Source organism: Andrographis paniculata, unplaced genomic scaffold (genome assembly GCF_009805555.1).
Source record: "Andrographis paniculata isolate CXL003 unplaced genomic scaffold, ASM980555v1 Contig59END, whole genome shotgun sequence".
In the NCBI taxonomy this organism is placed as follows: domain Eukaryota; kingdom Viridiplantae; phylum Streptophyta; class Magnoliopsida; order Lamiales; family Acanthaceae; genus Andrographis; species Andrographis paniculata.
In genome coordinates this window covers 5,453,666-5,525,754 of record NW_026137594.1, presented here as the reverse complement: position 1 = coordinate 5,525,754, position 72,089 = coordinate 5,453,666, and the positions used below count along the sequence as shown (strand labels likewise).

At 37.7% G+C, this 72,089-nt stretch overlaps 2 protein-coding genes across 2 annotated transcripts; both read right to left on the bottom strand.

The window, feature by feature from the left end:
- Positions 1-17,737: 17,737 nt before the first annotated feature.
- LOC127258318 (exocyst complex component EXO70B1) lies at positions 17,738-20,343 on the bottom strand. The gene has a single exon (XM_051285117.1). The coding sequence runs from the start codon at positions 20,308-20,310 to the stop codon at positions 18,112-18,114; it is 2,199 nt and encodes a 732-aa protein (XP_051141074.1). The 5' UTR covers positions 20,311-20,343; the 3' UTR covers positions 17,738-18,111.
- Positions 20,344-45,980: 25,637 nt separating this feature from the next.
- Positions 45,981-47,774, bottom strand: LOC127258114 (proline-rich receptor-like protein kinase PERK10). The gene is made up of 6 exons (XM_051284773.1): positions 47,492-47,774; positions 47,123-47,418; positions 46,902-47,048; positions 46,653-46,830; positions 46,420-46,550; positions 45,981-46,346 (listed from the first exon to the last, which is right to left on the bottom strand). Exons 1-6 carry the CDS (start codon positions 47,772-47,774, stop codon positions 45,981-45,983), a joined length of 1,401 nt encoding a protein of 466 aa, XP_051140730.1.
- Positions 47,775-72,089: the final 24,315 nt, after the last annotated feature.

Sequence of the window (72,089 nt, the reverse complement as noted above, 5' to 3'; positions counted from 1 at the left end):
TCTCCCACTCGAATTTCTCTTTGCTTCATCGCAACAAAACAAAGAATGCCTTCATTTTTCAATGGCATTGGCAATAAACCTTCAGAGGAAATTTATTTCCCCATAAGCCTCTACAGCTCAGTGATGTTTTTGGGGAACTGAGCAACCGGATGGATTTAGTTTTATTTACATTCACCTCAATCCTCTTTTGATGTATAAGAACCAAAGAAATTGCCCATTTGAACACCAAAAACGTATATGGTGGGATTCATCTTTTGACTGGTACAGAATTTGAAATCCACTCCGAATACCTACACGTCTGGATGAAGTTGGCCTTTAAGAGCTTTTTCACTTATTATTTCATTTTTTAAAGCAAATCAGAGTTGAACCGTCTTGGAGGCTGCTTGTGAGGGCGGCTAGAAGATGTAGTAGATAGTCGGTGTTCCACCAAACTTTGAGCAAGCCTTGGCATTTCATTATACTCCCATATGAAGTAGTCATGAAACTCCTGAATTAGTGAAATCAACTTCTCCTTATGCTCTTAGACAAATAAGATGTTGAGTTTTTTCATCCGAGGTTCTGTTGCACACCGTATGTTGATGTCTTTCATTAGATCTTGAGCCTTGAATGGTGGAATTTTCCTCTGGATAGATGGAATCAATTTTTCATTATTCGAATTGCTGCAAGAAGACAAAATTTCATCAAATGTTGCTTGCCTCTAACGGAGTCCGCAACCTATTATTTCTTTTGGTAGGATAGATTTCGAAACCGGTCCTCCTATTTTCTGATGAACTCGAAGTTGTTAACCATCATATTCTTCCATGAATTCTAGCCATTGATCGGTGTTTATACGAACATCAAAACCTCTGGTAGTAAGATTGCATTCCTCCGAATTCTTGGAGTCCCACATTATCATTGACATAGGAAACACATTTGGAGAATAAAATAGCTTCCAAAGCCTAGAGTCCATAAGCGGATCTACTCCCGCTTCCAGGGTCTCCACTTTATCTTAATTCCAAAATAAGACTTTCTGGTGAAGGGTATAAGACACACACTGTGATGTGTGTATCCAATCAAGACTTAACATGACAGAATAAACAAGCTTTCCATCTATCACAGAGAATGCAATTCGGTCTTTTCTTCTTCCAACCGTGGCATTTGCCAACACTATTCCGATGGCCTTGTGGCATTTCTGGTGAAATATGTCATTTTTATAGCCGTCGGAATTAACTTGTTTCTAAAATTCCCAATCTTACTGACCACAACTAGTGTCCTGATATTAACATAGGCTCCTCTGTCCACTAACACTTACTCACTATCCACCTATCCAAAGAAATGGTGAGGAAGAACGACTTCAGGTTTTGGGTTGCTTCCATAGTAGGTGTCTTGAAGACCATGCCCTCCTACTTAATCTTTGTTTGGTCTTCTGAATCATTATTCCACAAAATTAGACTAGCATCGTCTATTATCATATCTCCCTAATTATGGCTGCACATGAGGTGCACTAAACTCCTTTAGTAAAATGCCTATTATGTTGATTGGAAAGTCTTTGTGATATCTCATAGCCTTCTCTATATTCTCATTTGTCACGATGACCATGAAGCTAGCCTCAAACTCATCGTTTTCTTCCAAGGGCGCATCTCTTTATGGATCATCTGACTGATTTCTAAGGAACTTGTTACCGGAAGAAATTTTTTGTGTTTTTCCTTTAGGTCCATGAAGAATGATGTTTCCTACTAAAATGCATTTGGGATGCCATTCCTGTCTTGTACATAGTCAGTATCACAAATCTTCTATTGGTAGACTATGATTTTTGTTAGAGTCTGTTTGTGCGACAATGCTGCTAGTAATATTTACTTTCTGGTGACATCTCGCTTTGCAAGAGGTTGGCACTTTATCTGCTGCTTTTGCATCATGGTTACGGGTTTCTTCTGATTTTTTTATCGGTTCATCGCCCATCCGCTATCTAATGGAGGCTGCTTCAGGGGTCGTGTGGACTGCGGATTGATAACCACTTGATCCATCGAGGTAATTCTCCAAACCCTATTATTTCTTTAAAAGCTCGTTTCTGCCACCATATTGTGTGGTGAAAGCTTGTCCCTCAAAAAGATCATCCTTGGAGGTCTGGAAACTTTCCTTGATGGTCCAACATTGTCCCCTAATTTTTTGACACGCTTCTATTTGTGGCGGTACACTAGGACGAGACTAGTTTGGATGCACACCGACTAAATTGATTGCTGCTGAAAATGGATTAATATCCACTTTCATCTCTAGTTTGCCCACCAACTTGAGCAGTCTTCCTTTGATTGATCTCTGCATAAAATTGTAGAAATGTATACAATTTCCCACCTAATGGCCGTAAATGCCATGCCATTTACAGTACGCTTTGCCTTCCAACTTCCTATATGGCAGAAGTTTTGGCCTTTCTTCAACATGAACTAATTGTCCTGTAGCAAGTACTCGAAGTTAATTCATAATCGGTGGTAAATTTGATGGTGCCAATGTATTAACTCTCGTAGGTTGAACATCTTTACAAAAAAAAAAAAAGACATTTTTCTATTATCTTTTATTGATCAAATGGTTGAGCAATTGGCTAGAAAATCTCACTACTTTTTTTAGATGAATTTTCAAGGTAGTTTTATATTACCATAGCATCATAGGATCAGCAGAAGACAAAATTTACATGCCCCTATGGCACTTTCGTACACAAACAAATGCTATTTGGACTATGTAACGCTCTAGCAACTTTTCAACAGTGTATGGTAAGTATCATTTTTATAATATGATGGTCAAATCATTCAGGTGTTCATGGATGATTTGAATATGTATATGTAACGCTTTAGCAACTTTTCAACAGTGTATGGTAAGTGTCTTTTTTATAATATGATGGTCAAATCATTCAAGTGTTCATGGATGATTTTAATATGTATGGTGATAGTTTTGATGCATATTTAGAGAATTGGGCTTTACTTTTAAAAAGATGCATTGGAACGATATTTGTTATTTTTTGGGAAAAATGTCAATTCATGGTTGAATATGAGATTGTCCTACCCCACTTTGGTAAGGGAATCACAATCTTTTCTTGGTTATGCAGAATTTTTATTGACAATTCATCAAGGATTTCTCCAAGGTGGCGAGCTCATATTTCATACTTTTGTAAAAGAATGTCTTTTTTGAATTTGTGAGAGTTGTAAGCGAGATTTTGAACAAATCCAGAAGCTTCTCACCATGCCACCCACTATTCAACCACTGAATTGGACACTACCATTCGAGTTGATGTGCAGTGCTAGTGATGCAGCTATAGGAGCAATCCTTGAGCAATGAGATAGCAGAACACCTTATGCAATCTACTATGCATCAAAGGTGCTTAAGGAAGCCTAACAATGCTATTCAACAACATAAAAAGAACTCTTATTGTGTTTTTCGAATTAGAAAAATTTGGATCATATTTATTGGGCACTAAACTTATTGTTCTCTCTTATCACACAACACCAAAGTTCTTAATGGAGAGAGAAGGAAAGTAAACCAAGACACATACGATGGGTGTTGTTGTTACAAGAGTTTGACTTGGAGATTCATGATTAAAAAGGGCACAAAAATTTGCATGGCCGATTACCTGAGCTGACTATCGATTACTCAAGAAGATTTGCACTTGAGAGACTACTTTCCGGATGAACAATTGATTGTTGTAGTCTCTTCAAGTCCTTGATATGCTGATTTGGTTAATTACTTGGTTACTGATCAATTCTCTACATGATGGTCAAAGGCGAAGAGAGACAAGCTCATAAGTGATTCCAAGTACTACCTTTGGGACGATCCTTACCTATGGAGAAGATACACTGGCTAAATTATCCGAAGAGGATCTCACCGTAGAATTAGGGAAATGAAAGACTTATTTGTGTCCGGCCTTGAGGCTCCATTGTGGCAGAGGCTTTGGCTGCAGAATTAGTGAAAAGAAAGACTTATTTGTGCCCTACCTTGAGGCCGACCCAAGAGTTTGCTCCCGCCGTTAAGACTATATCGACCAAAGGGCTAGTGAGAGACAGGCTTGGCAAGCAATCATCGAGCCTTCCGTTCATGACTATTTAGGACTGAGAGCACCAGTAAAAAAAGCTGTCTTTACAAGGATAGCATTTGGTAAAGGTTCAGGATCGAATGCGCCGAAGACAAGACAAAGGACAGTCAAGAGGGGGCCTAGTATGGGTGTCACTATGCTAAGTCTGAAAGCCTCAGGTTTGAAAGAAATAAAAAAGTATACAAGGGACCTAAGCCTAAGGCGGCCGTAGCAGAAGTGAAGGTTGCAAATGGAAAATGGGTTTAGACTGTCACCACGGCTGACCAAATAACCATTATTTCCAAAGTGACACGGAAGCCTCATGTCATGAAAGAGAATAAAAATTGGATTGTAAATAAGCCGAAGCCTTCCACTAGAGGAGCAATAAGGGGACTCAACAAGACTCAAAAGAAGCGAGCTCAAAAGAGAAAGTTACAAGCCCGTTTAGAAGCAAAAATGTCACTTGAGCCGCATCCAGAAAGAAAGCAGGCTGAAGAGCTGCCATAAAAAAGAAGCAGACTGATGACCCGTTTCAAAAAATAAAGTAAGCTGATGAGCCGCCTCCAGAAGGATAGTGGGCTGAGAAGCCTCTTCCAAAATGAAAGCAGACTAACGAGCCACCTTTTAAAAGAAAACAGGTTGATGAGTAGCTTAAAAAAAAATAAAACAGACTGAGGAGCACCCTCTAGAAAGAGAGCAGGCCCAGGAGCCACCTAAAAAATGAAGCAGGTTGATAAGCCATCTCCAAAAGAAAAGCAAACTAATGAGCCGCTTCCAAAAATAAAGCAGGCTCATGAGCCGCCTCTAAAAAGGAAGCAAGTTGATGAGCCACCTCCAAAAGAAAAGTATGGTGATGAGCCACTTTAAAAGCAGGCTGATGAACCGCCTAAAAAAAAAACAGGCCGATGAGCCGCTTCCAAAAACAAAAGCAGATTAAGGAGCCCCTGTCGAAGGTCACACAACAATAGGCTCAAAAGATACAAAAAAAATGATATTTGTATAAAAGAAAAATAGTGTCGTGCATGTTCGTGTAGTAAATTCAAAAACTTCGTCAAAATTACAAAAATCTCTTTAACCGGTGAGTGTCCGGGTCAAACTCAGGGAATACGCGAATATCCAATATTTAATTAGAAAAAGTGAAATGAGTTAATGCGATCAAAAGAACTGAAAAGATAAATTGCAGAAATTAATCTAACTAAAAATTGCTAAAATATATGCATCTCGAAAAGGATAGAGCGAGATGTTTGTGTCTGACTTTTGCGTTCCTTAATGGCTAGATTTTCTTGGATGAAATTAGCGGGATGACAATGGTGTGATAGCGAAAAATATATGTATAACTGCGGGGCGGCTTGGATAAATGAGCGTGATATCATTTGCTCGCTTAAGCATGATTCTTAAATCGGTTGGTACTTGACCTTAGGGGATTTACAACGAGACTTCAGCGACACCCGACGAAGAACATTATAAGCAAAAAATCTACTGTCACTAGAAATTTCTGTGTCCCAATAGACAAGCGCCTATGCCCCATGAAATTTCTGTGTCTGATACCTCTCTTTAATCGGAGTTGAATTCAGAACAGCAACTAAGCAGGTCGACAAGGCTCCCACGTACTTAGCTACGTTAAACTACCCGGAATCTAATTGTGACGCGAAACAGGGCTGAAATAGTCGATTCTTCTATCGGTCTTCCGCAACCTTGCCGAAATCTAACTTGAACAATTCAAATTGAACATGAAATTTTTGGGTGAATGTGAGGTGGAGAAGTGTAATAGGAATTTTACTAGCTAAAATAATACTCCCTCCGTCCCTTAACAATCTATCCATTTTTTCCATTTTGGTCCGTCCCATAACAAAGTATCCATTTTTTTTTAGTAATTGTACTATCTACCTAACATTACAAATACCCTTCTAATTTACAATATATTACACAAATGCCATTACTTTTATATCATACAATACTAATAGGGTTAATTTAGTCTTTTTATCTTTATTTATACTTTATCCCAATATAATACTATATTTCTAAAACTTCGTGCAAAAAACAAATGAATATTAGATATGGGACGGAGGGAGTATGCTGGAATTAAAAGAAAAAGAAGAGAAAATCAATTTACTTGCGACACAAAACCGAAAATCCCGTATTATTAAACTAGATAAAAATATGGAGAAAAAATAAAGAAAATTGAGTGTATGGAATGATGGAATGTGTATGATTATGTATATTATTGTGTATATATATGAGTGTATATATGGTGCGTATATATATACAATGAAATAGATATATATAAGGGATTGAAGCTTCTAGAAGTATGGCTGTTACAACTGCCCATAAATAACTATCTATAAAAATAACTACTAACATAACAACTAATAACTTACTAAAAACTACTTATTTTCTAGAAAGTTCTAGAATAAAAATTACATAAAATAGTCAAAAATTGGCTAAAAAGTAGTGCATGAATTTAATTAGGGAAGCTGAGAGAGTGCAATAAATGCAAGAGCTGAGAGAGCTTGGGCATTAAATGCAGCCGCTGACCCAACGGAAATAAATGCAGCCGCTGCTCACTCAAATTTACGCACAACCGTCGCTTCGCTTAATTTTACGCAAGGGTTTTCGTGCTCGCTTACAATTTCCATGCGGCCGTCATTCTTTCCGCGAGGCGGAGCTTGCTTTCCGTGGCAGCCGCCACTTGTTTTCCTAGCAGTCGCCGCTCGTGTACTTTTATGCAGCCGCCGATGGAATTCTACGCTCGCTCAAATTTCTGCAAAACCGTCATCGCTTTCCGTAAAGTCGGCGCTTGTTTTCCGCACCAAAGTTTCCGTGTAGCTGTCGCTTCGCTCACTTCTACGCCAAAGTTTCCGCGCAGCCGTTGCTGGAATTCTGCGCCATGGTTGACCGTTGACTATTGACTTTCGCGTGTTGACTTTTGTTGACTTTCGCATTGACGGCTGTTTTTTGCTCGTGGAGCCATTTATTCGCTTTTCAAGGCCAATTTTGGACTCTCAAACTAGTTTTCAAGTATTAGTTCATCCGTATAAATAATAAACACCTTATAAATATTTATTTAAATAAATAATTCTTATTAAATATAATTAATTTAGCCAAAATTAAATACTTAAATATCACATAAATAATGCCTAAAAATATAATTCAACGAACATATCAATTAATTTAATTTATACACCAAATAAATTATAAATTACATTTAAAAACTAATAAATTAATATTCTACACATAAGATGAAATAAATACAATTATTAGAATAAATTAACATAAATAATACCAAAATTCGACATAAATAAATGATTAATTAAATAAATATAAGCTATAAAATATGACAAAATCAAGAGTTATCACCCCTGTCGAAGGTCACACAACAATGGGCTCCGAAGAACGGGGATAAACTTTCGAATGAAAGGGATCCCTTAAACAACATCAAACGAAGATCTTATCCATGGTAGGGTTGTTTCCACCAGAATTCAAGGCCTCGGAATGATCACAAGAGTTAGAGAGATTTGTCGACAAAGAGCCTATTGCCGAATGAAATGATGTGGCGATTATGATGGAATTCAAGAGACTCGGGCCTGGCCAACATCAACATGTCAAACCTTTGTACATCTGGGCCTTGATGAATGGTCTTCCACTTGGTTGAGTCCTAGTAGACGGCGGAGCGATTGCAAATTTGATGCCAATTGGGGCTTTATAGAAACTTGAAATGACTAGAGAGATTTGATTCCCACACTCGTACAGCTTACCGATTTCATGGGAAATTCTTATGAACTTAAAGGTATTATCACCGTGAATGTTCAGGTGGGAACAAAAAAATGCCATCAATGTTTGTGGTGATTAATAGTAGGCCATTATATTCAGCCCTCTTTGGGGCAAGATTGGATTCACAAATGCGAGTGTGTGCCATCAACACTCCATCAAACGTTGATATTTTGGGATGGCGATGAAGTCCAAGAAGTAAAGGCCCATAATAGTCCATTTTTTACGGAAGTGACCACAGTTGATGCAAGCGAACGGCTCAGAGCAAAAGGACATGGGCTCAATGGAAACGATTGCCCAACCCTTTTGAGAATAACATTGTTGAACATGGTCCAAAAATACCTGAACATGAAAGAAGCTTGGCTAGAAGTTGAAATTGGAAGAGGCTTCAGGACCCCGCAGGAGACTAGAGCCTCTTCAAGGCGAAGCCTCCCAGTCTGCCAAGCCACTTCAGAGCAGACCAAAGCCTCATAATCCGCTAGAGCCCTCTACTCGCCATATAGCAAGACTCCAAATGATGAGGCTCTAGAGGATTAGGCTTCAAACGAAGTATTTGCAGAAGATGATCCCTCTACCGCCGGAGCCGCTTCCTAATCCGACGATGGATAGACTTTTTGAAATGTTGCTAGGATCCATTTCTTTTGATTTAGGCGCATCAAACGATCGAACTTGAAGGCATACAAAATATATTTTTCGATACTAACAGTTTGGGTTGTTTTGCTTGGTAGTATGATTGAGGAAAAACATAGCTTAGGTGCTTAGGTGTAGGGATATTTGATACACATTTTAGTAAAATTTATTCATATATATTTTTAGATTTTAATATTTATTTCGATGATAAATTCTACATAAAATGTTATTTTTGGTATAAAGTGCAGAATCTTTTGAAAAAGAAGAAAATTGTTAATTTGAGTAGATTTTTAGTTTAGTCCTCAGAAAAGTATCTTTAAGATATAAAAAATGATATATGTATAAAATGAAAATAGTATCATGTGTGTTCGTGTAGTAACTCCAAAAATTTTGTCAAAAGTGAAAAATCTCTTTAACCGGGGAATGTTTGGGTAGAACTCAGGGAATATGCAAATATCCTATATTTAATTAGAAAAAGTGCATTGATTTAATGCAATCACAGATGCTGAAAAGATAAACTAACATAAATTAAATCTAACTAAATAACAATAAAATGTACATATCTCGAAGATGATGGAATGAGGTATTTGTGTGTGACTTGTGCGTTCCTCAATGACTAGATTTTCATGGATGAAATGAACAGGATGATTGTGATAGCGAAGAATATATATATAATTTCCAGGCGGTTTGGAGGAAGGAGTATGATCACATTTGCTCGCTTAAGCCCGATTTTCTACTCGATTGGTACTTGACCATAGGGGATTTACAATGAGGCTTCAGCGACACTCGCCGAAAAACATTATTTGCTAGAAAAACGTTGTCACCGGACATTTCTGTGACCCAATAGACAAGCACCTATATTCAATGAATTATTCTTCCAACCGTTTCGCTAGTGGCTCCACCCCTCTGATACCGCTCTTTAATCAAGATCGAATTCAACCCAACAATTATGCAAGTTGACAAGGATCTCATGTACTTAATTGCTACAAAATTCCTAATCTATGTTAATGAATACAATATGATCAAAGGCTTCAATAGTCGACCCTTCTACTGCTCTTCCACAACCTTGTCGAAAGTCTAGCTTCAACAACTCGAATGCGAACATGAAATTTTTGGATGAAGGTGAGATGAAGAAGTATGATAGGAATTTTATAAGCTAAAATAATATGCAAGAATTAAAAGAAAGGGGGAAGAAAATCAACTTGCTCATAAATCAAAACTGAAAATCTCATATTGTTAAATTAGATAAAAATATGAGAGAAAATAAATGGGGAAAATAGAGTGTATAAAATGATAGGTAGTGTGTATGGTTATGTATATAATATACAATGAGGGAGAATATTTATAGGATAAAGGAGCTTCTAGAAGCTTGGTGGTTATAATCGCCCATAAATAACTACATCTAAAATAACTACTTATAATTTACTAAAAACCTATCTTCTAGAAGGTTATAGAATAAAATTACATAAATAGCCAAAAAGTAGCTAAATAATAATGCAGAAATTAAATGGAGCAGCTGGGGGAGTGCAAAAGTAAATGCAAGTGCAGAAATTCTGTGCAGGAATTATTGTGGCTGACGCAGTAAATGTGCCGTTGACCAAATGCAATAAATGCACCCGACCAGTGAAAATAAATGCAGCTGCCGTTGCTGATTGATATACATAGAATTCTACTTCGCTTAAATTTTTGCGCTCATAATTGCAGCTGCCGTTCGTTTTCCGCACAGCTGCTGCTCGCTTTCCGTGCTCGTTGACTTATATGCAGCCGCCGCTGGAATTCTGCGGTCATAAATGCATTCGCTCAAAATAATTCAACCGCCGCTTCGCTTACCTCCATGCAAGAATTTCTGCTTCGCTCATAGATTTCGTGTAGCCGCTTGCTGCTCGGCCCTTGGTGATATTGACTTTAACTTCCGTGCGTTGACTTTTCTACGTTGACCATTGACTTTTGTGCCAGAGACTATTTTCTCGTTCATGAAGCCATTTTTATTGTTTTTTAATGCCAAATTGGGGCTACCATACCAATTTTCAAGTATTTTTTCACCTGTATAAATAATAAACATCTTATAAATATTTATTTAGATAAATATACTTATTAAATAATATTAATTTAACTAAAATTAAATATTTACATAGTACGTAAATGACGCCTAAAAACATAATTCAAGAAATACATCAATTAATTTAATTTATACACCAAAATATGACAAATTCATATTTTACACACAAGATACAATAAATACAATTATTGGAATAAATTAACACAAATAATATCAAAAATTGACATAAATAAATATGATATATAAATTATCATGCGCAAGGGAAAATGAGAGAACAAAAAAATTAAGTGCGGAACAGTCCAGACGAAAGATAGCAAAGCGCAAGAGGCAATGAGGAGAACGATTCAAAGAAATTTTGAGTTCTACTCCCGTCGATCAATCATTCTTAGGTAATATCTATCTTTTTTTATTATTTTTTTCCTTCTTATGATTAGCGAGTAAATTCTTCTTTTCTAGTTTAGGAGTGAAAAAATAACTTGTAATGAATTTGTGAGATTAGACTCGATCTGATTGATGATATTTCTTTGGTTGTTAAGTATTTCTGTGATTTCTAATTTCAATTTGTTATAATCTTTTGTTTAGTTGTGTATTTCGGTTGGATGTTTAGATTACTTGCTAAATTGATTATGCATCCGTAATTGCATTTTAATTTGGTTCAAATAGCAAGTAGGGGCAGACACCACTAGAAAATCACATATCAATTTTAAACCTTTCCGCATAAGTAAATGTTAAATTGAATTTAATAGTTTTCAAAATGTTTCCAATCTAATTAGAAAAGTATTTAACAGTGAACCTTGACTATAAAAAAATTAAAGAATAGTTGATTATTAACCGTGTGTCAGTAACTATAACTAATATATTTGAAAATCAACGAAATTAAATATTTGTCGATGATCAGATTCAATATTCAAGTTGTTAATTTCATTCGTAAATTATATGCTTAAGTTTTCTCGTCTTTTAGTTTGCTAGTTTTTTTTAAAATTATTTTTATTCTTATTTTCACTCCCTTACAATATCCCCTTTATTATTTCTATATATTGAACAAATAATGATAAAACGTTTTTTAGTTTCGTAAGAAAACACTCTATTCCAACTATATTACTCTATTTTTATTGTGAAAATAAATTTATTTTATTTAATTTTAAAGCTATGTTACGAATATTTTGAAATTGCCACTTACTTTACGACCATATATGTCGCTTACTCATTATTCAATTAATTAATACTAATAATCTGTTGTAATATTATTATAGGATTAACCAATACAAATATTAATTATCTCTATCGCTAAATACTATTTTTATATATTGTATGTAATATATATAATATATATGTATATGATATATATGCTTAAATGACGTATATATAATAATATGTGTCTATATTATAATATACTATTTAGTAGTTACATATATAATATAGGAATATATATATAAGTATTATGTAAAGAGATAAATATTTAAGGAGAGAGAATCTAGGAGAGAGAAAGCATGAAGATTAATTGCTAGTGTTCCACACAATTTTATTTCATCAATTCATACATGTATTTATAGGCACATGTTTGTCAAACACATGATACAGAAGCATCCACATACTACAGACGTGTGCACTACATGATATGTATCTAGCCACTACGTTTACAATACTGCCTCTTGAATGCTTTTATACAAATAATGTGTCTCATTAAAACCTTATTAGAAAAAAATCCTGTGGGACAAAAAATCGTAGTAAAGGAAAAAGAGTACAATATTCTTGTATCAATTCGCTTCCCTTGATATGAGCATTATTTGAGATCCCTTAACCGACGCATTTCAATTTTCTTTACCAATTTTTCAAATGTAGCAGTCGGTAATGCCTTTTTTAATATATTCACCAAATTATTATCTGATCGAATTTGTTGCACATCAATTTCATCATTTTGTTGAAGATTATGAGTAGAAAATTTTTTTGGTGAAATATATTTCGTTCTATCTCCTTTAATTTAACCCTCTTTCAATTGAGTTATACAAGTTGTATTATCTTCATACAATGTAGTTGAGGGAATTTTATCGTCAAGTATTAACCCACAATTTTTCAGAATATGTTGAGTCATTGACCTCAACCAAACACATTATCGACTAGCTTCTTGTATTGCTAATATTTTAGCATGATTTGAAGAAGTGGCTGTTAGATTTGTTTAATCGTTCTCCAAAAGATCACAGTTTCGCCACAAATAAATATATAGCCAGTTTAAGACTTAGATTTATAAGGATCAGATAAATATCCAGCATCGGCAAACCCAATCAATTCATGTTGAAAATCTTTCGAGTAAAATAACCCGAGATCAATGTTCCTTGGAGATGTCATTATGTAACCTTCTTTTGTTAGACTTTTGCTGAGACAATTGTACCACATTCGGCATGATTGCTTGAGCCCATACAAAGATTTTTGCAATTTGATGAATATAATTCTTTTGGTTTTGATTTGAATAATTCAGGTATGTTAAACCATTCTGGGATTTTTCATGTAGATATCATTGTCCAATGAGCCATAAAGATAGGCAGTAACCACATCCATTAATCGCATATCAAGATTTTCACGTACTGCCAAGCTCACTAAATACTTGAATGTTATTCCATCCATAACCGGCAAATATGTTTATTCAAAATCAATGCTCGGTCTCTAAGATAAACCCTGGGCTACAAGCCTTGATTTATATCTTGTGATATCATTATTTTCATTTCATCTTCTCACAAACACCCATTTGTAGCCAACAGGTTTCATATTTTCAGGTGTTTGGACTATGGGGCCGAATACTTGAAGTTTTTTCAATGAGTTCAATTAAAAATGAATTGTGTCTTTCCATTTTGCCCAATCATCTATTTTCTGACATTCATCAATTAATTTTGGTTCATAATCCTCATCATCTTTCATTATGTCGAGTGCTACAAAATATGCAAATGCATTATCAACATTTGTTTTCTTTCTATTTTAATATTTTCTATTAGTGGTATAGTTAACAGAAGTTTCAATAACTTCATCCTCACTTTCATCAAAATTTTTAGTATCAACATCTTCAGGGGTTGTATAGACCTTTCCAAGCATCTTATCAATGTTGATATCTTTACTAGTATTTACAATTTTCTTTTTCCATGGATTCTTATCCTTGGAACTCAACGGCCTGCTACGTTTTACATGGGCAGTATGCTTATTAGCACTCGACACCTTCCCTTCTGGGACATTTATTTTAGTTGGTGCATTTGCTACTGCAATATATAATTTCGTGACTCTGACAACATCATTAAAAGCATCAGGCAATTGATTTGCAATTTTCTGCAAATGCACAATGCTTTGAACTTCAAGTTCACTATGTTTCGTACGATGATCAAATTCAAGTGATGTTTTCCACGAAATTTCTTTTTCCAGTTGATTACTGTCTCCTCCTAATGTCGGGAAATGAGATTCATCAAAATGATAGTCTCCAAATATTGCAGTAAATAAATCACCCGTTGTTGGTTCAAGATATTTCACAATTGAGGGTGATTCATACCCGGCATATATACCTAACCTTCTTTGATATCCCATTTTCGTGGGTTGGGTGGTGCAATTGGCACATAAACAACACACCCAAAAATTTGCATGTGAGATATATTTGGTACTTTTCCAGATACCAATTGAGTAGGGGAATAACAGTGATAACTTATCGGCCTTATTTTCACGAGGATTGCTGCATGCAATATAGCATGTCCCCAAGTTGATACGGGAAGTTTAGACATCATTAATAATGGTCTAGAAATTAATTGCAATCTTTTGATAAGAGATTCAGCCAGACCATTTTGCGTATGTACATGGGGAATAAGATGTTCCACAGTAATCCCAATTGACATGAAGTAATAATCAAATGTAGGTGATAAATACTCTCCAACATTATCTAAACGTAGTTTCTTTATCGGGTGATTTGGATATTGTGCTCGCAATTTAATTATTTGTGCAAGTAGTCTAGCAAAAGCTAGATTGCGAGTAGATAACAACCATACGTGTGATGTGTTGACGCGTCAATTAGTACCATAAAGTACTTGAAGGGTCCACATAGTGGATTTATTGGTCCGCAAATATCACCCTGAATTTTTTCCATAAAAGTTGGGGATTCAAATCCAACCTTTGTTGGAGATGGCCTGATTATTAACTTCCCTTGGGAATAAGCAGCACAAGAAAATTCATTGTGACTCAAAATATTTTTCTTTTTCAATGGGTAGCCATTTGAATTTTCAACAATTCGCTTTAGCATTACATTGCTTGGATGCCCAAGTCAATGGTGCCAAGTTTTAAATTCTCTAGTAGCCATTTGGTCTACTAGGTAATATGTTTCAACGGCATTGACTTTTGAGTATTACAAGCCAGAAGAAAATGATGGCAATTTTTCTTTCACAATTCTTTTGCCATTCACAATCTGAATTATCAGGAGATACTCATTTTCTGCCTCATTCAATGTTCCAATGTGATACTCATTTTTCCGAATATCACTGAAACTCAGTAAATTTCTTCGAGTTTTGCTCGAGAATAGGACATTTTCAATTGTCATTTTTGTCCCTTTATGGAGAAATACAGTACTTTTCCCTGAGCCTTTAATCATTTTCGATGCACCACTGATAGTATCAATAGTGGTCTTTTCTATATTCAAGTGGGAGAAATAACTTTTATTTTTTAGAATGCTGTGAGTTGTAGCACTGACGATGAGACAGATATTGTCATCGGCTTCAAAATATTTGGCATTCATATCTTTGCAAAATGGTAGAAATAATAAAAGACATGTATTAATAATATAATCAAAATAGACTTATATTAGAGGGGGTAATACACAAAGGGGGCGAAAAACATCAAAATAGCAAAAAGAAATACAATATTTCATCACTTAACATCATCAGCTATGTTAAGAAGATCATCGGCATCCAGATGCGTGATATTTTCATACAGCACATCATCAAATGTGTCATTATGGGCAGCGTGATTTGTTTAGACGGAAACCTTCCTTGCCTTTCTTTTGAGGCCTGAGACAATTCAGCCAAGTGACTGACTGTGCTATAAATATGGACTCAATGGCCTTTGATTCCACACCGGGTGCATATCTCATCATTATTTCTGTTTCTCCCAGTGTTGAACCTCGGTTGAGGTCTCTACGGCCTTCTGTCATTATAACACCGATTTGACACATATCGGGGCCTGTTCTGATAATTATTATGACCGTATGCGTTTGTCCGGCCCCCTCTGCGATTCTGATTTCGATCGCAATCAATTCGTTGATTTTTTACCTGCCCACGACCATTCACCGAATTTTCCGGTTGTATTGTATTTGCCTCAGGAAATAGATTTGCATTTGTTGGCCGAGATTCGTGATTTTTCAACAGCAATTCATTATTTTGTTCGGCCAAAAAAAGACAGGTGATCAACTCATAATATTTCTGAAAGCCTCTTTCGCAATATAGCGGTGCTGCAAAACCATGTTAGAGGCATGAAAAGTGGAGAAAGTTTTCTACGTCATATCAGATTCAGATATATTTTCGCCACAGTGGTGCAGCTGTGATGTTATTTTAAAGATGACAGAATTATAGTCTTGGACTGTTTTAAAGTCCTAAAGCCGTAGGCTTTGCATTCGCTTCGTGCCCTTGGCAACATAGTCAACATCATATGATCGTATTTTTCTTTTAATCTCTCCCACAATTCAAGTGGGGATTCCAATGCACATATTGCATTTTCAGTGCCTCATCGATGTGATGACACAAAAAGATCATGACCTTTGCACGATCTTGCCTCGGGGAATTTTTGTCCCGGATAATGGTATTTTCCAAACCCATTGATGTCAGATGCATTTTAACATCGCGAGTCCAAACCATATAATTTTGGTCAGAAACGAAAAGAGTGACAAATTCCTTTTTGACAAGGTTAGACATAATAAACATATAAAATATAAAATATTACCTTACCAAAATTAGAATACACAATCGTGTTGATAAACGTTTTGTATTATTATTATAAGATTAGCCAATAGAAATATTAATTATCTCTACCGCTAACCACTATTTTATATATTATATATAATATATATAATATAATATATGTGTATATGATATATATATATATACTTAAATGACGTATATATAATAATATGTGTTTATATTATAATATACTATGTATTAGTTACATATATAATATAGGAATATAGATATAAGTATTATGCAAAGAGATAAATATTAAGGAAGAGAGATTAATTGGTATTGTTCTGCACAATTTTATTTCATCAATTCATAAATGTATTTATAGGCTAAGATTTGTCAAACACATAATACTGAAGGGTCATAGTCATAATTTCAACACCAACCATATTCATAATTGTCTAAATTTCATTTCATTTTTCCTTCTTTTCCCATCTCAAATTTACAATTAGAGATGACAATTAGTCGATTCATAACAAATTGGATATATTAAACGGGTTAATCACTCAACTTTAACCCTGTCTATTTATTATCACGTTGGGTTTGTGTTGATTCGTTTATTATCGTGTCGGATTCATGTTGATTCGTATACATAATATGCTCAAAATACTTTATCCAAACTTAATTTCTTTTTGTCATAATGTCATATTATGTTAGTTTTTTTTTCTTTTTTTTATTATAGTGTTTCGTGTATAGTGAATTATATCGAATTATTTAAGATTGAACTTAGCTTATATAATATATAGACTAATTATCAAATTATAATTATTTTACATATATAATAAATATATTAATTAATATTAATATATTATAATTGGAGTATCATGTTAGATTTGACTAGAATTTATTATGGTGTCTAGTTTGTATCAATGTGCGTATATATAATCGGATCGAAATCTTTGACCAAAACTCAATTATTTTGTATTAAAATTATCATATTGTATCAGTTTTTGGGGGCTCTATTTGCCATATGTACATACCTCCAACCCGATTCATTGTTTGATCTAATTAAGCGGATGTTGCAATTGCAATAGCTTAGCATTGTGCTCCCCTTCACCTTCACCTTCACCTTCACCTTCACCTTCAAGCTGTGAAACAGTGTATCTAAACAGAGCCAAATTCATTCAATTACTATATACTACTAGGTCTAGAAATATAAGATAGAGATAGAAATAGAAACCGAGATAGATGATCTACAAATCAAACAGTAAGTAGTAGTAGTAGTAGTAGTAGTAGTACATAAAACCACACTCCACACGCACAGCGGCCTCTCCTCTCCTCTCCTCTCCTATCCTCTGGCTTACTATAACAGACAGGTCAGTCAACTCATAGGCGGAAAGAGGATGAGGATGAGGATGAGGATGAACGAATGAATGAATAGATGAAGAATAATGATATATATGTACGTGTTCATGCCAATTAAGAATTGTGTACATACATGGACGTGGAATGTAAAATTGGCGACCACCCCGGGAATCCAAATCAGCATTTTCATCACTGTTCAAAATGCAAAATGCCGGTAAGGTAATGTGCTGTCTTCTTCAGCAATTAAGCTCTTTGTCACGCTCACGTCACCACTCGCATTAAAAAGCTATTTGTATATATCCAGTCCCTGTCCTCCCGGGGTTGGTGTGTTGTCGTTGTTGTTGATGTTATGATTTCTTTCTTCCGGCAGCAGCCCCATCAAAGAGCTCCTCGATATAATTTTCAAGATCTTCGGGCTGATACTTGACGTACTTTTCTGTTTGCCTCCCCGGGGTGAACACCTGACCGTACCTTCCCAAGAATGACCTGTAAGCTGGAATAACCATGTTAGAGATGGAAACCTTGAGCTCTGACTGAAGCTGCTCATCCCCAACAACCCAGCTGCCTTGCGTCTTGTGTATTTCATCGAACATTGCGTTGAAGCTTTTGAATCTCTCCTTGAGAACTGGCTTTGATACTTTGCCATGAACCGATAGCCCCTCTGGGTGGAAATTCCCCAGCAATTTCCCCCAGGTTTCCCTCTGGTAGTCCTTGTGATACAGCCTCAGCTCTGACGACTTTTTCCTGTACCTGGGGTCTCCTATCAGCGCCTTCAGCTCGCTCGATCCTTTGATCTTCTTCAAGATGTACCTCCCATTGTTCATCATGAAGATCGCACTCAGTGCAACATCTTTGTATAGCTTTGATTTCCCCTCCAGATTCGCGTCCAAAATGTCCATGATCTTTATGATCTGGGCTTGGAATGCAGAGGAGGAGGAGGAGTCGTCCGCCGCATTGTTACTATTATTATTATTACTATTAGGTGCTGCTGCGGTGGTTTCTGATGATCTATGATCTGTCGAAGAATTATTATTATTATTATTACTATTATTAGCTCTGCCCCCCTTCTGATGCTCGCTGAACACTTGATCCAAAGTAGTCTTGTACTCACAGGCATACACCAGGTAATTCATGGTGTATCTGGTTAAAGGGTGAACTGCTCCCCCCGGAACTGGAATCTTCCCAGAGTCGGCATGGATTGAGTTTTCTAGGTCACTGAATATCAAGATCATGGCTTCACCAAAACTAATCCTTATCAAGGACGCCTCGGCTTTGAGCTCAGCCCCAATCTCTTGTGGCATCATCATCAACAAGTCGTCATCCATTGCTGCAAAGCTGTCTCTCAGAGTCTCATATACATCGAGAAATTTGAACAGCTTCTCGGTGGCACGCCTTGTTAGAGCAATAGCCTGAGCGAAATTGAGGAGTTGAATGGTGACCCCGTGGGACAAACTGCCAAACAGGCATTTGGATATTGAGGGGTTATCGGAGAAGACAGTGTCGCAGAGTTTGCGTTCGCTGGGAGAGTCGGAGGTGGCCCATTGCTGGAACGTTCTGATCCAGTGCCCAATCTCCCTCTCCAGTGATTCCCAATGCATTTTCTGCACATCATCGATGCTGTGCTTCTCAAATCCAAGCTTCTGCATGCTCTCTTCCAATGCATTTCGCCGGGCCACAAGATATGCCTGGCAGCACTCTGCTTCATAACCCCCCGCAACTAATGCTTTTGACAGCCTAACCAAGCCCGACAAATTGCCTTCCGAGTATCCGGAACTATTATTATGATTATGATTATGATTATGATTATTTGCTGCTGCTGCTGCTGCTTCTTCTGATGATGATGATTGAGGAGGCGGGTGTGTGCTTTCATGATCCAATCCCGATTGTTGTTCCAGAGAATTTGGTTGGTCAGTGGAATGTTTGGAATTGGGAGTAGAATCATGGATCCTGTAATCGACGAGGATGGACCTGAACTCCTCCTCGGCGTAGGACATTGCTCGCTGGAGAAGCCTGCCAACGCGATTGATGGAAACGGCGTACCTCTCATCTGAGGAGAATCTCAATCTATCAAGTGCTTTCGATAGGGAAGAAATGCGATTCACGTCTTGGAGAAATGAAGCTGAATCTTCCTCCCCCCATTTTACAGGAGGGGCTTCACCCGAATGGCAGCCGCTATCGAGCTTGGCCTCGATCAGGTCAAAGAATTGCTCGAGGAATTCAGGCGGGTCGATCCGATGGTCTGGATCAGACAAAGAGGAGATGAATTGATCAATCTCTTGAGAAACTTGGTTGAGATCAGGAGGCAGATCTTGGGAATTGGATTCCGGTTCCCCCTCCTGCTCATGCTCATGCTCATCAGGTGCAGGCTGATCGTGAGCGTGATGGTGTTCCTTTCCGACGTCGTCGTCGGACTTCTCCTCCTCTCCCGGGTTGGCATTATGTGTTGTTGGACTTGGTTTGTTGTGATGTTGATCGGACTCAGATCCTTGTTCATTAGTATCGTGATCATTATTGGAAAGAGGGGATTTCCGATCTTCCGAATCCATGGCAGGCAGGCGATGCAGGTAGCTAGCTAGCAATGCAATGCAAGAAAATGAGAGAATAAGAATTGGAGATCGAAGGTGGCGAGAGGTGGATGATTGATGGGAAACTGGGCTTTGGGTATAGCGCGAAACGTGGGGAGTGGAGAGTGATTATTGACATGGAGGCCGAGGCTGCATGATTGATTGAAATGGTCGTCGTTACGGTAGGTAGATATGTCGGTCGTTGGTTGGTTAGTTATTCAAAAGAGAGAGAGAGAGAGAGAGAGAGAGAGAGAGAGAGAGAGAGAGAACCCAAAGCCAAATATGGAAGACGAAACAAATGGACGGGCGTCCCGAGGGGGAAGGGAAAGCTAAGTTCAGCTCATCATCGTCATCGTCATCGTCATCTGCCAATTTCACATGATTTGACGTTAGTTCGCTCTCCTCTCTCTCTCTCTCTCTCTCTCTCATTCTTCAATCCGTGCCCTCCACTAACTATCAATCAAACCCGACCTACCTAGTCCTCCTATATTTTAGCATTCATTATCTTTCTGCTTAATTGCCTCTTATTATTATTATTATTATTATTATCTGCTAATTGGAATCAAATCTCCAATTGTCTATTTAAATTGACTTTCTACCATATAATTATTTTATCTGCACTCAATGTTTTACAATTTTTTTCATACTTGACTCTATTATTCATTATCTTTTTATCTTTAGACCATCTTTTTTATATATATATATATATAGATTTTATGATTTGCTGCATTAACTTATTTCAATTATAATTTTTTTTTATAGGGTCAAATAATATTCTTTCTATCTTTTATGTTATAACTTTTTTTTTAAAATTTACAAATAATATTTAATATTTTAAGTTTATCTGATTATTGTTTGAAATTAATTTAAAATAAATTGTTGATTTAAATTTTTATTTGAATAGTATTTTAATGTGATATTTTATGAAAAAAATATATGTTTTAATTATAAATTGTATGATATTAATAGTATTAATTAGGATTTCAAATGATAAACTATCTTTACATAGCTAGCTTATAATAATATTCTATATTGGTCTTTAAAATATTTTGTTGATAAATTAAATTAATATCTTAAATAACTAGTGTCATTTTCCATTATTTTTTATTTATAATTTTATTTATAATATTATAATAATTTATATTTAATATAAATATTTTGTAATTATTTTATCATAGTTAATTAACAATAAATTCGATAAACATTAAATAAATCAATAGAATTATTTACTATAAATATTAATTACAAAATTAAAATATAAATATACAAAAACAACTTTTTTATACCTAATAAAAATAAAATTAATAAAAATATATAATAAATAGGATAAAAACATTTAGAAACAAATTTGCATTAAATTGTAAGCAAAAATAAAATAAAATAAAAATAAAAATAAACAAGAAAACTGTACCAAAATTAAAGGGAGGCATTGGAGGAGGATTTATTATCCCCTCCCTGCAAATTTGGCGAAATCTATCCCTCTTGAAGATCTTAACCCTTCACCCTCCGGTTCAACCCACCTTTCATTAAATCAAAAATTTTTTTACACAATTTTTCAGTGTTTATAGCAATTTTATTTTAGTAGTGGGGCCTTACCAATCAATTACCAAATAATAATTTTATTTCTCTACAAATATATGTATCATAATGTAAAAATGCATTGAATCATCAAGAAGAAATTTATAGAGATAATCTTTCGGTCATCCTGTAGTATAATTCTTTTTCTTTTTTGTATATTTTACGATACAAAGGTCTCTCTTCGTATTTTTTTTATATGTACAAATTTGTAGATGTCCTATTATCCATATTCTAATGGCTTCTGAAAGCAACACCCATATATGACTATTTTTATTCGAATGACAATTCAATGCTAAGATCAAATCATGATTATTCGTGACTAAGTTTGAGTGAATTCAATTGGGCCGATTATGATGATAATTATTACTCCATCCGTCCTAGATATTTTGGATTTATTACTGTAGATATGAGAATTTAGGTAAAATATAATTAGTAGGTAATTAAGAAACTAAGTTTTGGTGAATTCAATTGGCCCGATTACGATGATAATTATTACTCTATCCCTCCCAGATATTTTGGGTTTATTACTGTAGATACGAGAATTTAGGTAAAGTATAATTAGTAGATAATTAAGAAATGTATTAGTAAAAATAATTATTATTTAGTAAAAATTATTATAAATTAAGATTAAGATAACTAAATAGTTTAATTAAAATTTAAAAAATTATAAAATTTAAAATGTGATTAAAGTATATAATTATATTTCCAAAAATAGAATTGACAAGTCATGTGGAACAGATAAAAATAAAAAATAAGAATAAATTATGTGGGACGGAGTAGTATTTACACCCATATGATTAATTATAATTCAATTGCTCCTACAGCCAAATATCACTAGTATGACTCATTGCAAGGGCAAAAAAGTTACACTTCTGGTGTTAACAACAATAGTATGTATTTATTAGTGTTTATAGGATATATAAATTTAATATAAACATATTGTTGATGTATTTTTTAACAATAAAAAGTAAAATCCAAAAATAAAGAAATATTTTCAAATTTGATAGAATTAGTGTCTGAGATTAAAAATCTCTAAACACCGTAGAATACATAAATAAAAGCAAATAAAAATAAGGCTGAAAATAAAGTGGTGATCCCCAAATCTGACTTTGCTTTGTTGAAGTTGATTGAAGATGCCTTTTTTCGAACAATACCGGATCCTTAAATAACCCTGTTGAAGAAACGGTTCGAACCGCTATCTGGTCGGTTACTATAACCGCTGTTAACTGCCCCAAAAGTTCTCTTCTATTGACACGTGTGTCAACCGTCCTACCACGTCCGACCTTCAAAAACCGTTCGCCACTTGCAACTTCCTTCAACTGTTCGCCAGTTGCAACTTCCACCCGACCTGCACATGCTACTTCACTGCCCGATCTTATTACGCCCGACCTTATCCTGCCTCATCTACACACTAGACCTTACCATACCCGACTTTCGAATTTGGCATGTTTGCACCCGACCTTTAAGCTTGGCCCGACCAGGTCCGACCTTATTGTCCGACCTTATCGCATCCGACCTTACTTGGTCCGAACTCCGCAACAACCGACTGTGGTCCCGACCAAAGAGCAACCAACTGTGGTCTCGACCACGGACCAACCGACCTCGGTCCCGACTGCAGACCAACCAACTATGGTCCCAACCACAGAGCAACCGACTGTGGTCCCGACCACGGACCAACCGACCGGCTCTATTTGTCTTATCTCCTTAGATGGACAGACTGTCCTCTTGACAGACCGTCTGTCCATACTTCTTCCTTGCCCGACCTTCCTCTTGATAGACCTCCGCGTATGTCCATACTTCTTCCTTGCCCGACCTTCCTCTTGATAGACCTCCCCGTCTGTCCGACTTGTTTTTCCCGACTTCAGGGACGTTTGGCTTATATCCAGACCCATCGAGAATCCTACTGCCATTATTTATTATTATTATTATTATTATTTGTGCTCAACAATAAGCCTCCTCCTCAAGACTCCTAAACTTCACTTTCAGTGATGTTTTAGGAGTTTGCAGGTCAGCATCTGAGGCTACGTCAGCCTCAGATCCGACCTCCATCTTCCGAGGCTACGTTGGACCCGACCTCCATTTATCGCGGACTGGTGGTAGTCTGCACATTGATCGATCTTGCACTAACATTGCTTCAGCATCTCCCCCTTGACGGAAGTCGTGATCATTTTCTCTAAAAAAGGATTCTAACCTCCCTGCCTTGGATGCGAGACTTGTCAGATCTTCCACATCGTGAGCAGTGAGTGCCTCTCTCTACCGATCATGCATATTGCAGACCACTAAATTGGTCAACTCTTTTTCATTGATTACTGTAGAACATCGTCCTTTCATCAACCGTATCCTTTTGATGAACTGTGAGGCTGACTCTTCCGGACATTGTTTCATTTCCAACAAATCGGAAAGAGAGACGGCTGGTAAAGGGTTGAAAAATCTAGCATGGAACGCCATCTCTAAACCTTCCCAAGTTTGCATTTGCCCAGGTGGCAGATTTACAAACCATGAAAAAGCTGTCCTGGTAAGAGACAAGCTAAATAGTTGGAGTTTATAAAAAAAGGTTATTACCGACTTCTCCTAATTGTGCTGTGAACCGACCCACATGCCCTATAGTGGAGGATCCGTCTTCTCCTGAAAAAACATGAAAGTCTAGCGGTCGATAATTCCTTGGGAGAGGATAATCGTTGATGATTCTCTCTGGAAATGGTCTCTGATAAACCGGCATGTTCATCGTTTGCGGATTCATTCCGAAATGCACCCGTAAAACTTGAGCGATGTCCTCCGGATCTATCCTTGGTGGAACCGGATCGAACACCGGAATGAGATGAATAGTCTGTTCCCCAAACCTCTCTTCTCTAAGGATGGTTGGCTCGGCTGGGAGGGAATTGTGAGCCTATCCTCCCAATCTTTCTTCTCTGGTAACGGTTGGCTCAGCTGGGAGGGGATTGTGAGCTTGTCCTCTCAATCTTTCTTCTCTGGTAAAGGTTGGCTCGGCTGGGATGGGATTATAAGCCTGTCCCCCCAACCTCTCATTCGGCTGGGTATTATCAACCCTCGGTCCCAAAGGAACATTATCTAGGAAAGTTAGAGGAGTCTTCCCCATATCTATTCGGTTGAAAGTTGTAACGCTTGGAAATGTACTGTCAACGTATGTTGGCCCTGAAAACGTTGATCCTGGAGAAGTCGCCTGAAAACGAGAAGGTGACATGGCTTGAGGCATGTTTGAATGCAGGGTGAATCTGGAGAACGCCTGATCCAACATGTTCTGCATTAGATTTTGGTGTTCACGCAACATGATGTTTTGTTGCTCGCGCAACATATTCTGCATAGCCAAAGTTTGCTGATTGTTCAATTGTTGAACGTAAGACAACCAATCGGTAGGTGGTTGGGGAATCTCCCCTGGATTTGGCATGACTGGTGGTGAAATATTTTCTCCCACCGGTGCTAATGATGATTGAGGTTGTGTGCCTGCCATATTGATTTTTCTGATGATTCGGCCAGACCTTAATCGTATGAAACTCTCCGTTGACGTAGGATCAGCAATCTTGCCTTTCTCCCACTGTGGCCGCCAAATTGTTGATGTATTTTTCAACAATAAAAAGTAAAATCCAAAAGTAAAGAAATATTTTCGAATTTGATAGAATTAGTGTCTGAGATTAAAAATCTCCAAACACCGTAGAATGCATAAATAAAAGCAAATAAAAATAAGGCTGAAAATAAAGTGGTGATCTCCAAATCTGACTTTGCTTTGTTGAAGTTGATTGAAGGTGCCTTTTTTCGAACAACACCGGATCCTTAAATAACCCTGTTGAAGAAACGGTTCAAACCGCTATCTAGTCGGTTACCATAACCGCTGTTAACCGCCCCAAAAGTTCTCTTCTATTGACACGTGTGTCAACCGTCCTACCACGTCCGACCTTCAAAAACCGTTCGCCAGTTGCAACTTCCTCCAACTGTTGCCAGTTGCAACTTCCACCCGACCTGCACATGCTACTTCACTGCCCGATCTTATTACGCCCGACCTTATCCTGCCTCATCTCCACACTAGACCTTACCATACCCGACTTTCGAATTTGGCCTGTTTGCACCCGACCTTTAAGCTTGGCCCGACCAGGTCCGACCTCATTGTCCAACCTTATCGCATCCGACCTTACTTGGTCCGAACTCCGCAACAACCGAATGTGGTCCCGACCAAAGAGCAACCAACTGTGGTCCCGACCACGGACCAACCGACCTCGGTCCGGACTGCAGAACAACCAACTGTGGTCCCGACCACAGAGCAACCGACTGTGGTCCCGACCACGGACCAACCGACCGGCTCTATTTGCCTTATCTCCTTAGATGGACAGACTGTCCTTTTGACTGACCGTCTGTCCATACTTCTTCCTTGCCCGACCTTCCTCTTGACAGACCTCCGCGTCTGTCCATACTTCTTCCTTGCCCGACCTTCCTCTTGACAGACCTCCCGTCTGTCCGACTTGTTTTTCCCGACTTCTGGGCCGTTTGGCTTATATCCAGACCCATCCAGAATCCTACTGCCATTATTTATTTATTATTATTATTTTTTGTGCTCAACACATATATAAAATAAAAATAATAGGTCTAGCAAAAGAAAATTATGGACAGCCGAGTAGGGTATAATAAATCATACACTCCTCAAATAATAATCTCATTATTTTACATACAAAATCAATTAAAATTTTTATCTCAAAAAATATTTTACAAGAACACATAAAACACCAATATCAAAACAAAAACGTAAACAAACATGAATAATATAACATAACTTTTCTTGATGTAACCAAAGCATACATCGGAAATTGAGATATAAAAAAATTGAGATATTTGATAGCACTATACCAATCTAACTTTGCAAGAATCAACTAGGATGAATAATAACAAATAAAGATATTCAACAACGCAAGGGACACGACAATTTTAACGTGAAAAACCTTTCAAAATCGAAGGAAAAAACCACGGGTCATCCAGACCAATGAAAACGGCTCCATTATAACCAAATTATGGTACAAGAGTGTTCAAAGCAATAGCACCAAATAGTGCACCAACAATCCCAAACCAATCAAATAAAGCAACAATACAAAATAACTAAAAACGAATAAATTATTCCCCAAAAAACAACTGTTATCGTCTTCCTCAAATAACTCAAGCTACACACCTTTAAACAACAATCCAACCAATAAAAACCAAGAACAGATTGTTACGAACCTTGTGTCCAAATTTCACTTCGATCCAACGGTCAACGAAGCGGGAATAAATTCTCTGAAGCTGCACAGTGTGTTGCGGGAATGTGGTAGCTCGTAGGTATTTTTGTGTTCTAAATTGATCTCCGGCTTGTTATGATGTGCTGCACATTTCCCCTAATATTACTTACAAGTGGACTTAAAAATTGGGCCAAAAAGAATAGACCATATAAGAGTGAACCGGCCCAACAAATCTCCCCCTCACGACTATGTGAAGATAATCGTCAAACCTGCGATTTGGCAACAAACATCAAACTTCCACATCGGCAATGTCTTCGTCATCATATCAACACCATTTTCACCAGTATTAATTTAGCCAATTCTAATGCCTTAGCATCCAAGATATCGTGTATCCAATGATACCTCACATCAATATGCTTGAATCTAGAATGAAATGTAGGATTCTTATCGAGATGAATGACATGTTGACTATCACAAAACAAAACTTACTTGTCTTGAACAAAACCAAGTTCATGCAAAAATTTCTTTACCCAAAACAACTCCTTACTTGCTTATGTGATGACAATGAACTCCGCCTCAGTAGTCGACAGTGCAAAATACTTCTGCAATTTAGATTGCTATGCCATAGCTCCCCATACAAACTTAACTAAATAGCCTAAAGTGGACTTTCTGGAATCAGCGTCTTCAGCCATATTTGAATCTGTAAATCCCACAAGAATAGACTTATCTTCTCCAAAACAAAGTTTCAAACTACTCACAAAGATATCTGAATATCAATTTCACTGCATTCCAATATTCTATGCCGGGATTAGATAAAAATCTGTTGACTGTACCAACAACATGTGCTAGATCTGGTCTTGTGCACACAGTTGCATACATCAAACTTCCCACAACAAATGCATAGGGAACTCGCACCAGATCAGATTTCTCATTTTCATTTGAGGGACTTTCTTCAACACTTAGCTTGATATGAAAAGGAAGATGAGTACTCACAACATTAGCATCTTCCATTCTAAATCTCTACAACACCTTCTTGATGTAGTGTTCCTGTGACAACCAAAGCTTCCTCTCTTTTTTGTCACGAGTGATTCTTATACCAAGAATCTATTTAGCAAGCTCCCATGTCCTTCATAGCAAATTACTCCCCCAGTTGTTTCTTCAACCTGTCAATTTTGGAAACATATTTTCCAATAATAAGCATTTCATCGACATACAACAATAGAATAATAAAGTCATTGTTAGAGAATTTTACTAACAAAGACACAATGGTCAGAAACAGTCTTCTTGTAGCTATGTTCGCACATGACAGACTCAAATTTCTCATACCACTGTCTTGGAGCTTGCTTCAAACCATATAGGCTATTTCTCAACCTACAAACAAAGTCTTCCTTACCTTTAACAATAAAGCCATCTGGTTGCTTCATATGTATCACTTATTCAAGATCCCCGTGCAAAAAAAACAATTTTAACATCCATCTGCTCAACCTCTAAATCAAGAGTAGCAGCGAGACTCAATACTATTATGATAGATGACATTTTCACTACCGGGGAGTATATGTCATTGAAATCAATGTCTTTCCTCTGTCTGAAGCCTTTCACCACTAGCTTATCTTTGTATCTTTGCGATGAAGAATGACTCTCATGTTTTTTCCTAAAGATCCATTTGTTTTCCAAGGCCCTCTTTCCATCGGGTAGTTTCACAAAGTCAAAAGTGTAATTATCATGCAAAGATTTCATTTCATCGTGCATCGCATCCAGCCACTTTTGCTTTTCTTCACTTTCAATTGCCTCTAAATAGCACTCAGGTTCATCTGCATCAGTTAAAGTAATATATTCATTAGATGGATACCTTCTAGATGGTAGTCTCTGTCGGAAAGACCTTCTAAGTGGAGCTTGAGACAACTCGGGATGATCAAATTCAAAATTTTTATCTTGTGACATCGCATCCTCTTCTTCAGCATGATCAAGAGTATTCAAATCATCCTCAGTGTGTTCATCATTTTGCACTCCATGTTTGGTGCCATAATGGCCGTGACTAGACAATTGCACTGGATCGGGATCAGTTAAAATCGTATCTTTCTTGGGATGCAACCTTTTCATGTTGTCAATATTTTCAATAGTTTGGTCTTCCATGAACTCCACATTGCGACTTCTGACAAGATTTTTCCCAACAGGATCATAAAACCTGTAGCCAAATCGTCTTGTCCATAACCGATGAAGATAGTCTAGTCTTCACATCCAACTTGGATCTCTCATCCTTTGGAACATGCACAAACGCCTTGCAACCGCAGACTCGAAAATGATGATAGTTGACAGATTTACCAAACCAAATTTTATCTGGTACATCAATATTTAAAGCTACCGTTGGACTCAGATTAATAACATGCACAACCGTGTGCATTGCCTTACCCCAAAAATGATTAGGCAATTTCGCTTCAGAAAGCAAACATCTAACTCTTTCAATAAGTGTTCTATTCATCATCTCGGCTAAACCATTCAGCTCAGAAGTCTTTGGGGTGTCTTTTCATGTCTGATACCCTACTACTTACAATAAACATCGAATGGCCCACAATACTCGCCACCGTTGTCTGTACGTACACATTTCAACTTCTTGCCAGATTGCTGTTCAGCCAGGTTATAAAATTCTTTAAACTTCTCAAGTGTCTGGTCTTTAGTCTTTAAAGTATAGACCCAAAGCTTTCTGGAACAATCATCAATAAAAGTTAGAAAATAAAATGCATCACCAAAAGATTTTACCTTTAATGGGCCGCAAATATCATAACGCACCAATTCCAACAGCTCTGGCTTCCTTGATGGAGAATGTTTCTTGAATGATACCCCGGTTTGTTTACCAGTCATACAGTGAAAACACTTCTCCAACTTCTCATTCTTCAAACCCAGAAGCACTTCCCGTCTAGTTAAACACCTTAGCCCTTTTTCACATATATGACTAAGTCTTCGGTGCCACAAATTTGAAGCATTCATATCTATGGCATGTACCATATCTCCAGCAAGCAAAGCTTTTGTCCAATACAGTTTAGACACTTTATCTCCTTTAGCCACAACTAGATTTCCTTTAACAAACTTCCATTTTCCATCACATAAATGGTTTTCATAACCCGCATCATCAAGTATAGAAACTGATATTAAATTGAAACAGACACCAGGAGCATGTCGAAAACCTTTGAGTAACAATTTCATAAACAGACACCAGGAGCATGTCGAAAACCTTTGAGTAACAATTTCATGCCCATATTAGTCGTCAAACATACATCGCTAATGCCTACTACCTTTGAAGCACCATCATTGCCTATACATAATATTCCAAAGTCACCAGAAATGTAAGATGTGAAAAATTCTTTCCTTGGTGTAACATGTAAGGTAGCACTACTATCAACAATCCACGAGCTTTCATCGGACACATGATTAATGACTTCAGTATCATGAAAAACAATGAGATCATTACCTTTCGTAGTGATAACACGATCATCATTTTATGGATCTTTCTTTTTCTATTTTCCTTTCTTGTTTTTCATCTCTCTTTTGCTTAAGAAACAATTTTTCTGGATGTGACCGGTCTTGTGGTAGTAATGACACTCTATATTTTTGTACTTAGACCGAGACTTGCTCTTTTTTTTCTCTCTATTGCCCGACTCTTTCTTCTGAGTTCTCCCTCTACTTTCAGTAAAGAACACCTCGGAATGAGATGAAGATCCTTGTGCTTTCTTTCCCATCTCTTCATTAAGCACACTACTCTTTGCCGCTTGCAACGATACAATTCCATCGGGAGCAGAACTAGTAATAGAAACACGATATTTTTTCCAAGAATTAGGTCGAGCTAATAAAAGAAGAAGCCCAGAAGTTCATCATCAAACTTGATTCTCATTCCTGACATTTGATTAAGAAGTCCTTGGAATTCATTAAGATGATCTGAGATAGAAGACCCTTCTTGATACGTTAAATTCAGGAACCGATTCAACAAATGTAATTTGTTATTTGCCGACTTAGAAGCATACAGAGATTCAATCTTCTCCCACAATGTTCTAGCATATGTCACATTAACAATGTGGTTTTAGAGATTGTCATCTACAAACTGTCGAATAAATCCACAAACCTGTTGATGCTGAAAACTCCAATCTTCCTCGGGCCTTTTTTCAGGCTTCTGCGAAGCAAAGACAGGTAGATACATACTTTTCACAAACAACAAGTCTTTCATCTTCCCCTTCCACAAATTATAATTAGTTCCATTCAAACTAATAATTCTATTCGTATTAGCCTCCATCATTCAAGCAAGTAAATAACAACGGAATTCAACCGAGCTCCGATACCACTTTGATTGGTTAGCCAATCCAACCTTGCAAGAATCAATTATGAGGAGTAATAATGAATAAAGATAAGGATTCAGCAACGCAAGAGACATGACAATTTTAACGTGAAAAACCCTTCAAATTTAAGGAAAAAACCACGGGTCATCCAGACCAATGAAAACGGCTCCACTATAACCAAATCCGGGTACAAGAGTGTTCCAAGCAATAACACCAAATAGTGCACTAACAATCCCAAACCAATAAAATGAAGCAACAATACAAAATAATTAAAAACGACCAAATTATTCCCCAAAACACAATTGCTACCTTCTGCCTCAAATAACTCGAGCTACAGACCTTCAAACAACGATCCAACCAGTAAACACCAAGAATAGAGTGCTATGAACGTTGTGTCCAAGTTTCACTCCGATCCAATGGTCCAAAAAACGGGAATTGTCCCTTCTCTGAAGCTGCGCAGCATGTTGCGGGAATGTGGCGGCTCGTTGGTATTTTTGTGTTCTAAATTGATCTAGAGCTTGTTATGATTTGCTGCACCCCTTCCCCTAATATGACTTACAAGTGGACTTAAAAATTGGGCCAAAAAGAATAGTCCACATAGAAGTGAACCGGCCCAACAATATTTACCCTAACTAATGAGAATATTTCTTTTTAGTTCTCTTCGATATTGTCATTTGAATTTTCCGGATGTGTTTAGGGTTGTTGGTACATATATTTAATATCGAAGTATTCCATATATTTTTTAATATCTAAGCATTAGGCTAATGATAAAAATATTATTGGAAATTATATGGAAACCAAAATATAAAATGGAGAAGTGCAAACCAATCTATTTCTATGAAGAAATTTAACATCACTATGTTAAATTTTGGTAATTTTAAAAAATCTCCTATTATTATTATTATTGTTTGACATAGACGATTTTATATATTCAAGTACAGGGAATTTTTGTCGAAAAATAACGTGTAATGGACTATTGTGAACGATCAGATATAAAGAAAAATGTGTAGTTGTAGACCCTGAATCGTTTATCATAATTGTTTATACTGTTTAGCTAGTGAGTTTCCAGGTCGAACACAGGGATTTTAAGTTATAAATTTAAATCGAGCACTAATCTGGTGAAATCGGCGAGAAAGCGGTAAAGAGACCCCTTCGAAAGCGAGTCTGAATTTTAAACTAGAAATAACTAGAAAAACTAAAGAAAACAGTAAGGGTGAGCAAAGATGAGCGGAGCGATGATGAGCGGAGGTGATGCCAACGGTGGGTGAGCGGTAGGGAACATGAGCGAAGGGGCATTGTATATTTATATATGTATTGAGAGGAGGAGGGTGATAAAGAGGCGCTGTGTCTGGTTTGTGTGTTCCTTAATGGCTAGATCATCCTGGATGAAATGAGCGAGTGATATTGGTGCTTAGCCGAAAAATATATGTATAATACGAAGACGGCATGAGGAAGTAAGGTAGTCATATAAACAACATCATAGAGAACTTGGATCACTGATACTTGACCTTAAGAGAGTTACAACATGACTTCAATGACGCCCAGAATTAGAATATTATAAGAAAGAAACCCTACTGTCACTAGGAGTTTCTGTTACCCAATAAACCACCGCCTATGTCCCATTAATTATCCCAATTTCTGTCTCATAAGTGGCTTTACCTTTCTGTTACCTCTTTTTAATCAAAATCAAATTCAAATTAGTAATTAAGCAGGTCGACAAGGCTCCCGCGTACTTAACTACATTGAACTACCCTGGATTTGTTTGTGACGCAAAACAAGACTTGGATAATCGATTTTTCTGTGTTCTTTCTCAGCAATTTGGAGTTTTTTATAACTCAGATTTATATAAATGTGAGAATAGGGAATGAGTGATGATGAAGAACAAGTGATATTTTATTATTCGCTATCAAAACAGTATAGTTGTATGGCTACGAAAACTGTAAATCAAAGCGGTAAACTAGGACTAAGGAAGCAATAAAGTAGCGGCCAAGGGAGGAGAAAAATCTCAACTCCCCTGGCCATTTCTGCTGAGAACTCCCTTATAGGGTTGGAGCTCTCGAAAGGCAAGAAGGCAGCTATGAATTTGGGCAAAAAAGAGTGCTTGTATACTCCTCTCGAAGTATATTTACAAATAGACATCTGGCTATTTATAGTTAATGGAAGTAGCAGTTGCGAGTAGTTAAGAAGTGGTTTCAACTGCTGAGCAATTAGGCAGTTGATGGCGGTTATTTCGTTGAAGCAGTTGCTGACCATAACTCTCAGGGTGCTCGCTTCACTTGCTTTGCCTTTTAGGGCGTAGATCTTCCTCGCTTGCCCAGATGGTTGGAGGGCATCAGCGCAGCTGAGCGGAATTATCTATGTTTGCTGGTAGTGGAATGATTGTTCCGCTGCGGGTTGGACACTTAGGCATTATCTGCAGTGAGTTGTCATCGCTTTGCTGTGGTAGGTGTCTGAGTCGCTGGCATGAGCGATGAAAGCGTCGCTTGTTGAGCGGACATGGCCATCGCTTGCTTCTCATGCCTTAGTTTTCTGGACCAGAATCACCGCTTAAAAAGGCCAAAAATCGTTAATAATCTCAACAAACCAATTCTGGATCATGCCAAGTGGAATAGATCAATAAAACATGCCATAAATAAGATATTGTGATGGTTTTCATACCAAAATTCAAGTAATACATAGTTTTGTTAAGCGGAGAATATGCTCATATTTGGAGTTATCATTACTATTATTATAACAGTGACTATTTAATGTCGTGGTTCTTAATTTATCAAACTCAGTACGGATGGATGACTGCATATATATAATAGAAAAAAATTAAAATTGATCTCGTTGAAATAAAAAATCATTAATTTTAATTTCAGTATTAAAAAATCATCAATTTAAGTTTCATTATACACTATTTTAATCAATTTTAATCCTACCATTACAAAACTAAAAAAAATAATGATATGAATATAACAAAATCTAACACGGACTGAACACGGCCGTATAAAATTCTTTTTTCATCTCTCTCATCCCATCTCCATCTTTCTTTTGGATCAATTGTTGATGTGATTGATTAAAAAATTTAATCAAACTCAAATGATGATTCTTGTGACATTACGGCTCGTAAGCCATGCAAAGCCGAGTGTATCGGGATTATAGACTGATGCCACAGGTCAACACAACCTTGAAACGCGGTTTTGTCCTCACTAATGCATCCTGTGAGACTTCCCAGGGGATCACCCATTCTCAAATTACTTTAGAGCGAACACGCTTAAGGGCTTGGGAAAAGGAATGTGCACATTGTCTATTCAATCCATTTAACATCTAGTTAACTTTGGATAGCATAATACCTGCTCATCTACACACGGATGTTGACCAAGCAAAGGCCCAACTACGGGAGTATTACAACTGCTAGGCCCGTCAACACTTTGGTCAATGATTGTGGGCTGTCGCAAGTCAGGTCTGATACCAACTATTACACTCCGGCCCGCAAGCCATGCAAAGGCGAGTGTGGGGGATTGTAGACTGGCCCTATAGGTCAACATGAGTCATTCCAGCGCGCTTTTATTCTCACTCACGTACATCCTCAAAGACTTTCCAAGGGGTCACTCATCATCAAATTACTCTAGAGCAAACACGCTTAATTTTAAAGTTTTTTCAGTAGGGCTCCCAACAGAAATGTGCACATTATTCGTATGAGTAGTCTATTCAATCCATTTAACCTTTAATCAACTTCAGATGGTCTAACACTAGCTAATCCACACACGGGAGTTTGCCAAGCAACAATCCAACTCCGGAGGGGTATCACATCCTTCTCCACTTTAGAATGTAACGTCCATATTGTACCATCAATGATCGTCAACTTCTAGGCCCGTCAGGCTCTAATACCAGTTTATTGTGACGAATTAGGGTTAATGATCGAATAACAACCAGAAGATGTAAAGTAGACACATATTTATGTGGTTCACCAATAATGTGTTGGCTACGTCCACGGGAAGAAACGAAGAACAAATTTATTCAAATAAAATAAGAGAAATACAGTAGATGGGCTTAGCCCAATGCGAACTAAAAAACCCAATACTGCATACCGTGAGGTGTGTCAGGATCGTAGACTAGCCCCACATGAGTCATTCCAGCGCGCTTCTGTCTTCACTCAAGCACACCCTGGGAGATTTCCCAGGGGGTCATCCATCTTCAAATTACTATAGAGCAAGCATACTTAACTTTAGAGTTCTTTCAGCAAGGCTTCCAAAAAGAAGATGCACATTGTAGACAAGAGTAGTCTATTCAATTCATTTAACCTCTAATAAACTTCTTATGACCTAATACCTGCTCATCAACACACGGGTGTTGACCAAGCAACGACCTAACTCCGGAGATATTACAATTCTGTAATGGCTTTGGTTGTTGATGGCGGGTCTCTACCCTCGCATCGCCCCTCCCCCATTTTGTACTTGGAGCCAATTCTAGCACCCGTCACTAGTGCGTGCTTGCGGCCAACATCGACCGTCTTTCACCCATCGCTGCTCTATCCTCGTCGGTGGCGTGGTCGCCTTCCACATCATCAGTTGTATCTCAGCCAAGTGGCACCTGATGGCCGCCACTATAACAAAATCTGAAATTGCCACGGAATAATGCTATGAAATACAATCTATTGCAAAAGTGCAACAAAATTCACTAAGCAAATATGAAATAGTTGTAACAGTGATGCATTGTGAAAGAATATTGCAACATAATAGACCTGTCATAGAAATTCGATGAATTATACGAGGAATATTACATTCCGTTGCAAAATTGCGACGAAAACAAGAATAACTTAATTCCGTTATGAATTTCCCAAAAATTATAAGGAATCTTACGCTCTGTTGCAAAATTAAAACAAATTAAATTCGTGATAAATTTTCTAAAATTTAATAATATCATTAATTATAATTAATCATCACAATTAAAACTTAATTAGTTATTTAATAATATTATTAATTAAAAATTAATTTATTACCCTAATTATTCCAAAAAAAAATTAAGATTCTTACTCACCCATGCAAAAACCCGATTCGCTCTTCGAGTCAATCATCTGCTTCGTTGACGCTTCAAGGTAGCACAAAAGTGATCGGAGGGCAATCCTCCCTGTGCAGTTCGATTTTCACCTGAGCGCAACATTCGTGGGAAACATACATTCACGTCCTGGGCAGCCGAGGCACGGGAGAACATCTTCATCGCCTCCGCATCGGGCGTTGATTTAGGGCACTTTTTCGCCTCCTTAAACGCGCGAAGATAGCGAGAAATTCAAGGACGAGCAGGTACTTAAGCGATGCCTCCATTTTTTGTAATTTTGATTGATAGATTGATGAATTACGATGGGGTTCAGAGGGTTTGTGGATGACTCGAAATCCATTATAAATTAGTAGTGAGGTGAGCTGAAATCCATAATCGGTGATTTTATATAGTCTTTAGGGTTCTAGTACAACTGGAAATTCGGATGATGCTGTTGATGAATCGTCAAAAATATTTATTGTTGGAAGACTATATAATATGAACTCATACTTAATTTATGCATTCTTCTATCATATTAAGTTTCTAGCCGACCACCATTTAAGATGATATTAGAACAGGAGGTTGTAAAAAATGTCCATGTGCAAGGTTGGTGAGAGATAAATCAACCCTGCATATGAGCGGAGTGTTCGAAGATTAACTAATAATTCATTTTTCTATCGATTTAAGTTTTTAGGTTTAATGGTCATGTAACGTTATTGATTATGGTATTGTTATTTTCATTTAATTGCGAGTTGGTTAGAATCGCTTGGGTGTGTTTGTTTGGGGGTTTGGATTTTGAGTTGAGATTTGAATAGTAAAAATTTTGGATTTGAATAGTTATATGATGTGATATAAATAAGTGTTGATGTGATATTTTAAATGTAAAATTGATTTTTAGTATAATATAAAAAATGAAAAATAGATGTTTGATTTGATATTTTTGAAGAGAAAAAATGAGATAAATAGCAAATTGAAAATCCAATCCCCCAAACAAACAAAGCATAATGTTTTGTGGTGTATTGGATTTAAAATTGGATATTGGATGTGATCTTTTAAATTAAAATAGTTGTTGCATTTAATCATTTTTCAGAGAGAAAAAGTATTTTAAATAGAAATCGTATTACAATATTGTTACAGCAAAGAATTGCAATTCACCTAAACTCTCTCTTGCTACTGAATTCATAAAAAAGACTGTGGTTTTGGTTAATACTGATATATTCATTTATTTTTATAATCATGGTGTGGAATCTGGAATTTGAAGAATAAGAAGTTGGTGCTTGTGTCCTTACATCCTCATAATGAAATCATTAAACGATTCCTTTGTTGCTTTTAAACATGTTCTGGCTCTGTGTGGTCTTACATTTCATTTTCTTATTATGGATTTGGGTATAATTTTGTTCTTACAGAAAAGTAGAACAAGTTAGTGAGGAGGCTGATTCATTTAGAGCAAGTCTGGACAAATACCAACCAAGGCAACAAAAACGAATACAAGAAGCACAAGAGAAAGCAGAATTACTTGGAAGAGCTGTATGTTTGTGTTGAGTAAGAAAGCCCAATGTGTAGGGTTTTCGCGAATGGACTTATAAATTGAACTATGAATTGGTGTATAGTTCGATGGGCCTGTCAATAGCATTAGGGTCTGGAAATGGGCTTGGAGATAGGCCCAATGGTCAAGGGGTCGGACAAGAAGGGTCGGACAAAGGAAAAGGAGACAGTAAATGTTTGGGTCGATTGGTGTGGAGGTCGAACAAAGGGAAGTCGGGCAAAGAAGGACAAGGCGGTCGACACGGAAGTCGGACAAGTGGGTTTAAAGTGAGCCGATGTCCAGGTCGGATGAATAGCAGTTCTAGAGCAGTTGGAAGAAGTTACAACTAGTGAGCGGATACAGAGGCATGACCTGATAACGATATTGGGGCGGTTGACATGGGTTTTAAATAGGTCTTTTCATGACCTGAGAAGGTATCTTCAATCGACGTTAAATTAAGTGAATTTCTTTTGGAGATCATCCTTTTACTTTTACAGTATGTAGTATTTCTTTTCAATTTTTCTTATGTATCGTACGGTGTCTAGGAATTCTTAATCTCAGGCATTTATTTAATCAAATTCGAAGATAATTTCTATTTTCGAATTTTACTTTTTATTGTTCAAAAATTGCATCAACAATTTGGCGACCACAGTGGGAGCAAGACAAGATTGCTGATCCTATGTCTAGAGAGAACTTTATACGACTGAGGTCTGGCCGAATCATCGGAAGGATCTATATGGCAGGCTAACAGCCCCAAGTGTCTTCAACATCGGTGGGAGAAACAATCTCACCACCCGCCATGCCGAATGCAGGGGAAGCTCCCCAAGCACCTGCCGATTGGGTGCTTATGTTCAACATTTGAACAATCAGCAAACTTTCGCTATGCAGAACATGTTGCGTGAGCAACAAAATCTCATGCAGAATATGTTAGATCAAGCTCTATCAAGGGTTACTCTTAAACCCACCCAGTCATCTTCAGGGATGTCACCATCCAGGTTACAAGCAAATTTTGCGGGGCCTTCTTATGTAGACAGCAGCACCCTTCCAAGTGTCACTACTAGGGTCGATAGAGGAAAGACTCCTCTAACATACCCAAATAATGTTCCACTGGATGTCAGAACCGAGTCAACCTTCCCCAGAGAAGAGAAAATGGGGGGACAGGCGCATAACCCCATTCCTGTTTGACCCTATTCCACCCAGGGTGGATCCGGAAGACATCGCTCAAGTTCTGCGAGTGCACTTCGGAATGAATCCTCAAACGGTGAACAGGCTGGCTTATCAGAGGCCATTTCCAGAATGATTCATTAATTAGCATCCCCTCCCGAAGAATTACAGGCCGCTTGATTTCCACTTCTTCTCGGGAGAAGATGGAGCATCGACCATTGAGCATGTGGGACGTTTCACGGCTCAACTAGGGGAAGTGGGCAATAATCCGTTCCAAAAATTGCAGCTGTTCGGGTTGTCACTCACAAGAACAGCCTTTTCCTGGTTCGCAAATCTCCCGCCAGGGCAACTGCAAACTTGGGAGGGCTTGGAAGCGGCTTTTCATGCAAGGTTTTTTAATTCTCTTCCGACAATTTCACTTACCGACCTTCTGGAGATTAGGCAGATGCTAGAGGAAACCGCCTACCAGTTCATAGAGCGGATACGACTGATGAAAGGACGTTGCCCAACAGTCATTGAGGAGAGCGAAATGACCAATTTGGTGGTCAGGAATATGCATACGCGGCTACGAGAGGCTTTGACAGCCCATGATTTCGAAGATTTGGCCAGTTTAGCATCCAAAGCAGGGAGACTAGAGTCCCTCTTTAGGGAGAAAGACCACAACTTCCGACGGAACAAGGTCCAGTAGATGGCCAGTGTTGATACAGAAATGTATACACCCGATGATGAACAAGGGAAAGGTGCTGAAGAAATGGCGGCCGAGATTGTGAATGGCAAGCCTTATGTATGTTCCAAACTGAAACCCCTCCCAAGGGCGGAATAGCGGGAGCAACTGATGTTTGATGCATCCAAAGCAGACGAGATCTTCGATATTCTGCTAGCTGATGGGAAAATTCACATTCCTAAAGGACAGTGGTTGGCGACAAAGGAAGAAATAAAGGGAAGGCCGCACTGCAAGTGGTATAACTCCTTTACGTATTACACTAACCAGTGTACCCACTTCCGGAAGGAAATTCAGAGAGCCATCAAAGCTGGACGGTTTAAATATGTGACGATGGGGGTAGAACATCAGCCCTTCATGAAAGTAACTACTGCAGTAATCTCTGTGCGTTCTTCACAAAGCACACAAAGAGATGATGAAAGAGATACCAAACGGAGGGAGCGTAAGCCAAAAGAGCGAGAGCTTGATCAGGATGATAAGTTCAAGACCTGCAAGAGCAGGGTGGCTGAGAAGTGGGACAAAGAAGATGGCTCCTTCGAAGTGGATTTAAAAGACAAAGTGGTAGTTCGAGATCGACCGACACGCAAGCCGCAACCAGTCCATGACAAATGGACTCAGAATAGGAAGCCTTTACCCGTAGATATAGATCCCCGATTTCCAGGTATGAATCCTACGCAAATCCGTAATGCTAAACGCAGGTATGCAGCTCAGCACGGGAGGCGAATAGGCAAAGGGAAAGAAAATAAGGAGGTGTTGAAAGACCAACTACATGAGAATTGGTAGATCGAAAGACCTATCAAGAAGGCCAGGTGTTTCCGATGTCAGTTTTGCAAATGGATCAACATTGATCCCGAGATAGAGACTGCCGAAGAAGAGGCTCCTGAGATAATCTTTGGGACGTTTGGTCCAGAGGAGACGAGGGCTTTACGTAGCAAGATAGTAAAGACCGATAAAATTGGGTTCGAAGTCAGGATGGTTGGTATGCGATGGTTCGAGGAAGAAGATGAGCCTATCTGGGCAAGTCTGGAAGACGAGGAACCAGAATGGGCAGCAATGGCTGGCAGACCCGAAAATACACACAGCAGTCCCCCACCTATGGTTTTTCCACCTATACCAGAAGGAGCAATCCCGCACTTGAAACCATTATATGTTAACGCTCACATCTGTGGTAAGCCGATTAACAAGGTTTTCATTGATAATGGAGTTGTCTTCAATGTTATGCCTCTAAAAACCTTGAAGAAGTTGAGGAAAGGAATTGGTGATCTGTCCCCAATTGATATCGAGATGACAAGCTTCACAAGACAACCGACGAAACCAGAGGGAATAATGGTGGCCCCTATTGAGGTGGGACCGAAGGTTATTTCGACTGTGTTCTTTGTGGCGGATGCCAACACCACTTACTCGGTCTTGTTGGGGCGAGATTGGATTCATGCTTCCAAATGCATGCCTTCTTCTCTCCATCAGCAGATCATGTTCTGGGAAGGAGATCAAGTGTTCAGAATGGACGCCAGCACTAATCCGTTCGGTTCTACAGAAGTTGTGGAAGAGTCCGTACTTTATTCTAAGTATGTGCCTCCGATCTCACAAATAGTTGTGCTAGATGAGTATCCCTGGAAGAGCTGTAGGCTCACTGCGCAGGGGTATGTGTTTCATAATAAATATTTTCTCTCTTGTGGCTTTGTTGTTAGCCAAAAACGTTAAATTTATTAAACTTTAATTATGGAAGAGATAGGTGAATGCGACTTGTTGATTAGGCAGTTCTATTTAAACCAATTAATGGTTAGACTAAATGGCGAGGAAGGTTCCAGCAATAATGTTGATGAAGAAGAAGGCTTTCGGTGGCCTGACCTGCTGGAGAAAATAGAGCCTTCTTTGTCAACTCAGGATCTGCTCATTGAATACAATGTAGGAACTGAACAAATACCCAAGATGCTCAGGGTTACTGGTTCGTTGTCTAAAAACCAGCAAGAGCAAATAGTAACGGTAATTCGGGACTATATGGAGTGTTTGGCATGGGATTATTCCGAAATACCTGGTTTGGCATACGATTTAATAGAACATAGGTTACCTATTAAGAAGGGGTTCAAGCCGTATAATCAGCCTCCAAGAAAGGTTAGTCCAGAACTGCTTCCACAGATCAAAGAAGAAATTGAGAAATTATTGAAAGTAGGGTTCATTCGACCCTGTCGGTATGCAGAATGGTTAGCCAACATTGTCTCGGTAACCAAGAAGAACGGAAAAATTCGGATCTGCATCGACTTCAGAGATCTTAATCTAGCTACTCTTAAAGATGAATATGTAATGCCCATAGCTGATATGTTGATCGATTCGGCAGCAGGACACCAAGTTTTAAGCCTGATGGACGGTTATGCGGGGTATAATCAGATCTCATTGGCAGAAGAGGATATACCAAAAACCGCGTTCAGGTGCCTAGGAGCCTTGGGGATCTATGAATGGACGGTTATGCCGTTCGTTTTAAAGAATGCTGGAGCAACCTATCAACGGGCAATGAATACTATCTTTCATGATTTGATTGGGCAGTCCATGGAGGTATATATTGATGATGTTATCATTAAGTCTACTGACTTTGATACACATCTGGTCGACCTAAAAAATGCTTTCCTACGGATGAAGCAGTACAACTTGAAGATGAACCCAACAAAATGCCCTTTGGAGTTTCGACAGGAAATTTCCTGGGTTTTTTAGTGCATGAAAAGTGGATAGAGGTTGATGCAAACAAAACTAAGGTTGTTCTGACAATGCGACCCCCTCGGTCGGTCAAAGAAGTGCAAAGTTTGTTGGGTAACGTAAATTACCTGAGGAGGTTCATATTAAATGTTGCAGGAAAGTTAAAACCCATCACAAGGTTGCTAAAAAATAAAGCAACTGATTTCTCTTGGTGTCCGGAGCAGCATGAGGCATTAGAAGAGATTAAGAGGAGACCGACCTCTTAGACTGTATGTGGCAAACAGTTTCGATGTGGTGAGTAGTCTGTTGGCGCAAGAATGAGAAGATGGTAAAGAAAGGGCTATTTACTACTTAAGCAAAACTTTGGCAAGCCCAGAGTTGAATTATACCATGCTTGAAAAAATGTGTTATTCTCTGGTCTTCGCATGTACTCGATTAGAGCACTATATTTTGCCAAGAGAAACCGAGGTGGTTTCCAAAGTGGATTTGATCAGATTAATTCTGCATAGACCAACCATGCAGGGAAGGTCAATGAAATGGGCAATAAGATTGGCTCCCTTTGCGCTGCAACATCGACCTATCAAGGCAATAGAAGGGCAGGTAGTGGCTGACTTATTGGCTGAATTTACAAACAGTGAACCAGTAGAAAACAAAATGGTACCATATATAGGTACCGGTCCCTGGAAAATGTTTTTTGATGGTTCTCGTTCAAAAGGGAGATCAGGTGCAGGAGTTATATTAGAAAGACCCAGAGCCCGGAAGATCAGCCTGCAACTTCAAATGGAGGAGATGACTCATAACTCTGCAGAATATGAAGCACTGATTTTGGGTCTGAAGGCACTCGTGGCTAAAGGAGCACATGCGGTTATGATTTGTGGAGATTCTCAATTGGTCATCAATCAAGTGTTAAGACGGTACACTTGTAATTATCCTCATTTATGTTGATATCGAGATTTGGTATATCATATGTTATATAGAATTGCGGAGGTGGTTATTGAGCATGTACCGAGAACAAAGAATCGAAAAGCATATAATTGGCTCAGAATGCGTGTCAAAAAATAATTATTGGCAATATTGATATGAGTACTGATTGGAGAAAAGAAATTATGGTCTATCTGGAATCACCAAATTTTGCAACTCCTGTGGGTATTCGATTGAAAGCATTACGCTTTCAACTTATTGAAGGGGTTCTGTATAAGAGAACCTTTGAAGGAGTATTATTAAGGTGTTTGGGACCAGAAGAATCCATTAAAGTGATGGAAGAAGTTCATGGTGGAATTTGTGGAGCACACCGAGCGGAATTGAACACGCGATGGGCTATTCATCGTTTGGGTTTTTATTGGCCAAAAAATATTTGATGATTGTATCAAATTTGCTAAAGGGTGTCAGGAGTGCCAGAGACATGGCCCGTTAAGCCATCTGCCAGCAGTGGAACTCCAGACGATGATTAAACCGTGGCCATTCAAAGCCTGGGCGTTGGATGTAATAGGGAAAATTCATCCGGCTTCATCGAAGCAACATTCGTTCATCTTAGTAGCTACTGACTATTTCACCAAATGGGTAGAGGCAGTCTCTTTGAGGAATGCGACACATAAAGAAGTAATCGAGTTTGTGCTCAATCACATTATTTATCGGTTTGGAATCCCTCACACGCTTACGACCGATCAGGGTTTGATGTTTATCGGGGAGAAGTTTATCGAGTTTTTGGCCGAGTTCAACATCAAAGTGCATCATTCTTCGCCTTACTACCCGCAGGCTAATGGATTAGCCGAAGCGGCAAATAAAATCATCATCGGCATCATCCGGAGAATGGTGGAGGGAAATCCGAGGAAATGGCATACATTACTGCCTCAAGCATTGTGGGCCCACCGAAATAGTAGGAATACTTTTACTGGATTTTCTCCCTACCAATTAACGTTCGGGCAAGATGTTGTACTTCCTGCCGAATTTGTTATATCTTCACCCAAAGTAATTAATACAACGGTGAATAATGATGAAGCGTATCTACAAGGGATGTAGCAACAATTGAAGGAAGTAGACACCGATCGATTGAATGCTCTGGATCGAGTGGTTAGGCAGAATGAGATTAGAGCTAAGTACTATGGAAAAAAAATATCTCCTAAAGTTCTTGCAGAAGGAGATTTGGTGGGGAAAACAATTCTGCCTACATATAAGAAAGTGGATCAGTTAGGCAAATGGTCTCCTAATTGGGAAGGTCCTTTCATCATTCACAAAGTAATTGGAAATGGAGTTTTTATTATTGTGAATCAGGAAGGAAAATTGGTACATGAGAATATTAACACTGAGTATATGAAAAGGTATGTTCCTGCCTTTTCAGAACATCATCATTAATTCTTATTACAAGAGACCTAAGAACCCTTTAAGGGTTCGAACCCACAGGGAGGGGTTTTATTCATCATCCGAAAGGTTGACACAAACGTGATCATCTTCTGGTTGAAAAACTTCATCCCAATTCGTAGAAACCATCTCAGGTTCTTCGTCGAGAAGATCTTCTAAATCCGGACGATAGCGATCCCATTGATCTTGCATTTCTTGAAGGTCTTGTTCGGTGCAAACTTTCATATCTTGTAAAGAATGACATTCTCGCTCAGCAAGTACACGCAGCCTGGAAAGTGTTGATCTTTGTTGGCAGAAGATGTTGTTCCAGCTAAGGTCAGGAAGAATGGCCATAACATGATGGTTTATCATATCCATATGATGATCCAGGTCAGATATGCGGGTAAGAATATCAGTGAGGGGCTCGTAGCTGGTAGACACACGTTCCATCAGGCGAATCGTACGATGTATAATCTTCCTACCTTTGCCAGAGAACTTAAATTTAAAGTCAAGTTGTTTCAGTACCTGTATCAGGTCCTCGGCATGATGGCCCATGGGGTGTTTTCCCACAAGGAATAGTTGCAAAGAACCTTCCCAATTGGTGGCAGGAACAAGAATGCGAGGAGAAACCATTTGAGTGTAAGTGCAAGATTGTGAGTATTGGTGATGTTCGTAGTGGAGATATATGAATTATATATATACATACTGTGGTGTTCAAGATTTCTGACTTAGTAAAAGTTCAAAAATCACGGATCTATGTTTTGGAAAATAGATTACAAGACTAAGTCTCCAAGCTATATACAAGGTTATGGGGAAAGGAGGGCCCGAAGGGCGGCTCAGAGCTCGGCCCACTTCAGCTCCGACCGGGTTGCCCGACGATGCTGATAGGCCTCCTGGTGTCCTCTAATGAGCCTCAATCGTATGCTCGATTGGAGTTGATCGTAGAGACTCGTTTGTGTTTGGCAATGTTCCTCCACCAGGCGACCTCCTTCCTGGATGTTGTCATCTAAGGACTCCAACTGTTGTTGAAGGCGTCTGAGCTCTTCCATTTTTTGGAAGATCTCAGCCGCCAGCGTTTGTCACACTTGTTGGAGTTCATCCAGCGTAGCCTTGGCAAGATCAAGGTCTTCATTGACCTTTTTCAAAGATACTTCAAGGCCAGCCGGATCAGCGGTTGGTTGAGATGACGTGGCTTTGGATGACGGAGGTCGGATCAGAGGCAGTTTGTCCTGGAGCTCGGTGATCTTTTCCATCATCCGATCGAGCATGAGAGTAGCTTCCGACTCCATTCGATGTTGTATCAACAAGTCTATCGCGACCTGAACTAGAGACTCAAGGTCTGCTGGACTCAGGTCAGCGAAAGACAGGTCAGCACAGCGTGCTATGATAGGTCGGGCGGGAGTCGGGAGATTTATTCGGGCCAGCACACTCATCTCTTGGGCAGCCTGAAACAAAACGTGTTTAAATATGAAGCAACAGAAATGAACTTATGGAAAATGATACAAGGTTGAAATCTACCTGATTGAAAACGGCGGTTGCCTCGGAAGGAGCCATGATCCGAAACGCCATAGGAGTACCTTGGCGATAGTAGGGCCAATGACCGACTCGTCTGCTGGTTACAGACAATGGGCAGCAATCTGCTCCATAACCTGAAAGGAAATGTTAGTTAAGGAAAAGAAGCAAAGGAATCAGAAGGTAAATGTGAAAAATACTAACCGAGCCCCTTGGGATAAAATTTACTGAAACTTCGCCCGACTTCGAGGAAGAGATTTCCTTGATGTCGTGAGGCGGTGGGATCGGTTGGAGTGGTTGGGGCGCTGCGGGAGGTCCCTCGTCCACGGGCTGGGCGGCTGGCTGCAAAGGCAACGGAGCGACTTGGTCGGGCAATGCGGCAATTTGGTCGGGCACCGCCGCGACCACTTCAGGTTCCTAGTTGAAAGTAATGATACACGAGTTAGAGATTTATAAAATGAATCATGTGGAAATATTTTGGCAGTTACCTGTGGTGGTGGGGGAACAGGTGAAGACAAAACTGGAGGAGAAGTTTGCCTCCCCGCCGGTTCCTCCGGCCAGCGGATCATCGGCAGTTCCCCCTCTGCAGCAAGGGGGGTCGGTTGAGGAGCAACCGACGAATGACTCGGGTTGTCCTATAGAAAGGAGAATTGAAGTTAGTAAGAAAGTGAAATAAGTATTTCCTTAGAGGTATTATTAAATATCTTACCTCAACTGACAGAGGGGTCGGCAATGTAGTGGTCGGTCGCCCTGCGGTCGAAGAGTCTCCCGATGGACCAGCCGGTTGAGTAGTTGGTGGTTCGATGAGGATGTCGGCTGGAGCAGCAGTCGGGTGACTTGCAGTCGGGGTTGCGGTTGGCTGAGGAAAAGTCAGAGTAATGGTCGGTTGGGCTGCGGTCTGCTGAGGGTCGGTCGGCTGGGCTGCGGTCGGCTGAGGGTCGGTCGGCTGGGCTACGGTCAGTTGAGAGATAGTCGGAGCAGTGGTCAGTGGCAGCGAAGGGGTCTCTGAATAAGAAATGTTAAAGTGAAAAAAGGCATACATTGGGAAAAAGAAACACTTGAAAGGGAAAGAACTTACCCAATTGCTCTCTCAAGTATTTTGGCAATCCGCTTGTGTCCACTGGCAGAGACGCCAAGTGCTCCTCTATTGTTTGTCTGTCGATGGCGGGGGCGCCCTTCTGTTTCTTCTTTTTTGCTACAGATCCGCCTTCGGCAGGCGTCGGCCTCTTTCTTCTAGGAGCAGAGGCTAGTCGGGGAGAACCCAACGCCAATGCTGAGGGCGGAATGAGTTTTCCCACCAACTGGTCGGTCGGGGGAGCAATAAGAGACCAAGTGGTTGACCACCAGGTCGGGAAGGCCATAGCCTCTGAAGGTTTAAGGCGGAAAGGTAAGTAAGAATTGAAGGTAATGTAGTCGGTGAGTTGGGAAAGGTAAGGTGGTATGAGCTCGGGGATCACCAACCCTTCTAGGCTTTGATGTATAAGGTGAGGTCGGGCTAGTGGTCCCGGTAGGCCCTAACAGCAACCAAACTGTCGGCCAGGAACTGGGGTTGATAGTTAAAAGTATAAAAGGATCTATAATTTTTCTTGTCCGACCTCTTACTTGAAAATAGAGATCGGGGTTTCAGAGCAGAATCCCATGAGAAGGGATAGGTCGGATGAGGAAGAGGATCCGGATAAGAGCGGGGGTACGGAGTGTCGGGATAAAGCCAAAAAAGTTCGGTAGTATACTATACAAGGGTTTTGTAGGCATAATAACGAGAGTTACTACGGTCCTCAGTAAAAATCTGGGTAATGACGGGGTCGGATGGATGGAGGTTAGAGGAGCTAGGGGTTAGTTTGGCTAAGGCAAGACCTATTGACCTTTGAGGGTTCGGGCTAATAGGTAGTTGGCCAAAGAAAGCATTCGGAAAATATAGGCGCAGCCACAGCTCCAGGAACCAAAATGGTCCCGAAGCAACTGTGTCCGCCTTTTTGGTATCGGTTAGGCGGGTGCTCACTCGGGATAAGCCCTCAAAAAGGTTAGCTAAAAATAAAGTTCCTAAAGAGAAAAATTGGCCACTAGCCAGATGAATGGCCAGATCGACCTGGGAGGACAGAACGAGCTTGGAAGGAGAAAGAATGATATATCTGTGAAGAAAGAAGAAACTTAACTAAATATTCAACTTTGAGGTTATATGGAAAAACGTAAGGAAAAGAAAGTGTACCTGCATAGCCAAAAAAAGGAAAGTTGTGTGTTCCAATTCGGAAACCGAGGTGCCTTCCTCGCCCAAAAACTTAGTAACAAAGCTGGTCCAGCTTCTCTCTATTTCGGCAAGTTTGGCGAGGGCCCAACCAGCATGGTCGGGCGAAGGTTCCTGACCTTCAAAAGAGACCAGAACGGGATCGTCGCCCACTATGGGTAAATGGGCGATGATAGCCATGTCCATAAGGATCGGGCCAATGGGGCCAGAGGGGAGAAAGAAAACTCCCATTGTGAATGCCAAAAGGCTGCCATTGCCAACAGGGCCTTGTCATGAAGTTGGAGAGGTTGAGTTGAAAGAAGGATGGCCTTGTCGATGCCCTGCCTCCTCCACTGCGCTTTAAAGTGAGGGAGAAGCCTCGCATGCCATTTGCGGTAGGCATCTTTGGGGTCAGTGAGGTGAGTCCTGATACTGTCCAGGAGTCTCTCCGGCTTGAAAGCAGCATCATTTATGGCCATCAGAGAGACTCGGGAAATGACGGATTTCATTCGATCGGTGTATTCGGCAGTGGTGCGATAGGGGCGAATGGTTGGGGTGAGGACCCTTGAAGCCACAAAAGGCACCGATGGGTCGGTCCCCTCGTAAGGTAAAGCATGAACATATTGGTTGGCCATTTTGCGAAAGATGAGCAGAAAATGAAAGAGAAGAGATTTTGGAGGATGTTTGCTGGAGAGAAAATGAAGGATTTCAAGATTCTGAATGCGTGAATATGGAAGGGTGAGAGAAGGGTTTTACATAAACCCCACGATATGACATAAAACAGTGTAATGATAGCACTGTAACATGTTACAAACCCCTAAACGTCACGTCTCACACAGTCCGAGAAGCGGCACTTAGGAGTCGAGCGGGAGGAGGCAAGTTGTTGAGTAAGAAAATCCAATGTGTAGGATTTTCGAGAATGGGCTTATAAATTGGACTATGAATTGGTGTATAGTTCGATGGGCCTGTCAATGGCATTAGGGTCTGGAAATAGGCTTGGAGATAGGCCCAATGGTCAAGGGGTCGGACAAGGACAGGTCGGACAAAGGAAAATGAGACAGTAAATGTTTGGGTCGATTGGTGTGGAGGTCGGACAAAGGGAAGTCGGGCAAAGAAGGACAAGGCGGTCGACACGGAAGTCGGACAAATGGGTTTAAAATGAGCTGATGTCCAGGTCGGATGAATAGCAGTTCTAGAGCAGTTGGAAGAAGTTACAATTGGTGAGCGGATACAGAGGCACGACCTGATAACAATATTGGGGCGGTTGACATGGGTTTTAAATAGGTCTTTTCACGACCTGAGAAGGGATCTTCAATCGACATCAAATTCAGTGAATTTCTTTTGGGGATCATCCTTTTACTTTTACGGTCTGTAGTATTTCTTTTCAACTTTTCTTATGTATCGTACGGTGTCTAGGGATTCTTAATCTCAGGCATTTATTTAATCAAATTCGAAGATAATTTCTATTTTTGGATTTTACTTTTTATTATTGAAAAATTGCATCAACAGTTTGTTTTATTGTTTTGAAAGCATTTGTCTTTTCTCTCCTTGTTTAAGTCGAGCTATTTGTTTGATGTTGACTCTTCTTTTGTTCTAAAGTGGGGATTCACAAGTTCTGAGAATTTTCTATGACAAGGCACAAGCAGTGGAATCAGTCTGGAGATCATCTAGGGTACTATAAGAGTCTTTCGCAAATGAAGTTGCGGAACTTAACAAGTATAGCAACAACGAGAACACTTAAAAAGTAACCATTCCAAAGCATCGATTACGTACTTAATTAAGTATTAGAACACAATTACAATTATGAAGGTAACCGTGTTTTTGCAAGACTCTTTTGCTTTAATGCCTACTATATTCACTGCAATAAATTCCAGTTGCCTATTTGGACAGCTTTACATGTTTCCATACTTGGTATAGCGTATTGAATAGTTTTATGGTTATAGGCACTAAGATATGTGAATATTTTCAGGACTAGCAAGAGATAGGTGCAGGATAAATATTGCATCAATGTTGTTTGGAAGTATAAAAGCAACTTGTGAGTGTGTGGCAACTTTACACCAGAAAGAGATAGATGGAGAATCTGTTTAGGCACACCAGCTTAGTGAAGAAGTAATGTAATATCTGGTTCACCTAATCAAACATTGGTCACATATATATTTCATTTCATGGCCATAAAACCAGCATAATTACTACCTTAGCGGCGCATGCCAGCTCGTGGCATTGTCAACAATGGTTCTTAGATTATATTATGGATAAATACCCTTTTTTAAGAAACATGCATTTCTCTGAGTTCACACTATTTTTTGGTGAAGATTTCCAATCGACGATAGAGCACGTTAGCCGTTTTATTGCAGAGTCCTGTGGTGAGTTTAGAAACAATGATTGGTATAAATTGCAATTAGTTTTGTACTTGATAGGTCCCGCATTTAGTTGGTATGCCGCGCTACATCTCAATTTGATCTATTTATGGGCCGAGTTAGAAAGGGTTTCCCACAAAATGTTTTATAATTCTTCGCCGAAGATTACTGTTCGGCCCTTGCGAGTATGCGGCAAAGGAATTATGAGATTTTTAAAAATTCCTTGAGCGTTTCAAGCGGGGAGAAGGACATTGCCAAGTACGAACTCGAAGAGCCAAGTTGTAGGGATTGCAATAAATAATATGTTGTCTTATCTTCGAGAGAGGTTCGTATTGGGAGAATATTAAGATCTTCATCAACTGATGTTGAAAGCAATGAAGGCTGAGCAGCTGGACTGTGAGACACGGGCTGGTTGAAAACAATGTATTTTCTAGGCAGTCCACTTCAGTCAATAGTAGAATGATGAGCCACCTTCCGATGATGATACCAATGATATGTACCTCACTAAATTTATACAAATGGTGATATATATTTGTCCAAATTTAAAGGCCTTGAGGAGAAAAGAGGCCAATCCGGAAGGGGTATATTCTTTCGGTATTGTTAAATCAAAAAAAAATTTTGATTATTTATTAAAAGACAAGCAACTGCTTTTGAAAGAGGTGCATAGATATCCATGCAATGGGTTGACAGGGAAATTGTTTTGTAAATTGCATGGGGTTTTCGGCGGCACGATAAGGAATTGTATCGCATTCCGAAATGCGGTACAAAAGCGATTAAAGAGGGCCGATGACATCTTGCTGATCGGATAGAAATAAAGGTCAATACCAACCCTTTTCTAGACATTGCGAATGTAATTGGGATTCATCCTAATAAAGAGAGACACCCAAACGTTCCAACGACGAGGAAAATTCAGAAAACGCCAATGCCGCGCAAACCCGTCATAGAGCGTTTAGGGCAAGCTTTCTGTCCCCATGTTGAGCTCCTTTGTGGGATAGATTAGAGCCTTCAAACATTATAGACAAAGTGAGTTTTGAGAAGAATGGAGAACTTTGGAGGGTGTCATCGGTAGATCAAGTTGTCATCACTCCTCACCCAACTCGGAAACCTGAAAAGGCTCCAGGGGATGGAAGATGGGCAATTAACCAAGCTCTGATTAAGTATCACCAGCTTTCCTAATCTTAGAAAAAGCACTGACAATGTTGGCGTTAAGCAGCGAGGCTAGTGAGCGAACAAGACTTAGAATTAAATCCTGACAAGCTACCTACTTTGAGTGAAGTGCGGGCTGGGCATGCAGTGAAAACAGCCCCTGAGAAGGCCATTCTATCCCGTGACTTTTGGCATCGCCTAAATAATTGAAAAGAATAGAGATCATAGCAACAAAGCAGCACTATGTGGACTGTTTCACGTGAGATCAATTCGAAGCTTTTCGTTCATGTGGAAACAACCCCTACCAATCTTTGTTTTCTTTTAAATGACATAGTGAATAGAGGCCAACAATCAGACCGAAGCGACCATCTCCCAAATTGTGCCAAAAAAAGGTAAAAAGATAGCAACAATGCTCACATCTGATTTGAAGATGCCCGAGGGAATTTTGCCCGTCGAGTTTGTCGCCCCTTGTGGGCAGCCGCAGTCGTTGCAGGATGATATTATGATGGAAATGCACATATTAGAGGCGACTTAGTACTCTATAGATGTAATTTCCTTCTCGATGGTGCTCTAAGTGGTTAGCGCTTGAGGTGAATGCAACTTAACATTGAAAGGGTTCAAAAATTGTTCGAAGACCGACTTATAGCCAGAAAATAAATATTTTTTTTGATGGAAAGGAGCTGTAAAACAGCAGATCTACCAATGCTCAAAGAAAGAGCAGAGGAACATGGCCTTGAGGAGGTTCAGCTCCTAGCGTCGAGGCCTATCGAGCTCACAGACGATGAACTACTGCAGGGTCTGGTGCGTAGGACTGTTCCTCCGTCTGAGATAAAACAAACTGGAAAAAGATGAATTTGGGAAATGAGATTAATCCAAAAAAAATAAGGATTTGCACATTGTTGGAGTATGGAGAAGAAATAGCACCTCATCGAGCTTATTAAAGAATTTATGAACTGTTTTTTCTCGGGTTACGAGGAGATGCTCAGGCTGATCCGGAGCCTCGTCAAGCAATAGATGGTAAATTTCTCAAAAGAATTTCTCCCTCAGTTTGGAGCAATAATAGGAATTCATACTGATAAGACAATCTGGAAGACCTCCGGATGCAAAATGTGTTCACATACACATGTCAATGTGAAAGTTGTTCACGTATGTGCCTAAAAATAAAAAGAAAGCTGCTTGAGATGCACGTATCAGCGGGAAGACAGTCCAAATCAGTCCCCAGAGGAGGCTTAAAGCGATGGCGTTCCGTAGGCGAGCTATGACGACTAAAAAATTGAAGGCGGTATACGGTGGAGATCGGCAATAGCGACATGAGTCGGAACTAGTGAAGTTGGAAGTAGTTTGCGAGAACTGATCAAGTTTATATACAAAAGCATCAATCAGGTAAAAAATCTTTTTGTGATAAAATCATATTTTACCTAATCGATACTTTTTTGGATGACAATTTTTTATCTTAAAATATTATTTGCGATAAAATATAATGGGCCAGTAAATAAGGCCGAGTGGCCCAATGTGCAGCCCATATAATCGGTCTAGTCGAGGGAGGTTTGAAATAATTATTTGATTTTCTATTTTTGGATATTGATAAGTTGTGGATAAAATAGAATCATAACTAATTTAGATTTGATTAGAAGTAATATATATATTTTTGTAGTTTACTTTTGAAGGAAACATTTAGAACTATATTTTTTTACTCAAATTTTATGCAATTTTTTTCCCTTTTATTTCCTTCCTTCCTATTTCATTTATTATTATATTTTGTTCTGTCATCTTCCTTTCTTGTTTTGTTTGATTTCATTCATTTCTTTTCTTGATTTCATTTACCTTTCTCTTTTATTTATTACTTTTTGCAAATACGGTTTCGGACCTTTTTTTTAGAGAGCCGGAGAATTCACTTGATTTTTGGCCGGTTCATTATGGGAAAACAGTACATTTATTTGCACTTATCTAACATTCAAAGTTACAATCTTTAATAAATAATCGGAATATCCTTCCATGCACTTTACATATACATGTAAGGGGTAGCTGAATTATAAAGCATGAATGTTTATAATTATATATATGCACATTCAACATGAGTTCTATCAGTATACAATTAAATTTTTTGAGATCACGAAAGATATAAAATCTTTACTTCTAGATCATAGTTATTGGCTAATCGTTTTTAGCTTATGTTATATCTTTTAATTTGTGTATTGTGTTTTAGTTGATCCTAACATGTCGATTGAGAAAAAGTCTTTTGTGGTCGTCCAACAAACAAAGTTTGGGGCAGGATGTGAGCACCATTGCTCTTATATTTAGTTCTTTATTTTAGAGAATGTGGAGATCACAAACTTCTATACATGATATAATGTGATTACGTTAGGTAAACTCTTCAACTTTCTGTGGATCCATGTTCTACTTGTTAAATATTCAAATGCGAAGCTTACACACTAGATTAATAACAACCAAGACAGATAAATGCAGAGAGGTTTTTGTGCAAAATTATGCAACTAAAGTTCTTCTTGTTAAAAAATAAAACAAGAGGAGAAAGATACTTATAGAGTGATCATCTCCTTGAAGACACGATGGACCAAATATACCCACTAAAGGGAACTAATGCCAACAAAATAGAAACAAACTCGAAACTGACACAATACCAAGTCAAACAAAAATAGAGAATAAATAAATTGAGGATAAATATAAAAAATAAATTTGATGTGATGTTGCTTCTTTTAACATCCCCTCTCAACACCAGCATCATGTTTGTCAACCATGCTTATACGTCCACAAAAGTCTTCAAGCTTCTTTTTGCACAATCCTTTCATAAACATATCTGCTTCTTGATTTTCAATGTTGATGTACCTAAAATCCACTTCTCCTTCTAGAACCTTTTCTCTTATGAAATGATACTGCACCTCCACATGTTTTGATCTTGCATGAAAATACGGATTTTCTGCCAGCCTGAGTGTTGATTGATTATCACAATATAAGGGCACTGCATAATCAACATTTTGGTGCATATTTTTCATGAGTCCCACAAGCCAAGCACTTTCTTGAGCTGCAAATGCGGCAGCTTTATACTCAGCATCCGTTGTTGACAATGACACCGTCGGCTGCCTCTTGCTGCTCCATGAAATTGTAGCAGACCCAAGTTTGAAGACAAATCCAGTAGTTGATTGTCTAGTTTCATAATCACCTGCAAAGTTAGCATCTCAAAATCCCACAAGAGTGCAATTTTTACCTTTTCCATACAAGATACCATTGCCCATTGAATGCTTTATATATCTCAATATTTTCCGAACAACATCCATATGAGGTTTCATTGGATCTTGCATGTATCGGCTTATCACCCCAATTGCAAAGAAGATATCTGGACATGTCAAGGTCAAGTAGATTAGGCTGCCAACCAATTTCCGATACATTGTTGCATCTTCTAGCTGTCTTCCATCCTGTCTTCAAAATTTTGCATTTTCTTCAATCGGAGTGGAACAAGGCTTGCACTCAAACATCCCAAATTTTTTTCAGCAAATCAACAGAGTATTTCTGTTGATGGAGAAATATTCCTTGATCTGTATAATCAATCTCGAGTCCTAAAAAGTATTTTAATTGTCCCAGCTCTTTCATATGAAAGCGTATTGCCAAGTTTTCCTTTGTTTGTTGAATTTCTTCTTCTAAGTCACCTGTAATGATTAAATCATCGACATATACCAGCACAATGGCTAGTCCTTGTCCATTAGCTTTAACAAACAAGCTAGGATCTGAAGACGTTAGAGAAAAACCACAAAAGACTAGAAATTCAACAATTTTCCCGTACCAAGCTCTCGGTGCTTGCTTCAAACCATAAAGTGCTTGATTCATGTAGATATCTTTGTCTAGTTTACCATGAAGAAATGCGTTCTTCACATCCATTTGCCACAAGTTCCAACCTTTATCAGCCGCAAGTGCTAACAAGACCCGAACTATTGTAAGTTTAGCAACCGGGCTGAATGTTTTATCATAATCGAGTCCATATTGCTGAGAAAATTCTCGAGAAACCAACCGAGCTTTATGTCTATCACTTGACCCATCTGCTCGACGCTTGATTTTGAAGATCCATTTACACGAGATCGGTATTAAACCTTCTGGTTTTGGCACAGTTTCCCAAGTCTAATTTCTTTTCGAGGCATCGATTTCTTCTTCCATTGCCTTAATCCACACAGGATTTGAAGCTGCTTCCTCAAAGGTTGTTGGCTCATCTGCATCTTGTTCTATTATTGCAGTGTTTGCGTATTTGGGATTCGGATTCCTAGGTCTAGTTGATCTTCGAAGCGAGGGTGGTGCTTCCTCTTTATCAGCCACGTCTTCTAAACTTGATTGATGATATACTCCAGTCTGCCATGGGCTTTGTGGTTGAATTTCTTCCATGTCACCATCATTATCCAATTTTATGGTTTCAGTTGAGATGAGCTGAACTTGCATGGAAAATCAAAAAAGTAACTCATCCAATAGTATTTAACATCCAAAAAACTGCCAAAGCTTGCAGAATCTGATAATTCCCTCTCTTCAGATGACCACCAAGAAGATGCTTCATCAAACACAACATTTCGTGATGTATAGCACTTTCCTCTTCTAGGATCACAACATTTCCACCCTTTCATTCGACTGTCATACCCAACAAAGATACATCTAGCAGCCTTTTTGTCAATCTTACTGCGTAATTTCTCAGGTATAAACACATAAAAAACACAACCAAATACACGAAAATAATTAACCGTGGGTTTGGTGTTCCACATAATTTCAAAGGGTGAAATGAAACTTAACTTTTGTTGAGGAAGCCGATTGATCACATAGGCTGCAGTCCTCATTGCTTCCGCCCAAAATCGTCCTGGCACATTCTTTGCATGGAGCATGCTTCGACAAATTTCAGCCAAATGTCGATTCTTTCTCTCTGCAATTCCGTTTCGTTGTGTTGTGATGCACACGTAAATTGCCGGAGAATTTGACAATGTTGAAGGAATTTTAGGAAGTCCTCATATATATATATATTTTTCTCCATTGTCACTTCGCAAGCATCCAATTTTGCTATTTGTGTCTGCTTCCACTTCTTCCTTGAAATATCTGAACTTAGGAAATGTTTTAGATTTGTTCTTCATAAAGTAAACCCACACGTACCCAGAAAAATCATCAATGAATGTCACCATGTACTTCATCCCGCTGATTGAGGCTTGTTTGACAGGTCTAAATACATCTTAAATGTATTAATTCCAGTGGCTTCTTTGCTTTGAATTTCGACTCTTCATATGGGAGCTGATGTGCTTTGCCATATTGACACCCTTCGCACACAATATTTGCCTTCAATTCAAGTTGGGGAAGTCCTCTTACCATTGATTTCTTCGTCATCATATCTAACTTGGAGTAGCTAACATGACCTAGGCGCATATGCCACAACTCAACAGTTTCATTTGACCTTGCCTTGTCAACATACATAGTTTATGTAGACATAACATACACTAATTCTCGTCGACACCCCTCCATAACAGGTTCTCCAAAGACAGTGACATTGCGATACACTTTTACATCATTTGGACCAAACAATACAAAATGATCTGAAGATGTAAATTGTGCCACTGACATGAGATTCTTTTTCATGCCTGGGACATGATATACTCCTTTCAGTGATGCCTGGTTTGTATTATGTTGGGAGGGAACTGTAGTATCACCAATGGTATTCTTTGCCATGTGCCCCTTCTTTCCGCAATTGTAGCATTTTCCTTCAAATTTATTTCTGCCAAGCCAATTTTTCGAAGCTTCTTGATATGAACTTCCCTCATTTTGACAATGTTTCTTCTTATTGTCATATCTTTTTTTATCCTGGTTTCCCCAATTGGATTTTCAGGATCGAGTTCTGAAATCTCACGGAAGATTGACTTCACCTTGTGGAAGTATTGAATGATTGATGTGTCACGTTATGCAATCGACAATAACTCACTCTCAAGCAATTGCAATCGCGTATCATTCCTTTTAGAGAAAAGGGTAGCCAACGTTTCCCATCCATCATTTGGAGTTTCGGCATCCCAAATATGCTCCAACACATCATCTTCAACCATGGTCTTCAAGGAAAACATGGCCTTTCCAGCCTTTATTTTCCACTTGCGCAGCACGCCGTTCGCACCATCTTCAGGTTTCTTAATCTCATTTCCCTTCACAAACTCCCAAAGACCTTGCCCTTACAAGTACAACATTATACAGGTTGCCCATGTATTATAATTATTGTTGTTAAGCTTCTTGATTCCTCCAACTATTTGAAGATCAGACATATTTGGCTCTGATACCATATTGTTAAACATTCAAATGCGAAGCTTACACACTATATTAAGAACACACCAAGGCAGATAAATGCAGAGAGGTTTTTGTGCAAAATTACGCAACTAAAGTTCTTCTTGTTAAAAAATAAAAAAATGGGAGAAAGATACTTATAGAGTGATCAACTCCTTGAAGACACGATGGACCAAATATACCCACTAAAGGTAACTAATGCCAACAAAATAGGAACAAACTCGAAATTGACACAATACCAAGTCAAAGAAAAATAGAGAATAAATAAACTGAGGATAAATATAAAAAATAAATTTTGATGTAGTGTTGCTTCTTTTAACACTACTCACACTAAAGAAAATTTATAAGAAGTGGTTGCAAGATACACTATCACACTCTCATGGGCATATATCGTACTTGTTAGTATTGGTAAGTCATTTATAATGTGTGATTATTGTCTACTATATTTCATTTGTAAAAAATTTGCTTTGTAATTTTTCAGATTTCTTTTGAACTTTCCTTCCTTTTGATGGTACCTTAAGTAGGGAATTCTTAATAGTTAGTGCATTTTTATTTATTTATTTTTTACAATAGTAAAATTGCTATAAATAAGTATTATGGTCTTCCTTCTTGAATTACTCTGTTGTGGATCTTCACTGTTTTTGTGAACATACATCTACACTTTGGAAAAATTGAAATGATTTATTATAGAACAAGGGTGTTAGGATAACAATTGGTGAAGAAAAAACCAAAGAAAAATCAGATGAGAATATGGTCATTGTGTATTGTCATGCTATAAAAACAACATAGGACATGGTAGTTAGGTGCGATCACACCAAAAAAATTGAGCAAGACGAGGTGCTTAGGTATGGTGACACCAACAAGACAAAAAATTTTGTGGTGGTTGTGTATGGTCACTCCTAAGCATAGTATTTTATGTTATCCCACCAAACTTCTTCATCGAATTCGATTATTTCTTTCACAAATTGAAGAGGAATGATAAACACCAATAAATAACTGAAACAACAATATGGAACATAAAAAAATTTTAACGTGAAAAACTCTTTTAAAGTGAAGGATAAAAACTACAAAGCTTATCACTCGATCCAAAGTAAAAATTCACTATATTTAAAAGTGTTTGTAAAATTGAAGATAACCTCATACAGAGACAATTAAACTCCACACCCAATTATAAAACTCAAACCTCATTCGCAAGAAATCTTCCAACTAACAAGAAATAACTCATTACAACCAACAAAGTTCAAAATAGAATCCAAAGCAAAAAAATATGTGAAAAATCAACGAGTGTATGAGAAATGTTTTTCCTCCTTTTTGTTGTGTAATGAATTTTTCATTCATTATATGAAAATATTAGTTTAATTTTACAAATTTATGTTCCTTGATAAATACATACTTTGAGCTCTCATATATTTCTTCATCTTCTAACAGCCGTATCTGTCTTCAATTCAATGTTATTTTCCAGGGAACTCATAAGTGAGTTGGGTGTAAAACCATGGCATAATAAAATTGACATGAAAAAGCTCGAAGTTAAAAGTGTGCAATGGAAGATCTTCTTAGTTATCATAACTGCATTTATTGTAACAAAAATATCATTGATACTCTCGTAACTTTATTTATTGTAATATTTTATTAACATATATAAGGTTTGTTCTTTTAATATTTTAAACTAAAATCAACACTATTTCTTTATTAGCAAAACTGCCTATATCCCCCATGTGGTTTAGAAACTCGGCACATTTTTCCCCCCTGTACTTTAGAAATTGCGTAGCACTCCCCTGTGTTTTCAGAAACCTTGCGCATAACCCCCCTAATGTCAAAAGTTAACGGCGATTGGTCTTTACGCGCGGAATAAGCGAGTATATGTGTGATTGTTTCCTTTAAATACCCAAACTCCCCATTTTACCCTTCCACCCTTTAAGTTCTTCCAATCTATGTCAATCGATCTCACACAGAAAAGGCAAACCCGATCCAGATTTCCTTGTTCGACATCTTTCAGCCTCTGAATTTCTTATTCGATATTGCTCAGCCTCCGATTTAGTATTTCCAGGTACGTATTTGAAGCCAAATCTTATTGTGTAATATTGAAGAAGATACCAATGAAATTACATAATCAACTAATTTCCTATCTGAATGTGCATCATTTGTGTTTGTGGGGACACCAATGAAAATGTATAAAAGGAACAACAAATTATCTAATTGAACACCAATTTCTCTTATATGGTAAATTGGGGAATTTTTCAACCCGATATAGCCCTAATCCAAAACCAAGGAACAGACTTTCGAAATCGAAGAACTTCTCAACCCGAAATCTTCGCCAATGGAGACCGAGAAGAAAATTGGAATCGTGACTTACAAGTTCAGCGATTGGAGAAATAAGGTTGGTTATTCATTCTTAAATCGATTCCGCGGGTTCACAGTGGTGGTCGCCGGGGAAGTGGTGGTCGGGCCTCCGTAGCGGTGGTCGCTGCCTTCCGTTGCTGCGAAGAGTGTCGGGAAGGGGGTGGGGTGGTCGCAGGGGATGCTTGTCGGTGGGAGAAGGAAGAGTGAATGATGAGGGAGAAGAATTATGTCACACTTATTTAATTAAGAGGTATAACGGTCCATAGGGTGAAAAATATAACACCGTGAGGTTGAAATGATGAAATGGAAAAGTGTGCAATGTTTTTGAAAACATAGGGCAGTGCTACGCAGTTTCTAAAATACAGGGGGGAAAGGTGCCGAGTTTCTAAACCACAGGTGGATATAGGCAGTTTTGCCTTCTTTATTTAAATAAAAATTCAAATCAACATTTTATTTTAAATCAATTTTAAACTACAAGAAAACAAACCCATAATCTTAATAGCTAAGCTATACAACGTAAAAAAGTTACCACACGGCGGAGTACATATATATATATATATACCTAGAAACGAAACAAGACAATGGACGGCTCAGATGCGGTGCAAGGAGATGGATTTGGATTACATGCCTTGCCCAAAGTACGTGGGCCGAGCAAGGCTCAGGGGCCAAACCTTGAACTACTACTACTTCTTGTATAATGTTGATATATCACTAACTACATTACAACCAATCCAAATTCAACTTCAGGTATATATAATATTGCTATTGCTAGCATTAGCTTTAATAATTCATGCATAATAGATATGATCCTTTATAATTCAAAGTGGATGATTATGTAAGTACCTGTCGTCATTAGTGTTATTGATTTTGTAAATACACCAGGCCAGTACTACACTGCATAATTGGTAAAGATAAAAATAATAATAATAATACGTACGTACGTGTTGAATTGGATTGGATTGATTTGATGGGAGTGTATCTATGTGCGTCTGTGTCCACTATACATGTATCCATTTTTCAGTGATGCTGGCGCGGTAGATAGTCATCCTGAACATGCATGATCATTGATAACCAACAGTAAAAATTTAGGGTAAAATCGATTTTTTTTTATTAATTCAATTTTTTTATTTTTTTTTATTTATACAACACCCTGACAAAAAAAATAAAAAATTTAAATATTTTAGAAAATTTCAACAAAATTAAATTAAATTTAATATTTTTTTTTACTATAAAAAATAAAATTTAAAGACTAAAAAGTATAAATCAACAAACGGATAAAATTTTTATTATTTTTTATATTACAAAATAAAAAAAAATTAGGAGGGACAAATTACTATAATATATATTAATTTATTATTTTTTAAATAAAAATACTATTTCGGTCTCAATAGAATAATCTTGTTTACCATTTTTGTCAATCCCAAAAAAATAGTCTAATTTCCATAAATAACTATATCACTACAAGACTACTCTTATTTTTTCATTATTATTATACAATTACTACTACTTTACAAAGACAAAAAGATCTTTTATCCGTATTTTTTACTCACTGTAAATATAATATTAATATTTCTTAAATTTTGTATCAAAACACATCCCAAACTATAATTTTACAAACTCCAATTAAGTATTATTGTATAACCTTATAAGTATTATATACATAATATATATTATATATATATATGCAATAAGAATATAATAAATTAATATTGAGTTGAGGAGACAGGCGTGCATGCCCGGTGGTACAACGCATGCGGGCACGCAACGGCGTGTGTATATATGCTGTGTGTTTTACACAATAATAATAATAATATAATTAGTCAATTAATTAAGCGGAGGCTGGGGGTGGGAAGGCTGGAAAGTAAGAGAATGTCAAATTATGTGTAAGAAATGGTTGACAAATTAAGTGGGAGGAGAATAATATATTTATAACCGTTATGAAGTTTTTAAAGGATGTTTGTTTTGTTTTAATTTAAAGAATTTTTTTTGTAAATATAAATATAAAGAATTGAAAAGATAATATAAAAATAATCAATATATTTTAATATATTAATTTTTTTAAAAAAATGTGCTGTAAAATATTTTGAAAAGAAACAAACAAAATTATTTAAAAAAATTTCAAATTAAATATTTATTTTTGATTGATTACATTAAATTAAAATATTATTTTATAAATATTTAAAATATTATATTAATATATTTAGATAGTTTGAAGCAATTATTTCAAATTATATTTTTACCTTTTAAAATCCACACCCTATAACTAAAATTTTCAAATATAATTATATTATTATATAATAATTAAAAATAATAATAGATTATTAAAAATGTATAATTAATACAATAAAATTGAATAAAAATCGTTCGTATTATACACGTATCATAAACGTGTAGCTACGTAGCCACATTGTATCCTTTTATATTTTCTTCGGTACAAGGTTATCCTGCCTATAAATATGTGTATGCAATAATCAATTTGGATTGCCTTTTTCATCACAATCAATTCATTACCATCTCTCTTCTTTATATATATATATATACATCCACATACATACATACATGCTATACATATATATATATTATAATATACATGCTATACATATATATATTATAATATACATGCAAAGTTATTACATTCATATATATTATTATATAATATATTATATATAATATATAAAATAGTGGTTAGCAGTAGAAATAAATAATATTTCTATTGGCTATCCCTATAATAATATCATAATACGTTATCAGCACGATTATATATTTTAATTTCCGCAAGGTAATATTTCATATTTTATCTGTTTATTATGACTAACCTTGTCAAAAAGGAATTTCTCCCTCTCCTCATTTCTGGCCAAAATTATATAGCATGGGCTCGCGATGTTAAAATGCATCTGGTATCAATGGGCTTGGAAAATACCATTGCCCGGGATAAAAACTCCCCGAGCCAAGATCGTGCAAAGGCCATGATCTTTTTGTGCCATCACATTGATGAGGTACTGAAAATGCAGTATGTCACGCTGGAATCCCCGCTTGAATTGTGGTAGAGATTGAAAGAAAGATACGATCACTTGAGGCTGACATTGTTGCCAAGGGCACGAACCGAATGGCAAAGCCTACGGTTTTAGGACTTTAAAACAGTCCAAGAATATAATTCTGCAATGTTCAAAATAACATCACAGCTGCGCCACTGTGGCGAAAATATATCTGAATCTGATATGATGGAGAAAACTTTCTCCACTTTTCATGCCTCTAACATGGTTTTGCAGCAGCAGTATCGCGAAAGAGGCTTGCAGAAATATTCTGAGCTGATCACCTGTCTTTTGCTGGCCAAACAAAATAACGAATTGCTGTTGAAAAATCATGAATCTCGGTCGACAGGTGCAAATCCATTTCCAGAGGCAAATGCAATACAACCGGCAAATCCGGTGCGTGGCCGTAGGGAAGTCAGAAATCAAAGAATTGGTCGCGATCGAAACCAGAATCGCGGACGGGGCCGGGCAAACGCATAAAGTCACAATAATTATCGAAACAGGCCCCGATATGTGCCAAATCGGCGTTATAATAACAGAAGGCCGTACAGACCTCAACAGAGGTTCAACACCGGGAGAAACAGAAATAATGACGAGGAATGCACCCGGTGTGGAATCAAAGGCCATTGGGCCCATGTTTGTCGCACAGCCAGTCACTTGGTTGAACTGTATTGGGCCTCAAAAGAAAGACAGGGAAGAATTGCCCTCGAAACAAATCACGCTGCCACGATGACACATTTGACGATGTGATGAATGAAAATATCACGCACCTGGATGCCGATGATCTGCTTGATATAGCTGATGATGTTAAATGATAAAATGATGATGTATCTCTTTTGTTATTTTGATGTTTTTTGCTCCCCCTTTTGTATTACCCCCTATAATATAAGTCTATTTTGATTATGTTACTAATACATGTCTTTTATTATTTTTACCTTCTTGCAAAGATATGGATGCCAAATATTTTGGAGCCGATGACAACATCTGCCTTATCGACAGTGCTACGACTCACAACATTCTGAAAAACAAAAGTTATTTCTCCCATCTTAATATGGGAAAAACCACGATTGTTACTATCAGTGGTGCATCGAAAATAATTGAAGGCTCAGGAAAAGCTATTGTATTTCTCCCAAAAGGGACAAAAATGACAATTGAAAATGCCTAGTTCTAAGCAAAGCTCGAAGGAATTTACTGAGCTTAAGTGATATTCGGAAAAATGGGTATCACATTGAAACATTGAATGTGGCAGAAAATGAGTATCTCTTGATAACTCAGGTTGTGAATGACAAAAGAATTGTGAAAGAAAAATTGCCATCATTTTCTTCCTGCTTATATTATTCAAAAATCAGTGCCATTGAAACATATCACCTAGTAGACCAAATGGCTACTAGCGAATTTAAAACTTGGCACGATCGACTTGGGCATCCTGGCAATGTAATGTTGAGGCGAATTGTTGAAAATTCAAATGGCCACTCATTGAAAAAGAAAAATATTTTGAGTCCGAATGAATTTGCTTGTGTTGCTTGTTCCCAAGAGAAGTTAATAATCAGGCCATCTCCAACAAATGTTGGATTTGAATCCCCAGCTTTTCTGGAAAGAATTCAGGGTGATATTTGTTGACCAATAGATCCACCGTGTGGACCCTTCAAGTACTTTATGGTACTAATTGACGCGTCAACACGATGGTCACACGTATGTCTTTTATCTACTCGCAATCTAGCTTTCGCTAGACTACTTGCACAAATAACTAAATTGCGAGCACAATTTCCAAATCATCCGACAAAGAAAATACGTTTAGATAATGCTGGAGAATACTCATCACATACATTTGATGATTATTGCATGTCGATTGGGATTACTGTGGAACATCCCGTTCCCCATGTACATATGCAAAATGGCCTGGCTGAATCCCTTATAAAAAAATTGCAATTAATTGCTAGACCATTGTTAATGAGGTCTAAACTTTCCGTATCATGTTGGGGACATGCTATATTACATGCAGCAGCCCTTGTGAAAATAAGGTTGATAAGTTATCATTGTTATTCCCCTACTCAATTGGTCTCTGGAAAAATACCAAATATATCTCACCTCTGAATATTTGGGTGTGCTGTTTATGTTCCAATTGTGCCACCTCAACGTACGAAAATGGGACCTCAAAGAAGGTTGGGTATATATGTCGGGTATGAATCACCCTCGATCGCAAAATATCTTGAACCAACAACAGGTGATTTATTTACTGCGAGGTTTGCAGATTGTCATTTTGATGAATCTCATTTTCCGACATTAGGGCGAGACAGTAATCAACTGAAAAAAGAAATTTCGTGGAAAACACCACTTGAATTTGATCCTCGTACGAAACATAGTGAACTTGAAGTTCAAAGAATTGTGCATTTGCAGAAAATTGCAAATCAATTGCCTGATGCTTTTAATGATGCTGCCAGAGTTACAAAATCATATATTGCAGCAGCAAATGCACCAGCCAAAATAAATATCCCAGAAGGGAAAGTGCCAAGTGCTAATGAACATACTGCCCACGTAAAACATGGCAGACCGTTGAGTTCCAAGGACAAGAATCCACGAAAGAAGAAAATTGTAAATACTGGTAAAGAGATCAACAATGATCAGATACCTGAAAAGGTTAGTACAACCCCTGAAGAGGTTGATACTAAAAATTCTAATGAAAGTGATGATGAAGTTATTGAAACTTCCGTTAACTATACCACCAGTGAAAAATATTGGAACAGAAAGAAAACAAATATTGATAATGCATTTGCATATTCTATAGCACTTAATATAATGAAAGATGACGAGGATTATGAACCAAAATCAGTTGATGAATGTCGGCAAAGAGATGATGGGGCAAAATGGAAAGACACAATTAAGTCTAAATTGGACTCATTGAAACAACGACAAGTATTCGGCCCTATAGTCCAAACACCTGAAAATGTAAAACATGTTGGTTATAGATGGGTGTTTGTGAGAAAAAGAAATGAAAATAATAATATCACAAGATATAAAACAAGGCTTGTAGCCCAGGGTTTTTCCCAGAGACCGGGTATTGATTTTGAAGAAATATATTCGCCGGTCATGGATGGAATAACATTCAGGTATCTGGTGAGCCTGGCAGTACACAATAATCTTGATATGCGATTAATGGATGTGGTTACTGTCTATCTTTACGGCTCTTTAGATAATGACATCTATATAAAAATCCCAGAAGGGATCAACATACCTGAATCATTCAAATCAAAGCCAAAAGAATCATATTCCATCAAATTGCAAAAGTCTTTGTATGGGCTCAAGCAATCGGGCCGAATGTGGTACAATCGCCTCAGCGAAAGCTTAACCAAAGAAGGTTATATAAATGACCCTATCTATCCATGTGTTTTCATAAAGAAAAATGAGTCAGGATTCGTAATCATCGTTGTACATGTCGATGATCTCAATTTAATTGGAACTCCTGATGAAATCCAGAAAGTTGTTGAATATTTGAAAAAGGAATTTGAGATCAAAGATTTTGGAAAAACTAAATTTTGCCTTGGTTTGCAAATTGAGCATTTGAAAAGTGAAATCTTCATCCACCAATTAAATTATACTAAAAGGGTACTAAAAGAATTCATGAGGGATAAATCACATCCGCTAAGAACCCCAATGATCGTCATGGGCACTCGATCCAGCAAAGGATCCTTTTAAACCGAAAGAGGAAAACAAAGAAACACTTGGCCCTGAAGTGCCATATATGACTGCTATAAGTGCATTGATGTATCTTGCTAACAGCACCCGATCTGATATATCATTTGCTGTAAACTTATTGGCAAGATTCAGCTCATCGCCTACTCGACGATATTGGAATGGGATTAAACACATTTTTCGCTATCTCCAAGAAACAATTGATCTCGGGTTATTTTACTCGAAAGATTCTCGACATGAATTAATTGGATTTGCCGATGTAGGATATTTATCTGATCCTCATAAAGCCAAGTCACAAACTAGCTATATATTCACTTGTGGCGAAACAGTGATCTCCTGGAGATCAATGAAACAAACTCTAACTGTCACTTCTTCAAATCATGTTGAAATATTGGCAATACATGAAGTTAGTGGAGAATTTGTTTGGTTGAGGTCAATTACTCAACATATACTGAAAAATTGCGGGTTAATATCCGACGATAAAATCCCCCGACTACATTGTATGAAGATAATACAGCATGTATAGCTCAATTGAAAAGGGGTTACATTAAAAGAGATATAACGAAACATATTTCACCAAAATTCTTTTTTACTCATGATCTGAAACAAAATGGTGAAATTAATGTGCAACAAATTCGATCTGATAATAATTTGGCGGATATATTAACCAAGGCATTGCCGACGACAACATTTGAAAAACTGGTGAAGAAAATTGGGATGCGTTGGTTAAGGGATCTCAAATAATGCTCAGATCAGGGGGAGCGAATCGATACAAGAATGTTGTACTCTTTTTCCTTCACTAGGATTTTTTTGTCCTACAAGATTTTTTCCTAATAAAGTTTTAACGAGTCACATTCTTTGTATAAAACATCCAAGGGGGAGTATTATACACGTATCATAAACGTGTAGCTACGTAGCCACGTTGTATGCTTTTATATTTCCTTCGGTACAAGGTTTTGATGCCTATAAATATGTGTATGCAATAATCAATTTGGATTGCCTTTTTCATCACAATCAATTCATTACCATCTATCTCTTCTTTATATATATATATATATCCACATACATACATACATGCTATACATATATATATATTATAATATACATGCAAAGTTATTACATTCATATATATTATTATATAATATATTATATATAATATATAAAATAGTGGTTAGCGGTAGAAATAATTAATATTTCTATTGGCTATCCCTATAATAATATCACAACAGTTCGGACTTTATTTAACCACCAGCCCCCAACTGGATCTTCGTGGCCCCCCACAATTGCGCCACCTAGATCAGCGATATCGAATTGAATGGCACCTGGTAGACGATGATTAATTTGTCGTATACTTTCTCGGTCCAAAAAGTAAGTATTTATTTGTTTTTTCACGTAGTTTTAGAAATATTAATATTATATTAGGATATAGTAGAAATAAAATAGAAATGACTAAAATAACCTTGTTAGTATGTGTGATATAAAAATAATGACATTTGTATAATATATTGTAAATTGTAAAGATATTTGTAATGTTAAATAGATACTACAGTTACCATAAAAAAATAAATACTTTATTACGAAAAAAATTAAAATAAAAAAATAAATATTTTATTATGGCGCGGAGGAAATATAATTAATTAAGTAGCATGTGTGTGTAGTGTAGTGTAGAGTAGTGTGTATAGTACGTACAGATGACAGACTAGTCCTACTCCTGCAGTGCTCGGATCTGTAGCTGCTCCTCCTGCTACTGAGCTACCTATCGCTAGCTCGCAGAGCTACGTTGAAATTGAAGAGGAGATCAGTAGATGATGACGATGATGACGATGACGATGCCAAGCAGCCAATGTAATCAATTAATTTCTCATGTATATATATATATAATTGGGTTGTAGGGGGCCGACTGTATGGATCTGATCATCGTATTTTAAATCTGTTGGATGCATGGATATCATGTGTTTTGTCTTTTTATATAGATATATATATATATATATGAGAACGAATATGAGATCATGGGATATGATCGATCTTTTAAGGGAGATGATGCATTTGCATGCATGCGTACGCAATCGGAAGGGATCGATATCATCATATACATACATAAATACAATACGATCGACGATATATCTAACTAGCTAGCGAGTCATGATTTTAATTAAATAAATAATTTATTATCACTAAGATTAAATCACACAATGAATAATTGATTAATTAATTACTATGAGAGTGCAGCAAGTAATATATATATATATATATAGGAATATCAATGTATGCTTTGTTATGCTGATAGCTATATGAATTGTCTTTTGTATCCTTCAAATTGTTGTACGGATTGTGCCTTGAGTCGTCTCGGTAGGTTATTTAACTTTGTACTCGGTCCAAAAATATCATTTCGTTTTTGTCCGATTTTTTGTTCTTCCTTCACCCTGGTGTTTGTTGTTGGATTTTGGCTGTTTAATTCCCCTAATATTTTATAGTTATTTAAATCTACATAAAATAATTTTAACCATAAATTAAAGTTAAAAGTGTATGAATACGTATGTCATCAGTTTATAGAAGTTGGACTGGTGGTATAGGAGTTGGACTTGTATTAGGTTCGGCGGTAGCGGCTACGAGTTCCCACGTCATCCAAAAAAAAAAAATGAAAAATACTTATCATACAACAACTTCGAAAAATTTGCAATATAACTATGTCAATTTTAAACTGGACAAAAATTTTATTACGTGCATTGCAAATACATTTTTACAAAACTATTGTATTTTATTGGATCATAAGAACGCCACATATCGCCCGATAACGTGCCAGATATCATATTAAACTGCCCGATGCAGACATTATTGCATATATAATTTATGATAAGCGTCTCTTGCTCTATTGTATATAAATTTCAAGCTATTCCATATAGTTTTCTTTTGTCCTATGGCCGATTCTTCATATTCTTTCTATGCTTCAAAATTTATAACGGTACTTATCTCTGATTTTTGGTTATTCCTTCACTGCCGGTGTTTATTCTTGGATTTTGGATGTTTGGTCCCCTCAATATTTCTTTTATAGTTATTTAAATTCATATAAATTAATTTTAACGATAAATTACAACTTAAAAGTATATGAATATGGGTATTAATTTGTAGAAGAAAATACTTTTCATACAAAAAAAATTCAAATTTTATTTAATACACAATGGTTTATTTCCGATCCTTGGTCCTCCTTCATCCACAATGTTTATTCTCGGTTGTTTGGTACCCCGATATTTCTTTTAGGTAAAATTGTTCATAACTCCCTTGTGATTTCGAAATTCTGCGTAAAATCTCCATGTACTTAAAAAATTGCATGACACTCCCCTATACTTTAAAAAACGTTGCATGAAACTCCACCCAAATGAAACATTCGTTGTGTGATGGGATGATGATTTCCTATTCATATTTTTTGCATGGCGGGGGGTTTCATGCAATATTTTTGAAAATATAAGGGAGCGTTATGCAATTTTTTAAAGTAAAGTGGAGATTTTTACACTGAGTTTCGAAACCACAGAGGGGTTCATATAACGTTTTTTAAAGTATAAGGGGATTGCATACAATTTTTAAAGTAAAAGGAGAATTTACACTGAGTTTTGAAACTATAAGGGAGTTATGGACAATTTTGCCTTTTCTTTTATAGTTATTTAAATTCATATAAATCAATTTTTACTATAAATTACAAGTTAAAAGTATATGAACATGAATACCAATTTGCTGAGGAAAAAAATACTTCTCAAATACCAACTTTGAAAAATTCTGCAACAAAATAATATAAATTTTTAATTGGGCAGAAATTTTGTTAAGTGCATTTCATTTACAGTTTACAAAAACTCCCGTATTTTATTGGGTCATAGGAATGTCATGTATTATCCGATAATGTGTTAGATATCATATTAAACTACCCGATGCAGATGTTATTGCATATATAATCTATGATAATAAGTGTCTCTTGCCCTTTGTAAATTATAAGTTATTCTATATAGTTTTGTTTTGTCCCATGGACGATTCTCCATATTTTTCTCATGCTTCAAAATGTATTTAATGTACAATAGTATTTATCTTTGATTCCCAGTTCTTCATTCACCCCAGAGTTTATTATCCGATTTTGGTTGTTTGGTCCCCCCAATATATCTTTTATAGTTACTTAAATTCATATAAATTTGTTGATGCTGATTTCAACAATAAAAAGTAAAATTCGAAAACTAATTTCGAATTTGACTACAATAATATCTGAAATTATATATCCCTAGAAACCGTACAGAATATGAGAAAAATAAAAGTAACAGGTACTGAAAAATAAAAAGGATGATCCCCAATGTGAATTTCTCTGAAATTGATGCTGATTGAAGATACCTTTTGCGAGATGCGAGGTGCATGCTATATTACCCCCACCCTACTGCATCGGTTATTGCATCGTGTGAGCCGAACCGTTTGCCCGTTGCAACCGCCTCCAGGAACCATCTCGCGGTTGCAATATCCCCTAAAGACCCGTCTCGTGGTTGTAACCGCCTTGACCAACTGCCCCGAAATCTTCAACTCTCCTGACGCCATCATCAACCGACCGACCGACCGCATGGA

What these genes read in the sequence shown, in the direction of transcription:
- LOC127258318 (XM_051285117.1), bottom strand. Translation starts at nt 20,310, where the DNA reads ATGGATTCGGAAGATCGGAAATCCCCTCTTTCCAATAATGATCACGAT.
- LOC127258114 (XM_051284773.1), bottom strand. Translation starts at nt 47,774, where the DNA reads ATGGCCTTCCCGACCTGGTGGTCAACCACTTGGTCTCTTATTGCTCCC. An exon ending in ATACTTGAGAGAGCAATTGG is followed by an intron (nt 47,419 to 47,491) that starts GTAAGTTCTTTC and finishes TTTCTTATTCAG; the next exon opens with AGACCCCTTCGCTGCCACTG. An exon ending in AATCTCTTCCTCGAAGTCGG is followed by an intron (nt 46,551 to 46,652) that starts GCGAAGTTTCAG and finishes ATTTCCTTTCAG; the next exon opens with GTTATGGAGCAGATTGCTGC.